Genomic DNA, 72089 nt, shown 5'->3' on the forward strand with positions numbered 1-72089 from the left:
AAGGAATCAACATATATATGCATCCAGTGCAACAATGCAATTAATGAAAAGTAAAAAAGAACAGATAAGAAACCGTTAAAATAAGGAAAGAAAGAAACAGTAACAGTAAACAGTAATAATCAGTAATAAACAAACAAGTAAGCAAGTAATGAATAAATAAATAAATATATAAATATAAACATATATACATATATACACACACACACACACACACACACACACATGAGAACATTTGAGAACACATTTAAGAACATGCGAACATGTGAGCGGAACATAGGATGCATAGTACTAGAGTAAGCAAGCGAGCACATGTGAACTCGGCATAAAAGGCAAGCCAAGCATATAACCAACAAAACCTCTAAAAGCTGGAACGTCAAACATACGGCCAACCAATCAGCAGGAAATGAAATGAATAGTAAACAGTAAAGAGTTTTAACATTTAGTACCAACACACAATACAATTAAAATGAAAATGAATGTAAACCAAGGATATAAAGAATGTAAATAAAGAAAAGATTATAGACAACAGATAGCAGATACCAATCCTAAGAGATGAGGTAAACACAAACGCTGATAATTATTGTCAGCAGTAAAGGGCAATAAAACATAACCAGAAACAACAGATTCTGATGCACAGTAGACACATGCATCACCACATTGAAGAGACAAGATCACCATGAAGAAAGAAAGGGTCGCCAAGTAGCATAATGAGTAAATGCATGTATGTAATGAATGAATGCGTGCGTGAGGAATTCCTTATAATCATCTATTAAAATTATCAAGATGAATTACAGATAATAAGATAATAAGAATTGAACTGAGAGCTCATATGAAGTGCTCGAGCCAGCGAAGCTGGGAATCCCTCCTGCGAGGTCCAGTTACCCAAGACAACCAAAATAGTATAAATTAAAGTCCATCAAGATTGTGATCAAACTGTGCTACGTGTGACCAACAACCCTGCAATGAACAAATGTGCTTAGAAGACGAGCTACATAAAACTTGAACAGGCCCATTAATGGTGCTAACGCCAATCGTATACAATACATAATATATTCCTATCCTGTCAATTAATGGGAAAAGCACCATCTTCAAAAGGGGAAGATCGGCTAAAAATAAAAGCAAAAAGAAAAAAGAAAAAATAGATGGTGAGCATAATGTAACATTAACAGTTGAAATTACTGTTCAGAACCATTGAAACTACTCAAGTCTGCTTGCAGGAACGTTACCCACAACCGTGACCCCAAACTTGATTAACAAGCAAAGATGGTGAAGAAACAATCAAATCTTCACATGCAGGCAATGAACAATAATTAAATTATTACATTATTAATTATCTTTAGCAAATCATCAATAAATAAAGGCACATATATATCCTATAACATGAATAATGATGAACATAATAGGAAGAGATAGACTATTACCATCATAAAGTGAGATGTTAATATTAAACCGTGAACAATAATATTAATCTGTTTGCAGGGAACCTTTACGCCAGCCAATAAAGTGGAGGCAACGTAGCAATTAATAGGAGAAGAAAATCGGAGAAGAAAATACCCATCTGTCATAATATGAGAAGCAACATGAGACGTATATCAGCCTAAAACATGGAGCAAATCAAATCAATGTAAATAGTTATAAATTGCATATATTGTTACTGAATTATCATACCGCTCCGAGTATGATATTAAATTTAAGTTAATACTGATACAGATAAAGTAAATCAATGTAAATCAGTGTAATACAGCGCGTGTTGAACAGAACTAATCAAATAATAAACATCACATACTACTGTAATGTTACTAACCCAAATATGGAAGTAGAAGAAAACTAATCTCTGATATGAAGAAAATAGATCAAAATTTATTGTGAACGTATGTATTTATATATGTAGCAAACATGCCAAATGTAATTAATTTAACAATTTAATAAAGTATACTAATGTAGATAGCTAATTAAACTCCTCATATTATAGTCAATTTAAATAATACAATTCCATTAAGACCCCTTTTATTCCCGATTAATAGAGAAACATATGGAAAACATATGAGTACCAAAACCAACCCAGACATTGTTATAGGAAGTTCAAATGAGATCCACGGTCCAGAAAATCAGGAATTTCAGAGAATTTGAGGAACCGTGATGCATATGTGTACCTGTGTACATATGCATAGAAAACAATAAAGACATTGTATCATGCAAGAAAGAAAGACTACTGCAGCGTATGCCTCTCTGAGCACCCACCATAACAACTAATACTAAACTAACACTTTCCAAATCAAAATCAAAATTAGAATTGCAATTAAGATAGGATAATGTACAAAAGATTGCATAAAGTACTATAAATATTCAAATCTCACAAATCCATCATCCGTCACAGCTGTACTGGAATTACGCTAGCCATAACATGCAGAACATTGTCCTGAAGGGGTACGAAAGGCTACAAATGAGCAGTGAGCGATATTACAAACACGAATCCTGAACATATAGTTGGAGAGAGAAGTTCCTGAAGCATGTCAGAATGGCCCAAAAGGAATATAAATAAAGCAAGAAATAAAGAATATAGAGCATATAGAACATAGAATATATAATCACAGTAGGTACGGTGAATGAACAAGCACATATTAATAATCAGAATCACGTCATTTAATGCAATTCAATACATTATGCCATATGCCACTGTTAGTCACCCTGTACACTTATTTACTCAATTATAATAATATAATAAGATAAGAAGTTAATTATAATAATAATAATATAATACACTACAATACAATCTAGCGCATAGTGCTAACTAAGTATGGCTTAATACACTAATACAACTCAAATAACCGGATGCAATCCATGGTCTGGGATAATAATATAATAATATAATATAGTATATATACATTCAATATCTAAATTGATCATAAATTGATTGTAACCTAAACGTGTATTGTAGATTGAAGATTGAAGATTGAAGATTGAATGTAGTAAGCATAAATATTAACCTAACCATAAAAATAAAATAAAATATAAATATAAGGATATAAATATAAAATACAAATACAAATATGAACATGATATATATAATATAATAATATAGTAATTGTATATATATATATAATATGCATAAAACCAAGCAAATAATAGTACCACTTAACAAATACACTGCAACGCGTCTCAATGTAGCATACTGAAACACGCACTGTCACGGCAATCACGTCCGCACGTTCAAATTAGAAAGTTCAATTGATTTAGCTTAATTGAAACTTATCCCTTATCACTTCGTACCACATCACATCACAGATGACCGATGGCCATTATCATGTCAACTAAGATAGGAAACCGGGGAAAGTAAAAGTAAAGAACGTAACCATAAACCTAAGAATATAGATACCAAACGTTTATAAAATTCCCCAGTTCATACCACAATAACCATCAGCCATCATCAAATTAACCGTCAAACCATCAAATTAATCAATTAACAATTAATTACAGAGTACATAAATATTAAAAAGCGAAAAGCGAAAATGCTTCACAAACTTTCAATAAATCACCACAATGAAACCGGAAGTAAAGTACATATGAGAGGTAATGTTAGCAAAACGCATCGTAAGTAAAGCAAAGCTCGCAATACTGCTCGAAGATAAGCCACAAAGCTATCCCTAGTCGGCAACTACCGCAGCACCAAAGATGTTACCATCCGCAGATATACCATCTACCATACGATACTCGGCCGTTCATTCCGTAACGACTGTCGGCACACAAATTATCAGTCGCACAGTGGTCACCCATCACGCGCCAGTTATCCGCTAAACAGTTACCGACTATAAGCCTTTCCATCATGCAGCCGTACAATCCCAGGAATCATGCTTATCATCAAGCTTACCATCAAAAATAGGTCTGATATACGACGCTTATTCGCGAAAGATATAGGTAATTATACTCAGACAAAAAGCAACAAGTTGAATTTCAAGACGGGCCGAGGTCAAAATAAATCCATTAGCCCATTAACTGAGTCAAGCTGCGATTATTATTTATTATGTAAATCATTTATGGACTAAAATAAATATAAATATGAATATCGACATGAATATAAATATAAACATAATTTGAATATAAATTATAAAGAAAGTGAACCTACCATAAAGCTAGATTAAGCCAGATTAATAACAATTATGGAAGAAGTAACCCATATAAACCCGCAGATTGCGTGGGGTGCAGGCACATTGCGCAGGCACATTATCGCGGTGCCGACAATAAACTGCGCGAAAGTACCGAAAATAATAATAGAAAAATAAAGGAAAACAACTGCCGATTGTCAAGGAAAGAAAGGCCGAATAAACAAACCAGGAGAACAATAATCATGAGACCCTCAACCAAATAAGCCAAAATGAATAAGATCAAAATCAGAATCAAGATAAAACAGACAACACATACAGTCAAGTAAACCTCATACAACCAACCAAACACACCATTGAATAGTAATAACTGCTATTAATTAACGGGATAAATAAAATACAAGAAATAAAATAAATCAAGTCAATCAAGATCAAGTTAGTTGGCAGGGAAGGAATAGGATGTGAGCCCGGCACAGTGAATAATAATAGATAAATAAGTAATAAATAAACAAATAAGTAATAATGAATTAATAAGTAAAACAAAACAACGACAACGCAGTCAAGAAATCGCAAAATTTAAACATCATACTACCAACCGTGTAGAAGGAATGAATGAATTGAATTCACCCCGAACTCCCCCCCGCACACTCCCGCACGGAAAGTCATCAGGACCTCGAAAGGCCAACAAGCCCGGCAAGGATGTACAAAGTCGAGGAGGGATGGATTCAACAATTTAACAATAAACGTGTAAGATATATATAATATAAAATATAAAACATATAAAATACATAAAAAATACATAAATCAATACTTATAATCGATCAGTCATGAATCATGCAAGCCCGCCAAGAAAGTTGATCATCCAAACAATTAAAATACAGATAAAAAACGGATGCAAAGCAATAAGAAAATGAGTAATATAAACATAAAGTAGTATAAGTCATGTAACATGTACTTCAGAGATGAGATGACGGATGACAATTATTTACAGAAACATAATTCTAAGTGTTAGGACCACCAGATGTAACAAGTATGCATGGGCTTGTTAAAAGAGGCAGATATCAGTTAGGAGCTGAACTACAACTGAAAAAGAAAGAAAGAAGAAAGGGTAGGATAATAATATACTATAAAATAACAGAATAGCCCATCCTGATGATATGGCCATTAATTTACAGGAACAGTATGCCGTCACATCATCAGAAAGAACCCTACAATTACCATAGAGCGTCGTGCATGAGCTGAATTAAAGAATATTAAAGAAGAAAGAGAATACCAAGAAACTGTCCAAGGAATATCAGGGACATACAGGCAAAATAGGATCAAGAAGGCGATAATGAAATGACCAAAATAGCGATAAACAGCGATGACTCGGCACTTCTAAAGCACAAATATAAATTGAAGGAGGGAAAACATAAATGAATACCATCCACAACCCTCCGCACCATCAGTACCATCATGAAGATTAAAATAAGTTCAATCACATCAATTACTTTAATCAGTCCAGTTCAGAATGAAGAGAGAATGAGAGAATGAACGACAGGACAATAAAGTGGTTAATTAAAGATATTAAGAAAGAATAAGATAGATAATAAGACATAAATAATAAATTGAAGGCTATTGCCAGCAGCACATCGTAGAACACTGTAACGCAAAAAACACTGCAATGCAACGCAGTGCAACGCAACGTAGTGCGACACACCGCGAAGAAATAAGGAATATGAATATGAAGTGTAATGCAATAAAATAAAAAACAATACAGGAAGCGGTTCGTTAAAATAACCGTAAAGATTTTAATTAAATACTCCATTCCCTTACAAAACATTGAGTAAGGAGTTAGATTGTAAATGGTAGACGGCGAATGATAGGCGGTCATGTAGATGCAAATGCAAAAGGGCTGATTATTATATGACACCTAAATAGAACGAGTAAGTAAACAGCAAATAAGTTAGATCAAATGAATCAAATGCAATCTGTGTAGTTTAATTGACACCATGCTACTGTATATTGTAGAAGTAATTCAAGAAATAGGGTATTTAGACTAACGTTTAAATGATAAACTATATAAACTAGACAGATCCTCGCGCCATCAGCACTTTAACAGCCAAAACCATCCATGTTGTAGTAGATAGTACACAGTAAATAGCAGATAAACATGAATGAAGCTATGCCACAATGCAATTGGCCGAGGAGTAATAACGGTCGCCTATTCCAGTAAGAGCAAAATTAATTAGAGAGTAACAGCAATTATTAGGGTGAACAATCAAGCACCAGAGTTGAATCAGTCATACAAAACTGCATTGACCTGTATCACCCTAAGTAATAAGCAAATATGTAGTTAATTAGTTATTCGGGTACAATTGTCAGGGAGAAAGCGAGGCAATCAACTAGAGTGTGCAGAGCAATAATGGCTTCAGCAGAGCACACATACGGCCAAAGCTGCACTCATTCATTTAGACTACCAAATATGTAAGATGGGTAGTGAAAAACACGTCGCCTATACATACAGAATCACGCGGAACCGAATTAAGTGAATGCCAGATTATGAAATGTCTATGAATCAATATGACCAAACATAGCATAACAGCAACGCCCAGGTCTTCTAATAACAGAAATCACCACAGTTAAACCCCTCAAGGGTATGATTAATCATTTTATTATAAATTGAACTGACTTGTTATAGCAAAGATTTAGTAGTTAACTTAATTTAAATAGAGTCAATTACATTTCAATAATAAACAAGCATCTGACAGATGCCAAAACAAAGATACCAAACATACATAGTCGATGATTCTGTTGATGAAGATAGAAAACCAGTTCGATCCTAGGGAATGCAAGCCACAGAGTATATAAATCCATTGATCGTTTCAGTTATTATTAGTCTAGTAATAATGAATAAACAACGAATGCCGGAAGAATCATTTCTTTCAAAAGCATAAATAACCAAATATGTTTCCATATCAGGGTAACAAAAGCATCAATCAACACGACGCGACATCTAGCATATATATTACGTATCGCATTCAGCGACCGATGAGACCGTCCATTCATAAGTTACCTCATGTAGATGGTTTGCCACGCAATACCACCAAACCAGCATTTACCATTGAACAATAAATCAAGTATTCCATAATCAGCATCAGAGATTAAGAACGGAGCGTGACTTCAACAGAGTACAAGGGTAACACCCGGCAATTAAGCAAAATATAATTACGTAAGCTATCATAGCCCATCATATTCATTATGCCGCCCCAAATTATTATGCTGCTACTGTTAATGTATCCAAATATAATTAATATATAATTTAAATTTAAACGGTAGCCGCCCCACTATATATCCTATAAATATTAACGGAAATGTATCGACTCCCCCATCCACTGTATCACCCCATCCCCGTCTGCACATCCTTACAAAATCCTAATCAAGAAAATGCAGAATTAACAAGACAAAATTTGCTAGAGGACGCGACAATCAGAACAGTGAAATAGCAGGTCATGCAACGTGAATACGACATCCGTAATATTAAGAAGAAATGGTAACAATCAGACAACCTGAATTAAATTGAGTATCAGAGTTAATTGAACTTGCGCTGTGAGAATATTAAGAACCAACCTCTTCATATTTTAAAGAAAGAAAAGGCCGCGTCCTCGCCCATTAAGAATCACCAACTTTAAAGTCTGCCGCCACCGTTAGATGGCAGCACCAATAGCTACAACGAGGAGTGCGGCCAAGCAAGATTTATTCAGGAGAGTAACGTGTTGCAGCACACGGCCAGACACCCAGCTTGTCGTATTGAGATATGCTTAAGCAGATGATGGAAACACTGATCCAGCAACATGCGGGAGGAGTAGAACATTCCATCAGAGTGCATGAGGCAGAGAAATAAATAATTCCCACCTAGATATACGCAATCTCCCATAACAGCACTGACCGACCCATTCACCACCTGAATCTATAAAATAGGCAGTGCAAAATTACACATAATATACCATGTAAGCCAAGTCAAGTACTATAAGCTCCCAATACATTATGTATAAAATGTGTAAAATTAAATTATGTCATAACATTATAATGGCATTTAAGTCGTCAAATAGTCTCACCCACTACATTAGAGACGCAGTATACTTACACCAACAGGTTTTCAGAGAAAATTAATTTAAGGCTACAACTCCTTAGCATGATCAGATAATACCCGAATGATTCAATTAAGCCGTTCGATAAACGATAGTCTGCTAAATGGCTTAATAGCACCGCAATCCACAGTTAATTAACAAACATGTGTGCATATCCGCTCAACATTCGCACCTTCATAATCAAGCCCTTGTTCCACGCTAAAACAGAGACAGGACGACCATAATTAATGAACGAATCAATAAGAATACGAAAGTCAATTCTATTGCGGGAGTCAAGTTCCATTGCGCCTCACATCACCTCTCCCCTCCCCTCCCCCCACCGTCCATCCCCGAACATCCTACTTTCACCAATCACGTTCCCTTTATCAACGCTTAAAGAAAAAACCATTCCCGCAAGTACAGCGCAGAAATATATTAATATAATAATATAATAATGCACGTGTAATCCTGTTAGGGTCAGACTAAGCATCCGGGGTCCCTCAACAGGTACCCGTATTGTTCGCAAACTCCTCATGAACGCTTCAATCCCGTGGCACGTGTAAGCCAGCAGAATGAAAACACGTGCGCACCAGCACACAAGTTCTTAATCCCCAACAAGGCTGAGCCAGTCGTGCAGTCCAGAAAGACTTAGATGTCATAAATCTCAACAACCTCTCGCCACGAGGCAGCGTCGCCAATTCAAGGGCAACGGTCCGGCCAAACAAAGCAGAAAACGTCTTATCAATAGGGATGAGTGAAATACGACCCGCCCAACACAGCCAACGACCAGAGCCCGTGGAATCATCAAGTCAAATACCGGGGCGACCAAAATCTAAGGACAGGGACACTGGGCACTGAAATAACAAAACACCATTCGCCAATCAACTAAAGTTGCCAGCCTATCGGTAATAGATTAAATTGAAATGCAGCTGGAAGACAAGCGTCTGACAGAGCCTCTAACAACAAGATAAGGATATAATCGGGAAGATGAGAGTATGATCGAAAAACACCAAGGAGAAATAAAGAATCTAAATTGAAAGTGGCATAAAAATGTCTATCTGCAATACAAACTACATTATATAATAGCTGCAATAAGAAAATCAGAGGCGGAAGACATATATAGAGTGATATGCGGTACAGTTTGGTCGTAAAAAATGATAATGATACCAAACTAGGTAAAGAGGCAAAGAAAAAAGGGGGGGGAAAAAGCCGAAATAACAACGAGAGGGATCAGAGAAGGCAAATGTAAAGACCCGGCGCAGCACTGACGTGCATAATAATCTCTCAGATTATCGCATATCATTGCAGTAATACGAACCATACTACGTCAGAATAACAGAATAGGAAATACCGGGTGACGCGAAACAATTCATTCCGGCCAACCTGAATGCGTGAGATCATTGACCAGACCGTACCAATCAGCACATCAGCTAAGTGATAGTATCATTTAGAATAGGGATAAGAGGCCACCCAGTATAGCATAGCCTCGTGAATCTGCGTTCAGTGACCGTGCGAAACACACATAATACTGTTACGCACACGACCACAACCAACATCACGCCACCTTACAAAAATAGAAACAATAAGTGAATTCCTAAAATCCGTATGAAACAACTAAATCAATTGAGCCGAATCATCAAATCGAGATCATGATTAAGTCAGAGTCCAATCAATATAGAATGACGTAAAGTAAAATGATCAAAGTCGTAGTCATGTTCGGGGTGCATCAGGCCAACATAAAAGCCAAGTTGCATCAAAACTCAGATTCAGAATCTAAATCGGATCACAGCTGAATTTGGAATGTGAACCACAATCAAAATCGGGATCGAAGCCAGTTACGCTTCCGCCCGAGACCAAAATAACTCAAATAGATATGAGCCATAATCGGAATCCAGATCGAAACCGAAATTGGGATAAAAATAAGAACCAGAATTAAATCGAAATGTAGGTAGAGATCGAGACCGAATTTACGACTGAGGTCAGGACAAGGGTCAGGATCAAAATCAAAATTAATATAGAAATTAAGAATAGATAGGCAAGCCTAAACATCTATCATGGTCGCACAGAATCACCAGCAAGCAAGTAATGACAGAACGCATGGAAACGTGTGAGATAGGTATAAACAGCAGTATAATCATGATCATAGCCGGGGAGTAACTGACATTAAATGTAACTTCGCAGCTGAGTCGTACAATTACTAGCCCCGGAATCCGAAAATTATAAATTCAGAATTATCCTTTCCAAATTTTGCTCACACCATTAAGATCATGATCCTGGAGTACTAAATCCAAAGCCCTGCAATTAAGATCGAGCAATTCGAGCAAGCGAAAAAGCTCAATTTACAAAATATATTATTGACACATATTTGATATACAACGTCATACAATAATAAATAACACAAGTCACACAATTATAGCAAAACAAGTAAAAGCAAGAGAAGTGAATTTCTAAATTATAGATTATAATTGCGAGAGAAAGTTAGGCAATTATGTTGTCGACCGCCAAAAAGCCATTCTTCGATGAACAGCACGACAGCTCACACAATGTCGGCCCGCGCACAGCTGCAAAGTATCAATGTGTCAGCATACCGGGCGGCATAAAGAAATAAAAGTAAGCCAGAAATTCGAGAGCTAAGATAAAATTAAATCGAGTTTAAATTTCGAGATCAAGATGAAGTTAAAGTAATGTAAGATAAATAGAATAAATCGAATGGATAGAATAAATCAGAGACAGAATCAAAGCATAATCGAAATCAAAGTCAACTCCACAGCAAGATCCAGGTAGCACCGAAATCGAGATATGATTAAAGTTAAGATCAAACTCAAAATCAATACCAGAATTACAAATAAAATGCGAAATCAACACCGAAACCATAATTGAAACCGAAATCGAAACTAGAGCCAAAATCAAATCGAAACCAAGTCATAATCAAACTCAAAAGCAAGTCAGAATCAGGAGCAAAGTCCGAATCAAGATCAAAATCGAGATCAAAACCTGAGTCAACACAATCGAGATTAAATAGAAACCGAGGCCAGATCTGAATCAGATCAAAACCGAAAACCAGAATCGGATTCGAAATCACAGATACGTTAATTACCAGTAATAAAGCAGTAGCAGTAGCCAATTGAATATTCCTTTATTTATCATAGATCGCCAACCATCTATACAGCCACAAGCCATGCATACGCACAAAACATTATTGCCATAGGTGCAAGTAAGAGAGGAGGGAGGGGATGGATTCACTCCGATCATTCGGCTCCCGCCCCACCCCATCCGTATGACCCGCGGGCCTGCGCAACCGTGCAGCAAGGCGCCTAGACCGACCAATGAGCGCAACGCAGAATCCTCCAGTCACCAGCCGGCTTAGCCGAAATCCTTCCCCCCACCTTCGCCACGAAGGAAGCGCGACATCTTGCCAGGAGAGCTCATTCACACAGTTCATTCGTCTGGTGCACCTCGTTAAACGCGCAGAGTCAAATTAAATCTAAACAGTTCCACCGCTAATCCGAAAAGGTAAGCAAGTAACAAGTCATGCCTTCAGATCATCAAAACTTCCATCCAACATTCCCCCACTCTCCTAATCAGCGAACAAGTCCAGTGCTATCTAAAAAACAGTGGGCCGAACAATCAATCGATCAGCCATCCGATTCACTCCTCCCGTCCCATGTACGACCAACCAATTTATCAATATAATCGTTATCAGAGAAGACACGAAGTACGCTACGGCCGTCTGCAATAATCGACAGTGGAAGCTCGTCCCAAGCAGGCGTGTGCCGAAAGCAAGAAGGATAGAACAAAGGGTAAGTTCGCCAATATCAATTTGTCAAGGTGCAAGCGCAAGTGGGAAATAAGTGAAGTGGCACGCATTTATTTCGCTGCCGCAAGTTAAATATTAAACATTAGATTGGTAGAAAATAGCGAATAACGAATAATGAAGGTAATGAATAATGAATAAGTGAGTAGTGAATAAGTAAATAAATAAAGCAATTAGATAAGTAACTAGATAAATAGATAACTGAATAGTGCATAGCAAATAGTAAGAAAGGTGTATAAATGATATTTAGCGAATGAATAGAGAATAATAATACAGAACATAATATAGGCAAAGATGCAAAATTATAAAATACAAAGTGTATAATCGACAGGTCTGCAGTCCGGTCACCAATCCGTGTCACAATCCAGTGCCATCAGCCATCAACCCGCGACTTACAATGGACTCCATGAAGGCCGATCTTCTGCCAGCGATCACCGAGTCAAGAGAGCCAGGCACCACCGGAGACACAACCGCCGGGCCCTCCTGCTCGACACCTACGACCGACCAGGGTCAAGGAAGAATTTTGGTAAACCCGAATGTAAGTACACTCAAGCCATTTCCCCCTGCCGGAAGCCCAAACCCATCTCCATCAAGTGCAGTTGCAAAGAATACTCTGATTTATTTGCAGTATCTAGACACCGTAATCTCCAAATCAGTGGAGAGGGCGGTGTCAGCTCGCGTGGAACGAATCCAGAGAGAAACGATGCGCCACGCAACCGCAGTCGTCCATCTAAGCCAAGCCTCCACCCGTCGACGCAACCCGTTTCGATGGGTTCGCCCTGCACCACTCCGATCACGGCAGGCCAGGCAGACACGATATCATTATGTGCCACCAGCAGGCAGCGCGCCGCCACCTCCCTTAATGGGGATAAATTCAGCTGGAATGAATTCACAGCCGCCGAATCCAGCAGCCCCACCAAGCTACCATCATCATGCTCCATATCCCTCCGGTCACCAACCAGCCTGTTACGAGCAGCATCATTATCAACCGCCTCATTCATTCATGCATCAATCGCATTCCTGTTGCCAGCATCCATCGTGCAACCCCACACATCAACACCAGCACCAATACAGTTATCAGTTTCCGCCAGCCCACCCGCCCCAATATCCCACCACGTATCCGCATTCATCATACCCCCATCAATTCCAATAATACATCATTAATATAAGTTTAAGTAATAATCTAGAAGTAAGTAATCAATCCATATGTTTAATGTTCATTCAAATTTTTAATATTTAACATGTTAGAAACTAATATCACCGCTTAAACCTTAATCTTAAATTTAGATGTTATTTGTTAGTCTTAAGATATTAGAATAGTAATACTACCCTTATGATAGACATAATCGATAGTAATAAGAGGATGACTGCTAAATAAAGTAAAGTAAAGTATAAACTTATATAAAGCCAAAAGATGTAGTTTCCAAGTGAATGATTCCCAACCATATACCACCGTGGATTACAGCATACGCATCGTGAAGGGTGAGACAGAAGTCACAAGAAAGTCGCGCAGGTCGTGCAGGTACAGTGTCAGAGCCCATCCCATCACCGATTCCTTTCGCCACCATCAATAATCAAATACGAAATTGCACAGCCTCTCATATGGTGTAGCCGAAATAATCATAAAATATGCGTCTAGCAGAACAAAGCATCAGGCAGCACGGGCATAGGAGTCACCCGCCTTAGCTGTATCACCTGAGCAAAATAAAATAGCAATTAATGTTAGTAATCGAAGTCAAAATTTGAGAATATGAAAATCTAAAAATCGAAATGCATGACCGGAAGAAGGAGAGTGCGAGTTCTACGCAAAATCTGCACCCATTAGTATGGCGAACACTTATTCCATGCCATCGTGCAGTTATAGCAGATTACATTGATGCATACTTAACGCGTAAAAGAATAAGAGACCAGGTCCGCAAGGCCGGAACCCGAGCAATCGATCAAACCGGATCTCAGGCTGTCACATCGAGATTAATCGAATAGGTCGAAGTCGAATTGTAACGCCAGAAACAGCTGCCAGAGCGCGCTTCCATTGCCCCAGCCATGAACGAAGGCGCCCCTTCAAGCGAACCATCATACATAAGTTTACTGCTGTTAGAAGCCCTAACCCTATCAGGGCAATTAGTCAACTAATTAACAAAACGCATGTCAACTAATTAACAAAGCGCATGGCCAACCTCAAATACAAGAACAACTTAATAGAGAGAGCAGGAAACATTATATCATCAGGGAAAGGTTTATTTGAAATAGGTTAAGTTAACCAAATAACCAAATAGTTTATTGGATTTCAGGCCAAGCGTCCAACGTCCAAACACCTCGCAGAACGATCACAAGATACAGAGAATGTAACCAGAAACATCTCAGCCCGAACCACCAACTTATCAGCTGAAGAAAGTAGTTACAGGTGTAAGATGCACCGCAATCCACTAGGCGATAATGCATTAATCCCAGAAACAAATGTACACGAAAACCTGCAAGTACCCATACTAAATATTAACACAGGATCATTCGAGTAGAAGCAACGAAGCTAATTGATTCGGAGTAAAAGCAGTAATTATAAGGTGAGTAACAACGAACCCAGTCTTTGAAAGCAATATTAGCTACATAAATTACAGCCAGCATCTGGATGCAGCAAGAGGATCATCAACACATAGTAGAGAGAACTAGCTGCCGCAGCAACATGGATTCCAAGAAACAGGGCAACTATGCAGCATACACACCCACTAAATGGGATAATTATAAATATACTGAGCAGAAAAGAAGTCAAAAGAGCCGGCGCGACGCACACCAAATCGTAAGGGGACCCTGCGTTGTCAAGAGAGGCAGAATCATTCAAAATATCCATTTTCAGCGACAACCTGGAAAAGGCGTACAGCAAGGTATGATGATTGAGCAAATAAATAGTGTATGTTCAATCTTATGAGGAGAGAAAGAAAGAAACGTACAAAGAAAGAATTGGGTCCATAATTAATGAGATAGTTCAGGAAGAAAATATGATGGTGTGTATGATAAGGAACAAACATATCCCATAATTTATATCGGACAGTAGTAATGAAACTATACCAAAGAAGCTAATAAGGACAGTTTTAGTGCCCTATGTTGGACCAAAGGTTATGAAGTCTCAATCTAGAGCCACCATGCTCCGACATTCAAATCATGTAAGTATAAACAACGATAATGGATAACAGCGGGTACCACGTATAAAGAGGGTGCCGCTATAAATACAGGAAATATATACCAACATCTAAGGGGTAGCTGAGAGTTATCAAGCAATCGCAGTTGTAAAAACTATAAAAACCCTACCACCACCGTTGCACTCGAACCCCCGACCCTATTCAGTACAGCTGACAGGTAGTCTGAGGACAAACGGGGACAATCAGCCGGGCAGTTAATTAAGGATTGTAATGCTTGAAGTATCCGAAAAAGCGCGTGTATAATTCCTACAGATCGAAACAAGGATGTAGGTGCCTAAAACTAATTAATATTTAAACATCAATCATAACGTTAGTAAGACAAATGTCGACAGGCCGATTTAGACGATCATAAGCTGATACCAAAAGCGACAGGCAACAGCACAATGTAAGTGTAGTTGTTGCATGATTAATTAATTAATTAATTAACCCATTAAGACTTTCAGATCGAGTATTGTGATCATAGGACCACTGCATAGATGGGTCGCAGGGAACATAAACCATTCCAATCACTATAATGATGGCAAGTTCATTAAGGAAGTTACAGCAGCCAACAAGAGTGGCTAAGAGTGGCGTGCGAATATCAATATTAAATAAAACAAATGTATCGTGCGTCAATAAACGTCCAACACACAATCAAAAGTACAAGTAGTACACATATTTATCTAAACCTCCACCCTCGATTCACAATCATACCGTTAATTTGGATGAATCAAATCAGATCGAATATAAGTTGTCGGTAGGAGGGTATGCCGTTATCAGACATGAGCAGTTCAATTCATAGCCTCCACTAATAAATGCAGTCATATTACAAGGTGGGAAGAAGTAAGCCTACAATTAGGCTGATAACCCAGAACGCGCCATCAGTTGCTAAGGGTGTAAAACAGGAACCTGAGTCCCGTTTATGCAGCATTCCCATTTGTTACGCCCGATTCTCCCACTATAGCCCGATGCGAGCACGCCGGCCAATCCCATACCAGAGAGAGATTGACTGCCCATTCGTCCATCTTGTAAAACTAGGCAGCTTTCTCGTCGTGTAACCATCGTTAGAGAAAGATCGCAAAACCTTAGCAGAAATTAATCGAATTGATTACATTACACAGCCCTGGATTTGCTAAAGTAAGTATATTGGCGAAAGGAACGTTAATATCCCCAACCATTGATAGGTAGCAGATAAAAACCCATAGCTAGCAACAAATACAGTCGCACCGTTGCGTCCCCAACCTATAACATTCCACCCATGTCGCAGTAGAAATTGCTCATACAGCCAGGTTGAATACTAGTGAAATAATCTCATGAACCTCAATTACGAAATACTTATATAATTAATGCCGAACAGAGACCACAAGGGAGATACTGAAGATCTACCGAAAGGAAAGGAACCAAGAGAAGGAGAAACAGCAGAGACACAAAAAGAAAAAACTGTCCTAGAGAATTTAGAAATTCTTGCCCCATATCAGGTAAGGCATTAATCGCTTGAGTTACTTAAAGAATAGCCACATCAAAGTCTACATAGTTAATAAACGCAGAGTATAAACAAGAGAATAAATATAAAATAATAAATATAAGAGTAGCATACTATGCATGACCCACCACATCCCTCAAATTAATATCCCAATTCAATTGACAGGAAGCAACAAACAGCAATGTCCGCCTTCACTATCCTGCAGGCAAATTTAAACCATTGCCGCGCAGCGCAAGACGTCCTATGGCAGGCCGTACACGACTACCGTGCCGACATCGTAGTGATCAGTGAGCCATATCGCCCCCTGCCAGAATGGCACACCGACCCAAGCGGAACCCTAAGCATTTGGTATGTGCAGCGAACACCGTCGTCAGCCGAACTGGGTATGGTACGTAGGATACACGCCTCCGACGGCTGTATTGGTTTAGAAACCCGCGATTTTGTAGTGCTAGGCTGCTACTTTTCACCCTCCCTAACCATGGCCACATACGAAGGTCAATTAGATGGCTTAACAGCCGGAATCACGTCGTCACGCAAGCCCATAATAATATCCGGGGATTTTAACGCGCGCTCAGTACAATGGGGTTCGGATCGTACCGATGCGCGCGGGTATAGATTGCTTCGCGTCTTCGAGCAGACGGGTCTAATACCCGTAAACAGCAAAGGAGGCCCCTCATTCGTCAGAAATCACCAACAATCGCGGATAGATGCAATGGCGTGTAGTCGTACCTTAAGATCTCGTCTAAAGAACTCATTCGTGTCCAGTAAATACACCGGTTCTGATCACAACTATCTATTACATCGTTTTTCCGCGACAAACACCTTCGAGTCCTCCTCAATGAATTCAGCCTGGAATACACAGTATGGCCCTCCCGACAAAGAAGCGTGGATTTCAATAATTAAGAGCAATCTGTCCCTTCCACCGGAAACTGAACTCTGGATTCGCGAACAACCAATTTTCGTATTTGATAATACCGCTAGTATAGATGCCGCCATCGCAGAACTAGAATCGTGGTATGACACGGCGCGAATACCAAAATCCAACAATTCCACCAGGAAGCGAAGGTACGTGACCTGGTGGAATAAAGAAATATCAAAACTAAGATTGAACGCCGCGAGGTCGCAAGCAAAATGGCGTCGTACCGTCACCCGTATGTCGAACAGTAGTAGTAATATATTAATAAATCCAGGACACCCATTACACCAGAACATGGTATCCGATCGTCGCGCGTTGGTCAAAGCAATCCGTCAAGGCAAAGATGCCTCGTGGACCGAGATGATAAATGAAGTAGCTCGCGATCCATGGGGAAAACCATATAAGAGAGTAATGAATCGATTAAAAGGGAAGACCCCTCTGATGCGTTTGAATGAAACTGAATTCCGATCCGCCGTGTCTCAGTTATTCGTGACTAATCCCCCCGCAGCACCCACAGCCGAGTTAGCCCATTCACCCACCCCACCACCACCCAGCCCCGCAGCCCATAATGCCAGGCCAGCCAGCGGGTCAATCCGTCCCCCAACCGCCCAAAGCCGGTCGCTTAGCCCCCAGCCCGGCCCCAGCTACTACAACCCAGGCCAGCCCGCCTTTACAGGCTTACCCATCCCTCATTCAATAAACCAACCGGAAGCAACAACTAGTACACGCCCTGCCCAACAATTCGCGGGACCGTTTCCCGACGCAGTCCAGGATCCTCGTATACCTTTCCCATTCAGCGCCCGTGATGCAGCCGCAGCCCTTGCCAAGGTATCCCGAGGGAAAGCACCCGGACGCGACGGAATAACCGGGGAGGCCCTTCGTCCAATATTGAAATTTGCCCCTGAATGGGTACGCGATTTATTTAACGCATGCTATCGGCTAGGATATTTCCCAGATTCCTGGAAGGTTGGCCGATTGGTCCTCATTCCCAAGCCCGGGAAGCCCTTCAATTCATATTCAGACCTGCGTCCCCTCTGCATGCTATCAAATCTCGGCAAGGGTTTTGAATATGCCCTACGCGAACTTCTGGAAGAGGCTGTTAAAAATTCCGGAGATTTATCCCCTCGGCAATACGGTTTTCGCAAAAAGCGATCAACCATGCAAGCAATGAAAGTAGTAATTACCGAATGGGACCGTGCCCGTAATTTTGGGAATCATTGCCTACTGATAGGTTTAGATGTAAAAAACGCATTTAACACTGTCCGCTGGGAGAATATAATATTAGCAGCACGCCGTCGCAACTTCCCTCCCCTGTTAATAGCAATGCTGCAAAATTACCTCAGCAACCGATTCATAGGCACCACTATGCCAGATGGCTCGTGGATAGAGCAAGAGGTTTTCGCTGGTGTCCCGCAGGGATCAGTTCTAGGACCCTTCCTATGGAATTTAGCTTACGATTCGATACTGGAAGTTATATTACCTCGTAACGTGACTACCATCGCCTTCGCGGACGACCTTGCTCTGATAATTATAGCAACCTTAAACGAGATACGCGAAATAGCCGAAGAGGCACTCCGAAGACTCGGTGCATGGTACCTCCAAAACGGATTAACCCTAGCAACTCATAAAACCGAGGCCATCCTCCTGACCGGTCGCAGAATACCCGCCGGTCTGCTCCTGCAACACGAATCGTCCGTAATAAAGACCATATCCTCAATGCGGTACTTAGGCGTGTTATTCAATAACAACCGAACATTCCGTAGCCATTTGACAAGGGTCACCGATAGAGCCACCAAGGTAGCCCAGCATTTGTCATGGCTTTTACCAAACCTTCGCGGAGGGGGATATAATCCTCGCATACTATATTATCGCGTTATGGAATCGATCGTGCTATACGCCGCCCCAGTGTGGCACGAAGCCCTAAAATATAAAAACATGACACGCCTTCTCATGCCAACCCAAAAACTCGGCTTAATACGTGTTGCCCGTTCATATCGAACTGCATCGCACGACGCCCTGACAGTCATAACCGGCTGTCTGCCCTGGCACCTGGTTGTGCACGTGCGTAGCAGGCTGTTTGGTTTTGAAGCCGAAACTGTAGATGAACATAACGAGTATGTAGCGGCCGTGAAAAGAGAAACTTATGCCACCTGGCAACACCACTGGAACAATGCACGCCATGGCGCATGGACTCGCCGCTTGATCCCCAATATAGAGAAGTGGGTAAAAGGAGGTGGGCCATTACATCTGAATTATTACTTAACCCAAGTTTTAACCAATCATGGGTGTTTCTCCTCATTTCTATATTGGATTAAACGCAGCAGCACCCCATACTGTTGGTTCTGCAATCCCCCCGTAATAGACGATGCAGAGCACACCGTGTTCCACTGTGAGCGATGGGCCGCTGAACGCACACGCGTAATTATGGAAGTAGGAGTATTATATCCTGAAACTTTGATAGACTGTATTCTAGATGAAAACAGGCGAACCCCATTATTAGCATATTTGTCTGACATTTTGAAGAAGAAAGAGAGTATAGGACGCGCAAGGGAACTCGGTAACCTTGTACCATCCCGTCGTCGGGTCCGCCGCAGACAAGCGTAACTCATCCTGATGTCTAGAGGAAGCCAAGTTTAAGCCCATCATCTCCCTCTATGTTGAATTCCCCAACACCTTTAAACCATTAAATCAAATAGCTCAACGCACCATAAAGGCAGACGAGGCCCCCAATATCTAGTCTTACGCCCTGCCCAAATTTAATACCATCAATGTTACCGAATATTACTACCAACACATGATCGACCAAGTAAGAGAGAAAAAGAGTGTTACCTCTGTAACCGCAACAATTAATAACAATAAATACAGTAAAAACATTACCAGCTTGTCATAGAATTATTTACATTTCTGGGCTCCCGAATCCATAATCTATACCATCGTCCAACCCGAATATTGAACGAGCAAGCTGCATCAGCAACAAGAAGTTAGTCCTCAATAAGATTCAAGATAAGGTAAGACCCCAGGTAAGGTGAGTAACAACAACTAATTAATTAGCAATCTACCAAGCATTCAACCCATGAAAGTAGTATGGCAATAGGCAACCCGTCACCCAGTAGTAGAACAGCAGGAACAATCAAGATAAGCCACAAAGATGACCCACTTCAAGAGGAAAATTGTAGGATACCAAAATCCTTCATATCATAAACGGAAAGGCAGTGGAACCTGTAATTACAGCAAATTGAGTAATATTTCATCACACGAATCACAAATTAACCACCAAGCTAATTAGAATAAATCGTATTAATTAAATAAATCGCATTGATCAAAATAGATAAGCAAAAGGATAAAAGACAAACAGCGCCTGTACATGTTGAGCAATAAGATGAACAACTAAATGAGCGAGAAGCATCAAGAGAGCAAACTTCAACATATAAGATATATAGCAGGAGATAAAGGATAGAATAAGTAGCAAATAGTAAATTATTGAGAATTAGGATACATAGTAGAATAGGAGGAGAAGGAATTACAGTGCCACAGCCCGCAACCACGTGCACGGGAGAGAGAAATCCTTAGGGAATCATTAATGATACAAAGTATACTTAGTGAAATTTAAGGGAGAGACAACCTATGACTGAAAATGATAGTATGGGCAGCATAGAGCATTAACCCCAATTATTACCTCAATCGTATCACCCACCCACCCCAACAAATCAATACGTCAACAACAATACTCCGGCGCAGGTAACAAGACTTAAGCCTGAGGCCAAAGCATCTTAGCTGCATTAATACTTATCCACAATGTAATCTCCGATTAAGCAATTAAGCAAGCCCAGTAGATAACAAGATGGCAGAATTGCCCGGACCCATCAAGCAGTGCATGTGAATCACCTACCAGGAAAAAGCATTAATTACCATGAGAATAGCAAATAAAGTAATCGTCTAAGGCATAATAAATGAAGCAAAAGCAGAACTTGAAGCTATAGTAGTAACAATTAGTAAAATGTGGATCATGCAATCAACAGGCCGCAAGATAATAAATGTACCAAAGAATTTATATGAGTTAAAGTTAGGTACATCCCCAAACTAATCCATAACATGCCATTGCTCAATAACACCTAAGTGACACCTAAATAGTAATAAGGGACAGCGAGGATGATCAGGACAAAGATCAGGCATAATATAAATCAATATGATGTAATATAGCAATATAAGTATAATATGAGTACTTGGGTGTGTTATAATATAATATAATATAATCATAGTAGTATAAGATACAGTACGGGGCACAGAAGTGATAGCCTACCTACCATAAAATATAGTAGTAATATTAATATAATATAACAGCAATATATGATAAATCATGATATGATAAGGTATGATGTAATTTCAATATAAATATAAAATATAAAATATAAAACGTATATAAAATATAAAAACGTATAAAAAATGTAGAAAGAAAGAATATAAACATAAAGACGTATATAAAATATAAAAACGTATAAAAAAAGTAGAAAAAAGAAAGAAATGCAAAGTGTAATACTGATAATACCGTGAAATACAATAAACAATAAACAAGGTTAATAATAACAAACGATACTGCGATATTATAATAACAAAAAGAAATATGGTACCGCAGCACAAACCAACTGCAGCCTAGTCAACGCAGATCAACCAGCCAGCCAGCCGTTTGATTAACTTAATCCGTTGATCATCGAAACGATCTCGCATCGCGTCGCCGCCGCCATGATTTTGCTCTAGAATCGGCTCTCCTTCCGACTGTTCTCTCGTCCCATATAGGAACCGCAGAGGTTGTCGGGATTCTTTCTTCGTATTCACGCTCATCATTATCGTCCTTCTTTCTTCCTGACGATTCCTCGCAACGCCTAATACGCGCGACACTCCATCCCACCCGTAGGCCGTTCAAATTGGCAACTCGCTGCGACAAAGTTTCTTCGCATAAGAATTTAATGCGAAGGCTGCCATCACGGTTGAGTCCAGAGCTCACGAATCGGACAACCGTGTTGTTATCATCCTCTACGCCCACCGCACTTCTGACAGCGTACATCACCTCCTCAGCCCCCATGGTTGGGTCAACCTCCAGAATTTCCATCATCGCGAATCTGTGTTTAAAGGAGGCCTTCCAGCCACGACCAAGTCTGGTTTCGATCCTGTTAATAAATTCGGAAGCTATATGCTTCTTACCAGCTGCGAAGGTAAACAGAATCGTTCCGTCATCAGCCCGGCGGATACCTTCTACACTATTCTCACCCATATGGATACCAGCATTATTCTTGATCGTACGCACGGTCTCGACATACCCGTACCCCTTCTCTTTGCAGGTAACCCGCACAACAGACTTGCGGTCATCCTCTAACGACCCTCCATCTACTACTACAGTTTCCTGTGGCAAATCCGTCTGAGTGGACTCTGTCGATTTTGCAATCCTACTCCTACTTCCTTGCCCCTCACGCATTGCATTAGCGTTGACACTGACCATGCCATCTACGCTAATGTTACCACCCTCCTTGTAGTCCTTGCCAGTATCATTCTTCTTATTATTATCATCATCACCATCCTCATTCTCATTCTCCCCATTCCCATTATTATTCTCACCCCCATTCATGCCTTTTTAATAATATTACAATTGTTTTTGGTTTTATACTGACTCCCGTTTCTTCCCCTCACGCCCCTAGCACGAGCACGTCCATGGCCATACCTATGTCCATACCCATACCCGCGACCTAGTCCACCGCCAACCGGGTCGCCTGTTGCATACGGAAAACTGCCACCACCCGCAGCACCAGACGGTCCAGCACCGACCATGCTGGTCGTCGTCCTCCCTTTGATGGTTGCTGTTCCCGTTTCCGCTCTGGTGTTAGCTACCGTCTTGACAGCTTCCCCCTTGCCATCGCCCGAGGACGCAGTTTTTTGCACTGAAGATAAATCGAAATCCTCTTCATAATCTTCGTCCAGGATCTCAATAAATGCGACAGGGCTGCGTCTGTCTGACGGTACCGGATTGCGAGCCTTGGTTGTCATCGACCCTACCGGAACCTGCACAGCTCCAGCTGTGCCTGCTACTGCAGTCCCCCACACTGGTCCCCACATCGATGACTTTGCTGTTGGTGTTGCTGTTGCTATCGCAGGCGCAGGAATAGCCGTCAGATCCGCTCCAGACGTTGAATGCTCAGTTAATGCCCTAAGCTTCCTCAATGTTGGTGCTGGCAAGGATAGCATAGGCTGGTGCTGTGCTTCTCCACTTGGTCCAGCACGATTGTCCAGCCGGTTACTGGTTAAAGCAGGTGCAGCGACGCCAGCAGCACCCTTATCGGGGCGTGGGGGAAAGAGCACGTCACACCTCTTAATAACAGGGCCAAGAATTGCTCCCTTTCTACTCCCTGAGCCAGCCGAATTATGAGCAGCCGGGGTCATCACTGCAGGAATAGGCATAGGCAGAGCATTCCGCGAAGGAATAACCTTGTGGGCATCCTTATTCTTTACTTTACCCATCTCATTTTCCCGAATGTCACAGACCTTATGCCTCTTCGCCTCCCCTGCACCCCCATCAGTGCCTTCATTAGTACTTTTACTAGCACCCACACCACGTGACAACGGCAGTGGCAAAGGGGGGGGCGGAGAGCCCTGCACCATCCCAGCACCAAAGTCACTTCCACTTTCGGAATCCGACCATTCGACGCTGAAAATCTCATTAAGACCCTCAAGGTCCACTTTGTTGATGTTGCCCCTTCCTGCACTTGTCATATTAGCCAGTGGGCCACTAATTCGCAAGGTGAATAACGATAAGCAACGAACGAACTTGTGTAACTGAACTGAGAGACGGTATGACAGCCACGTGTTACATTGACCCGTATCACACGTAGTAATATCCACAATCGCGCAAATCGCGCAAATGCACCTGTAGCAGTACGCCTGCACCGTAGATACGCAGGCACGTATTCTTACGTATTTTAACACCGCAGGGACAAATACTGTGTGTACAGCGCAAAGTCCATGTACGATGTTCGTTCACTGCGATGTCGTAATGTCGTAATGTCGTAGTAGTAAAATAAAGTAAGAGTAGGAGTAAAATAAAGTAAAGTAAGTCGGTGCGAGATGCTGATAGCAGCAGAAGCAGGACAATTATTAACGAACGGCAAACACAGCAACCACCAAACACCGAGCACGAGGCAATTGTATTGCACGACAATGCCTGATAATGTCTATTAATGTCTAACAACCCTCAATCAGTCCCATTAATTACAGCAAAAAGCAAGCACCAGTCCACCAAAGTCACAAAGGCGATTTCACCGCAAGTAAATCGTTCAACTGTTCACTGGTTTCAATGTCAACGTTAAAATAAAGAATAAAGAATACAAGATGTAAGTTGAACCACGATAAGTAATTCATGAATGGCGTAGGAGAATTTAAGATTGATATTCAACAATCAGAGAGCTAAAAGTTTGGAGATCACCAAACTGCAGAAAACCGATCAGGTAGGCCAATCAAGCAGGGGTAAGGGCAATCCGAGAGCTTAAAAAACTAAAGAGCCAAGAGCTAGAGAGCCAGGAACCAAGAGCGTAAGACAATGGCGTCGCGAGCACTTGTATTAATACCATTGAAATGTCATATAAGTCCATAGATGTATAGATACATCCTAATCATAGAACGCATAATTGAGCATGATTTAAAATTGGGGATGTGGACTCGAGATTGAGGGCAAGAATCAACAATCAACAATGCCGTGGTTTCCCAGATTTACCAGATTTACCAGATTTATTTCAAATCAATCTGAGGCACCGCGATCGTTCGCGCCATTACACGCAGCCACAGGCCATGGGTACGGCAGCCCCGCCTACAAATTCCCCACCCTCGCCGAAAAGCAGGCAGCCAAGCAAAGCACAATTATTCCTCATCGTTTTCCACAGCAACTATCCAAGATGGCAGCACCGCCAGGATCGCCCGGCCGTCCGCGTAGAGATGCAAAAAACATCACACATCAAGCATCGGTCCAACGCGCAAGCGCCAATCTCACATCAGTCACGAGATCAGACTTAAATGGTGCGGCGGCAATAATATGAATACGTAATTATCGAGTAACGCAAGTAAGCAAAGCTAATGACGTCAAGTTAAAACCGGATACAGGGCCATAAACCCAAGTTAATAAGCAGTTAACAAAATCATAATCAAGATCACAATGAAGTTTCAATAATGCAAATCAAAGAGCTGAGAAATAAGATCGCATCCTAGTTCGCCTGTATCATGCCAGGTCGAGTTAGATCCATGGCTAAGCAGAACTGGGCGAACAGTTAAGATTGAATCAGGATCAAATTCAAAACAAAATTGAACTAAAATGAGGCGAGCAGATAGTGCTTAGACACACTCAATCATCATCAGATGTCCCGGCGCAATGAGTTATAGATCGTATAACAAATAACAAATAACAATACGATACAATGTAATATAGCCGACAGCAGTCATACACCCGCGCCTATTCCAAAGGTGATTATATTGGTACCTGTCATTCAACCTCCCAGGTAGCAAGCCAAAGAATTCCCTTCCCAAAGCAAATACTGAATACTATTTTCAATCCCTGAGCCTTCATATACCTTTTAATTACCCCCCCTTTAGACCGTAATGAACGTTGTTAACCACCCGAAATAGGTAAAGTCAGGTCAGAATCCGAGTCATAATCGATCAATATGCATCTATTGATTTACTTTAATGATTATGCATCTACAATTCAATGGTCAGTAGGCGATTAAATCAAATAACCCGCCCACCAGGTGCAGGATCAGCTGTAAGATTAGGTCAAGTCAGATCAGTACGCCAGCATAGCCACCCACAGGTTCAGACAAGCATTCATGTATTGATAGGTGCCGCGTCGTTCGAAGCGCTGGCCAAGGCGCCCCGCCAGGTAACGGTGAAAGCAAAATGATAATGGATAAAGCCACACATGGGGGCCATCTATGGATGCGCACCGTCAAGACACCGATGGCGCCAGGCTAACCAACCATCAGGCGCAAGCGAAAAAGCCCACCCTCGCAAAAAGGACACCAGTCCTACGAGTAGGACACACTGCGCCACCCGGCAGTCGGTAACGTAATAATAATGACAGCAACCACCAAGTCCCGCCACCAGGCCACGCCAAGATCGTCGATCAGACTGAAGTTCAGTCGAACGCAAGTTTAAATTAGATAGGCATCATAAATAATAAATAATTAATTAGTAAGTTAGCGCAATTAAGTTAATAAGTTAATAGCTGTTGTAGTAAATCGGAGTCAATCGACTTGACTCACAGATGAACGAACCGTGATTCGTCGGTAAGGTTAGCCGCTGGGTACATAGCAATGCGTCGTGCAGAATAAGGTAGGTGACCCCGGTAAGTAGGTGAACGAGCGATACTGATCATAATCGCAATTATCTCAGATCATGAGGATAACCAAGTCCAATTGTGTCTGATAGTATTCGATCACAGAGTGCCAGCCTGACCGAGTCGGCAATGCAAAAAATTCTCTCATTGAGATTACGAAATTCAGCAGCAGCAGGCAGCCGGAAAAACCAAGGAGAAACAGGGCACATCCATGCAGTCCAATTAATGATTCTAATGATTAATGAACCGGCAGTAAGGCACGTCGGCCCCGTCACCGCTAACACCGTATGAGAGAGGGGGAACGCCCGGACCATCCTCAGTCAGTCCCAGACCAGTCCAGCCACCCACCCGCGTCACCCATATTAAGATCATTAAACATCCCTGACAGTCCGAGAGCAACAGCCACTAGTGAAGGACCCATTAGTGCTGATCAATTGCTAGCCAATTATTAACTAAATAAATGAACTAAAACCACGGAATTAATATTGAGACCAAGGTAAAACTAACTATACCCGCCCACAACCAATGCTTCCAGCGGCCGAAAAGCCTGAATCGGCCACAGAGAAGTCCAGCTCACGACTGCAATCATGTTAAAAACCCCGTCCCAATATAATTGTTAACACAAAATGAGTAAGCGATAGGGGGGGGAGGGGGGGGGGGGGGGGGGGGGGGGTAACAGCTAAATTAACTTAGATAGCTAGGACAACTTGTTAATAATAGGAAATCAGCCCGGTACTGCAACATTGAGGATTGCATAAGACCCTATTAAATTGAGTAGCAATTAATGATCGATGACTAATGTAAGACCCTCCGATTACGCAACTGTAGTATAAACAACGGGGAGAGAGCGCAGCTCTAAATTGATATGGACAATTAAACATTCGGATCAAAGCAATTTAACTTAATACAATCATTTAATCAAGTTCCTCGGTTCGCTGCGGCCAGCGGCAAATCCCGCGGCACAACAAGCCAAGATACCATACATATTACAACAGGTACTGTGTATAATATAGTATAATAATAATGCATCATTAGTATAGTCTTACTTATTGTCAGGTATGGATTAAATATAGATAAAATATGAATTAAGTATAAGATCAGTAGAATATAATTAATACCAATAGGATATAGATAATGAGCATAAAATACCACCGTCACTATCGACACAGGTCGCCCGGCAATACAATGCCCGCTGCAGCATATTCCTTGTACATAGGGATTCTCGAGATTAATGGTTAAATCTGTTGGCTCCCTAAATAATGGCACAACCAATCCGATCCAATCCAATTAGCAATCCTTCAACCATTTAATATGCCAACCCGGCACGCGACATCGTAGCTATCAATAAGCCATATAATGGCACAATGCAACAATTGCAACAGATTAGCAGGTTACCAGGTTACCCGCATCATAAAGGTTCATGGGCCAACCGGACAAATCCGCCAACTCCAGCCAAATCATCCCAATACATCCCAATTTAGCCCAATCAGATCCAACTCAGCTCAATTCCGATCAGGCTCCCAGCACCTGCAGAAGCAAAGCATCAATAAGCAACAATAAAGTGACAAACAACAACAACGAGTATCATGGCAGGAGAAATGTATAAGTGAATCTGACAGCAAGTAGCTATTAGGTAACCAGAATAGTGAATCAAAGGAGTAATAGAAGATGATACGCATACCAGCGCCCCAATAATACAGTCAATAGCCCACGTAGGACCCTGCGGCATTAAGTAAATAATTGACAAAGTTAAGTAATAGATAAATACAAAGCCCCAAAACCCATCGCTTGAGTAAAATTTTAATAAGAAAGAAAGAGTGCCGCAAGAACACTTAGATTAAGGTCCGAAAAAATTAATCGCTAATCCTCTCGGCTCGCTGCATTCCCACTGAATGACCTCGAAGTCAACAGCGAGCCGAGGTACCGGTGCATAAAAGATATCATATAGTAAGCCACGTATAATTAATAATTTAATGATAATTTAGTAATCCAGCAATTAGTAATTTAATAATTCAGCAATCAATATAATCAATATAATAATGTTCATAACCAATATATAAATATATAATAGAAGAGAATCTGGATATTACCGTAACTATAGATAAGCCATTTAATGGCATAATGCAACAATGCACTAATTGCAGCAGATCAAGGTTACCAAGCTACCCTCGTCATAAGATTCGCAGGACAGCTGGACGAATTCGCTGTCTCCAACCAGATCAGCCCAATTCAGCCCAATCAATCTAGTCCTGTTTAATTCCAACCGCGGTCCAGCACCTGTAGAAGCAAGCCTAATAAGCAACAACAAAGCAACAAAGCAACAAGGCAACAATACGCCTAGCAGGTACTGTGGTAAGGAAAGATATAAGTAGATAGGAACATCAGCAGTTAAATGATTATTCTAATAGCTAGAATAGCTTATCATAAGAGTGGCATAATCGAGAATAGTACGCGTAACAACGTCTCAATAATCCGTAGGCCGCGCAGCACCTTACAGCATTAAGTAAGTATTGATCAAGCTAAACCAAATAATAAATGAACACCAACCTAGCGACTCAGCACCCGACTAAATTAATTTAATAGGTGAGAAAGAGTGCCGCATTAGACAACTGGCAGAAATATTTAAGTCAAGGTCCGAAATATTTAGTCGCAGATTCTCTCGGCTCGCTGCATTCCCACTGGTCGACTTCAGGGCCCACAGCGAGCCGAGGTACCAATATATAAAAGATGTCATGTATTATAAGCCGCGTATAATTAATAATAATAGTAATTCAATAATTTAATAATTACTAATCAGTATAATCAATATAATCATGCTCAAAATAAGAATATAATATATAATATAAAGAAAATCAAGATATTACCGTGATTATATAATTTGCAACCAAATTGCAACAAATTGCAACAGATTACCAGGTTATCAGTTACCCGTATCATAAAGATTCACAGGACAGCCGGACGATCTATTAATTCCAACCAGATCATCTCAATTCAGCCCGATCAAATCTAACCCCGTTCAATTCCAACCGGGTTCCCAACACCTGTAGAAGCAAAGCATAATAAGCAACAATAAAGCAACAGGCAACAATATGACTAGTAGGTATTGTGGCAAGGGAAGGTATAAGTAGATCGGAATATCAGCAGTTAAATAACTATTCTAATAGCTAGAATAGCTTATCAGAAAGAGCGGCTAAAACGAGGATAGTACGCATAACAGCGTCCCAATAACATAATCAGAAGGCCGCGCAAAACCCTGCAGCATTAATAAATTGATCAAGCTAAGCAAATAATAAATAAATAAATAAATACCAAACCTAACAACCCAGCACTCGACTAAATTAATTTAATAAGTGAGAAAGAGTGCCGCATTAGACAGCTGGCAATAACGCTTAAGTTAGGGTCCGAAATATTTAGTCGCTGATTCTCTCGGTTCACTGCATTCCCACTGAACAATTTCAGGGCCACCAGTGAGCCGAGGTACCAATATATAAAGATGTCATGTATTACAAGCCGCGTATAATTAATAATAATAGTAATTCAGTAATTTAATTCAATAATCAGTATAATCAATATAACCATGCTCAAAATAAGAATATAATATATAATTATAGAAGAAAATCAAGTATTACCGTGATATATAATTTTGCACCCAAATTGCAACAGATTGCAACAGAGTACCAGGTTATCAGTTACCCGTATCATAAGATTCACAGGACACCGAACGATCTATTAATTCCAACCAGATCATCTCAGTTCACAACTCAATTCAGCCCGATCAAATCTAACCCCGTGCAATTCCAACCGGGATCCTAGCACCTGTAGAAGCAAAGCATAATAAGCAACAATAAAAGCAGCAGGTAACAATATGACTAGCAGGTCATTGTGACAAGGGAAGGCATAAGTAGATCGGAATATCAGCAGTTAAATAACTATTTCTAATAGCTAGAGTAGCTTATCAAAAAGAGTGGCGTAATCGAGGATAGCGTAACGCGTCCCAATAACATAATCAGTAGGCCGCGCAAAACCCTACAGTATAAATAAATAATTGATCAAGCTAAAGTAATAAGAAATAAATAAATACCAAACCTAACAACCCAGCACTTGACTAAATCAATTCAAGTGAGAAAGAGTGCCGCATTAGACAACTGTCAGAAACAATAAGTTAAGTCCGAAATATTTGTCTCTGGTTCTCTCGGCTCGCTGCGTTCCCACTGAACGACTTCAGTGCCAACAGCGAGCCGAGGCACCAATATATATGAAGATATCATGTATTATAAGCCGCGTGTAATTAATAATAATATAATTAAGCAATTTAATAATTCAATAATCAGTATAATACAGTCATGCTCAAATAAATATAATATATAATATAAAGAAAATCAAGATATTACCGTGATTATTAATAATTTGTAACAAAATTGCAACAGATTGCAACAGATTACCAGGTTATCAGTTACCCGTATCATAAAGATTCACAGGACAACCGGACGATCTATTAATTCCAACCATATCATCTCAATTCAGCCCGATCAAATCTAACCCCGTTCAATTCCAACCGGGCTCCCAGCACCTGTAGAAGCAAAGCATAATAAGCAACAATAAAGCAACAGCAATATGACTAGCAGGTATTGTGGCAAGGGAAGGTATAAGTAGATCGGAATATCAGCAGTTAAATAACTATTCTAACTAGAAATAGCTTATCAGAAAGAGTGGCGAATCGAGGATAGTACGCATAACAGCGTCCCAATAACATAATCAGCAGGCCGCGCAAAAACCCTGCAGCATTAATAAATAATTGATCAAGCTAAAGTAAATAATAAATAAATAATACCAAACCTAACAACCCAGCACTCGACTAAGTTAATTTAATAAGTGAGAAAGAGTGCCGCATTAGACAACTGGCAATAGCGCTTAAGTTAGGGTCCGAAATATTTAGTCACTGATTCTCTCGGCTCACTGCATTCCCACCGACGACTTCAGGCCAACAGCGAGCCGAGGTATCAGTATATAAAGATATCATATATTATAAGCCGCGTATAATTAATAATAATAGTAATTCAGTAATTTATTCAATAATCAGTATAATCAATATAATCATGCTCAAATAAGAATATAACATATAATATAAAGAAAATCAAGATATTACCGTGATTATATAATTTTGCACCCCAAATTGCAACAGATTGCAGCAGATTACCAGGTTATCAGTTACCCGTATCATAAAGATTACAGGACAAACCGGACGATCTATTAATTCAACCAGATCATCACAATTCAGCCCGATCAAATCTAACCCCGTTCAATTCCACGGGCTCCCAGCACCTGTAGAAGCAAAGCGTAATAAGCAACAATAAAGCAGCAGGCAAACGATATGACTAGCAGGTATTGTGACAAGGGAAGGTGTAAGTAAGATCGGAATATCAGCAGTTAAATAACTATTCTAACAGCTAGAATAGCTTATCAGAAAGAGTGGCGTAGTCGAGGATACGCGTAACAGCGTCCCAATAACATAATCAGTAGACCACGCAAAACCCTGCAGTATTAAGTAAATAATTGATCAAGCTAAAGTAAATAATAAATAAAATACAAACCTAACAACCCAGCACTTGACTAAATCAATTTAAGTGAGAAGAGTGCCGCATTAGACAACTGGCAGAAACACTTAAGTTAAGGTCCGAAATATTTAGTCTCTGGTTCTCTCGGTTCGCTGCGTTCCCACTGAACGACTTCAGGGCCAACAGCGAGCCGAGGCACCAATATATATAAAGATATCATGTATTATAAGCCGCGTGTAGTTAATAATAAATAATTCAGCAATTTAATAATTCAATAATCAGTATAATACAATCATGCTCAAATAAGAATATAATATATAATATAAAGAAAATCAAGATATTACCGTGATCATTAATAATTTGTAACAAAATTGCAGCAGATTGCAACGGATTTCCAGGTTATACCCGTATCATAAAATTCACAGGGCAACCGGACGATCCATCCCAATCAGATCATCTCAATTCAGCCCGATCAATCAAACCCCGTTCAATTTCCACCGGGCTCCCAGCACCTGTAGAATCAAAGCGTAATAAGCAACAATAAAGCAGCAAGGCAGCAAGACTAGCAGGTATTGTGGCAAGGGAAGGTATAAGTAGATCGGAATCAGTTAAATAACTATTCTAATAGCTAGAATAGCCTATCAGAAAGAGTGGCGCAATCGATGATAGTACGCATAACAGCGTCCCAATAACATAATCAGTAGGGCACGCGGAACTCTGCAACCGCAAGTAAGTAATTAGTTGAGTTAAATTAAATAAATAAATACAAAACCTAGCAACCCAGCACTTGACTAAGATTTAACAAGAGAGAAGGAGTGCCGCACTAGACAACTGGCGGGAACACTTAAGTTAAAGTCCGAAATACTTGATAGCTGTTTCCCTCGGCTCGCTGCATTCCCACTAAACGACCTCAAGTTAACAGCGAGCCAAGGTATTAATACATAGAGATATCATATGATAAGCCGCGTATAATTAACAATAATAATAATAATAATTATTCTTTAATCCTGTAATTTAGTAATTCAATAATTCAGTAATCAGAGTAATCAATATAATCATGTTCGCAAGAAATAAAACAAGCCAAAGAAAATCAAGATATTACCGTAGCCATTAATAAGCCATATAATGACCTAATGCGCAAGATTGTAGCAGGTTACCAGGATATCAGGTTACCCGTATAATAAAGATTCATGGGACAACCGGACACTCCATCAATCCCAACCAGACCAGTCCATACCATCCTAATTCAGCCCAATGAAATCCAACCCAGCCCGATTCCAACCGGGCTCCCAGCACCAATATTGTCTATACCAGGCCACAATACAATGTCCCATAGAAGAAAGCCCAACCAAGAACCGTTACAAGCATAAACTCCTTAGCATTATTCACCACCACAACCATTGCCACCATGAGTCCATTAGTTGTTCGCCTTGGCATTCTCTGCAATCAAGATTATTTCCAATCATGAGGAGACCGGAATCATGACCACAACTGAAATCAAAGCAATCCTGCGTTAAATAAGATAGAAGTGTAAGTACAGTTAACTTATCGCCAGGGGCACAGCAATAGAAAGACAAATAAAGTGCTTTATGATAGTAGTTGAAGTCAGAGAACCCCGACCCCCTAAAGGAAACATTGAGACACAGATCATACCAATAACCCAAATCACACCAATAACGTAAAGTAATTAATTAGAACCGTGCAAACCTCAGTTGCATTGAGTAAGAGTTAGATCAATTAACCATTAGATACCGTACCCACCCAATCAGGCGCGAACGCAAGTAAGAAAGAAAGGTTACGGCTTAGATTATTTGCCAGAGCAACCAAGATCAAATCAACAATCATAGGTTATCTCAATCTACATAATCGACACTGGGCAACCCCGAATTAACAAAAAATTATAAAAACCAGCCACTGCAATGAGAGGACTGCAGGTACTGACTAATGATAAGCATAATGCAAGTATGAATCTACAAATCTACTTAGAGTATGAAATTAGCTAATCAATTAACGAAGACATCCCCGTTAATGGCCATCAATAGATACAGCCGTTTAGCATCGCGATGCGACAGAAATCGCACAGGTTACCCGCTCCGATGGGGTTAGCAGAAACAGTAAGAACAGTAATCTGAAGATAAATAAATAAAATAAACAAACAGTTTAACACATTTAACACGAGGATTAAGTCAATTAATAACAATTGCGGTTGGACCAAACAAATTAACCGGGAATGAACCGAGAAACTGTACAATACTTCCACCTCATCGTCGAGCATCGCAAACGTACACGATACGGAGTATACAAACGCACATAACCAACGAACGCAAAGATAGGAAACCCCAATATCGTACTTGAACCAAGTCGCAGTTGGCAAGCAGCGACTCACGGCCGGCGGCGAAACGGCGAACCAGCCTGGCGGTGAGTCATAGATTATATAATCCATCATCTTAAAGTTTTAAACCCTCAAGCTCCAGCTCCAGATCTACCCCCACCCCACACCAGCTTGCTCCGTTATTCATTTAAGGATATAATATAATATAATTATTAACTAAATTAAATGAGATTAATAGAATTAATAAGATTGATAAGGTAGATAAAAGGATAAACAAAACAACACAAGGCACACTAGAGCGCACCTTGCTCAAATAAAGCCCACTGATATTGCCCATCACACAATGTACCGCAATGCAGTGTCCCATGAAAGGAAGTCTCATCCAATTAACCGAGCAATTAACCAGCTTAATTAACATTATCAACATCACAAAACCATCATTTGTCACCTAAGAGATCTATAGGAACCCCAGAATAAATAAGCAAGAGTGAGGCCAAGATTGGAGTAATAGATGAACATAGAAAACGTCATAGAAAATGTTGCTTAACACTAAGTGTAACACTATCTAATCAGTTAGTTCATATTCAGATGTATGTTACATGATGACCGTAAAATATGAACATAAAACATAAAACATAAAACATAAATTCCAAATTATTATCCCTCGAGACAATCCAATGCATAAATAGAATAAGAGAATCAATGGATGTTGCACTACTACGCATAAATGCAGCCTTGCGAATTTAGCGAATTCTGAAATGAGCAGTAACATTATACAACCTCGATATTATCATTGGTACGACCCCAAATAAGAAGCAAGTAGTATGTAAATGTAAAGATGTCAATAGAGTTCAATAATATAGATATAGGTAACGAATAGGAGAATGGGAGAATAAGTGAGATAAAGTGGCGAGTGCATAGAATAATACAATAAACGGAAATAAATAGCGCATAGTGGTAAACGTGACTGAACCGAGCCGAGTAAGTGGCATCAAGAAACTAGCTACAAGCGAGCTACCCATTGCAATCCAAGATTATTCCCAGTCATGAGAAGACCGGGACCATGATTACGATTGAAATCAGACTAAACCTACGCTAAAGTAAGACAAGAGTGAAGGTACAGTTAATTTATCATCAGGGCACAATAATAGAAAGACAGATAAGGTACTTTATGAAGTAGTCAAAGTCAAAGAAACCTTGAAGGAAGAAGCATTGAGGTACATCAACCAATCATACCCGTAACGTAGTTAATTAATTAGAACAGTACAAGCCTCCGTTGCATTGAATAAGAACTGGATCAACTAACTATTAGATACCGCACCCACTCAAGGCATAAATGAAAGAAAGAAAGAAAAGAAAGGTTACGGCTTAAATTATTTGCCAGAGCAATAACAATCAAGATCAGATCATTGATTAACTCAATTTACCGTAATCAACCCTGAACCACCCTGGATTAACAGAGGATTAACAAACCAGACACTACGTTGAAAAGCTTGCAGGTAAACTGGCTAATGATAAGTATAATATAAGTGATAAGTATAATACAGGTATGAATCTACTTAGAGTACAAAATCAGTTAATTAATCAATTAATAAGACATCACCGTTAATGGCCATCAATAAATACAGCCGTTTAACATCACGATGCGACAGAAATCGCACAGGTTACACGCTCCGATGGGATTAGCAGGAACAGTAAGAACAGTAATCTGGAGATAAATAAATAAATAAATAAATGAAATAAAATAAACAGTTTAACACATTTAACACGAGGATTAAATCAATCAATAAATAGCAATTGCAATTGGACCAAACAAATTAACCGGGAATGAACCGTGAAGCTACACAATACTTTCCACCTCATCGTCGAGCATCGTAAACGTACACGATACGGAGTATACCAACACACATAACCACCGAATGCAAAGATAGGAAACCCCAATATCCAAGTTGTATAGTTGAAGTCGACAAGCGGCGACTCACGGCAGAGCGGCGAAACGGCGAACCAGCATGGCAACGAGCCATAGATTATATAGTCCGCCATCTTGGAGTTTAAATCTCAAACTCAAACTCAAACTCCAAATCTACACCCACCCTACATTTGCCCATTCCGCTAACTCATTTAGGGGATATAATTATTAACCAATTGACTGAATTACCTGAGATTAATAAAATAATATAATAAATAACAAAACAAACAAATAAGCACGCTAAGGCACGCTTCCTCAAATAATGCTCACTGATATTGTCTATAACACACACACCATAATGCAGTGTCCCATAAAAGGAAGACTCAGTAATCGAATCAATCAAATTAAACATTAATGTGTAACAAACCCAGTCCGCATTGTCACTATCATGGAGCCATTTATTCGACTAAGGAATCTATAGAAAATCCATAAAAACCCTAGCATAAATAAGTAGAAGCAAGGCCAGAATTAGATCAATTAGAGCAATCAAAGCAATACTATATGATGAGCACAGAAGATGTTATTTATCACTGGGTGCAACACTATTCAACCAACTCAAATTGAAATGTATGTTACATAATAACCACAAACCACAGGCTCCAAATTACCACCCCTTCGAAGCAACTTGGTGCATAATAAATAGAATAAGAAAGTGCATAGAATAAGAAGATGAATTGAATAAGAAAGTGAATGAATGTTGCACTACTGTGCATAAATGCAACTCTGCATAACTGCATAACCTGCAAATTCTGAAATGAGCAGCAACATTATACACCCCATGATATTAACGGATCACGCATCATTAGAACAACACCAGTTGTTAATAGAATTCAATAATAAGGCAACGAGTGAAGGAATAAAAGAATGAGGTAAGGTGACGAGTGCATGCAAATAACAAATAGTAGTAAACCGTGAATAGTGGTGAACATAGAACGCAGTACGTAGTTGAGCTGAGTTGCATGAGTGACACCAAGAAACCAGCCAGCGAGCCCTCCGCTGCCATCAAACAGCCTGTTCCCAACCGTGAGGAGACCGGGGTCATGATTACAGTTGAAATCAGACTAAACCTGCATTAAAATAAGACAAGACAGAAGTGAGAGTAAAGTTAAGCCATCGTCAGGGGCACTGTAACAGGAAATACAAATAACTAGAGTGCTTTATAGAAATAGTTAAGATCAATGAGAGCTTGAAGGGAACAATAAGATACAGCCCCCAATCATACCAATAACGTAACGTAATGTAATTATTAATTAGGACCATGCGAACCTATGTTGCATTGAGTAAGAATTGGGTCAATTAACTATTAGGTACCGTACCCAACCAATCAGTCACACATGCAGGAAAGAAAGAAGGACTACGATTTCAATTTCAATTATTCGCTAAAGCAATTAGGATCAAAACATCAATCATTAGCTATCTCAATTCGCTGTAATCGACACTAGACAATTCCAAGTTAACAGAAGATTGACAAACCGGACACTACATTGAAAGGGCTGCAAATAGACTGGCTAATAATGCGTATGCAAGTATGAATCTACTTAGAGTATGAATCAACTAATTAAATTAGATTAAGAACAAAAGACATCACCGTTAATGGTCATCAATAGCAATACAGCCGCCTAGCATCACAATGCGACAAAGATCGCACAGGTTACACTCAATAGGATTAGCAAGATCAGCAGCTACAGTAATCTGAATATAAGCAAAACAACAACAAAATAAAATAAATAATAAACAGCTTAGCACTTGAATCAGATCAATTACCCGTTAGCAACTGCGATTGAACCCAACAATAACTTAACTTGAGAGTGAGAAAACTACACAATACTCTCTATCTTCTGGGCATCATAAGCATGCACGAAACGGAGCACACAAAGCCTACAAATATGACCAACGAGTGTAAGATGCACAAGATAAGAGACCCAGATATCCGAATCGGGTCGAGTCGAAGTCGACAGGCAGCGACTCACGGCAAAGCGGCGAAACGGCGAACCAGTATGGCGACGAGCCATAGATTATATTATACGATCCGTCATCTTGAAGTTTTAAATCTCAACTCCAGCTCTACACCCACCCAAACGCCTGTCCCGTTCATTCATAAGAAGATATAGCGAATAAATATGGATACAAACTATAAAAGAAAGTGGACCAGCCACAAAGCTAGATTAACAATTATAAATAAATAGATAACCCGTATAAAACGCGCAGATTGCGCGGAGTGCCGAACGCACTGCGCCAGCACACTATCGCGACGCAGAAAAAACAAATTGCGCAAAATACCGAAAATAAGAAAAACAGCCGTCAAGGGAGGAAAGGCCGAATAAATAAATAAACCAGAATAAACAAACAAACAAACATAAGACACTTAACCAAATAAATAAATCAAGATGAAAATCAGAATCAAAATAAATCAGAATAAAAATAAAATAAAATCAAACCAAACACGCATGTAACAACGCATGTAATCAAGTAAATCTCATACAACCAACAAGCACACAACTAAATAGTATTAACTAATACTAATTTAAGGATTAAATAAAATAAAATAAAATAAAATAAATTGAATCAAAAGAAATCAAGAAAATAGAGAAAAATGTAGGGTGCAAACTGTAAAGTGAAATGCGTAAGCAGAATAACCAGCACAAATACTGTATTATAAACCGTAATATAAACAAAATAAAGAATAAGATACGGTGAAGTTACAGTGAAGTTAATTTCGAAATAATATAACCATAGATAATATAAACCATAGAACAGCCACCTTCAAAGATGTCAGGTGACAGAATTTACAGAGATATAACCTTAACCCTAACCCCTAATGTGTCAAAACAAGGATGTCAACAGGAAGCAAGAACAGTGTAAGAAGACTCGTTAGGGATAAGAAGAACAAATTACCAATTAAGGAACCCTGATTGCCAACTCAGGGACAGGAAACAAGCAAGGTAAATAAAGATTGTGGCAACGCACAAAACATGAAAAGCACAACTGAATAACATGCACATTAATTCCTACAGAAAGGCACTGTCACCCTTTTGTGAAAGGGCTACGCAATACCAATGCCAGGGAGAGACATCATGAATCAATTGAATTAAAGAATATCGAAGAAGAATCAAAATATCCAAGGATATATAACAGGCGACAAATCAAGAAGGCGACAGGAAATGAAATAAAATAGTGGTAGTCAGTGATAACGTGACACAGTTAAATTAAAATATAAAATATATATGTATTAAATGTATTAAATATAGAATAACCGCATAAAAGTAAACATAAATATGTTAATATAATCTACAAACTTTGTACCACCATGAACCTATAATTAAAACTAAATCATAACAATAACAATAACTTCAATTCAATTTAATTCAGAATGAAGAACGAATAAGAGAATGGAAGAATGAGCGACAAAACAGTAAAGTAGTTAATTAAAGATATTAAAGAAGAGTGAGGTAAATAATAAGACATAAATTATAAATTGAAGGCCGTAATCCAACAACACAATGTAAAATAATGTAATATGACGCAAAACAGTATAATGTAATATAACGTGATGTAAAGCAGTGCAATGCAATGTAATGCAATGCAGTGTAATGTAGTGTGAAGAAAAATTAATATAAGGCAAAAGAGATATAATGTAAAGAATAGAGATATAATGTAAGGAATATGAAATGTAATGTAATATAATAGAATACAAAATACCGAAATTGAACTGAACGTATACCATAAACCGTAAAGATTATCACACCAATTACCCACTTCCCCGTCAAAGCAGACCATAAGTCAAATTGTAAATAATAAATGATAAATGATCATATCAGTGCAAATGTAAGAAGGACCGATTATTGAATGAAGTATTAAGATAAATAACTAAAGCGATAAACAAATCAAACATTAACTGCGTAGTTAAAATAGAAACTAGAAATATAAAGTAGAAACTGATCGCCATATGAGGTATCAAGAATAAATAAATAAAACAACAAAATCAAAATCAAAATCAAATCAAATATAAAGCACGTATCTAATTAAGCACCACATCATTGTATAATCGAACAAGTAAGCCTGATATTTAACAGTCAAACCATTATCCGTCAATTGTAGATAAATTAAATAGACACTTGCACAGAAAAACCATTCATCATAAAAGAAAAAACAATAATCAATCTACTGGCCTTGATCAATCAAGTAAAATGAATAAATAAATAAATAAGCAATTAACAATATTAAATACGAGCCATCAATTGAAGAGATTATGAAATTATAAATTACAAATTAAGAAATTAAGAAAAAGAGAAAATGTGGAATGTAAAGTGCAATCTGTAAAGTATAGTATAAGGTATAAGGTATAATGTGTAAGCAAAATAATCAGCACAATATATGTGATATAAAACAGAATAAGAGGATAAAATAAAGTAAGATACAGTGGAGTGAATTTCAAAATTTCAAAATTTCAAAATAATATAACCATAGATAGTATAACCATGGATAACCATAGATAACATAAACCATAGAATAGACATTTTCAAAGATGTCGGGTGACAGAATTTACAGAAATATAACCCTAGCCCTAACCCTAATGTGTCAGACAAGGAATGTAAGCAAGAAACCAGAACAGTGTAAGAAGACTCATTAAGAAAAACGAACAAGAACAAGATTACCAATTAAAGAAGCCTGATAGTCAACTCAGAAAAGGAAACAGGCAAGGTAAGATAATAATTGTAATAACGCACCATAAAATAAACAGGAATAGCACAACTTAATAACCTGCATATTAATTCCCACAGAAAAGCACACTTTCCCCCTGTTATGAAAGAACTACACAATACCAATACCAGACAGGGACATCATGAATTAATTGAATTAAAGAATAACAAAGAAGAATCAAAATATCCAAGAATATCTAACAGGCGTCAAATCAAGAAAGCGACAGTGAAATAAATAAAATAGTGATAGACAGTGATAGAGTGACACAAATAAATTAAAATATAAAATATAAGTATATTAAATATAGAATAACCGCATAAAAGTAAACCATAAATATGTTAATATAATCTACAAAACTTTGTACCACCATGAACATACAATTAGACTAAATCATAACAATAGCTTCAATTCAATTTAATTCAGAAGAAGAACAAATGAGAGAATGAAGCATGAATGAATGAACCACTGATCAGTGAAGTTATTAATTCAAGAAATTAAATAATGTAGTAAATAGGAAAGCGTTAAGGATAAAGTGAAAGCCGTGACCACCATAAATAATAAAGCAACGCAGTGTGATACAATGCAATGTGACGTCATATAACATAAAACAAATGAAATATAATGAATAGAATACAAAATTCAAGAAGTGGGCTCACTAAAATATAACTGTGAAGATTATTAATGAAATACTCTATTCCTTTACACAAGTAAATTATAAGTTAAATTGTGAGCGGTATTTGGTGAATGATAAATGGTCATGTCAATGCAAATGCAAATAGAACCGATTATTGCATGACATTTCAAAAAAGTGGGTAAATAGCAAATAAATCAAATCAAATGTAGACTGCGTAGTTCAATTAACGCTGTGCTACTGTATAGCGTAGAGATAAATAAATAACTCAACAAGTAGAGTATTAAAAACTAACATTTAAAATGGTGAATTAAACAGAAACCATGCACCTTCAAAGCACTTGAATAGACAAAACCATTCAGCATCACAGAAAAATAACAAAATTAAGATAAATTAAAATAAATTAAGATAAAGTAAGATAAAGATAAATCAAGTCAAATCAAATCACCAACTTCAGCTGATCAGAGTGGATGAATGGATGAATGGATCAAGGAAGGAAGAGAGAAACAGCAGAATACCAGCAAGTACAAGTAAGGTAAAGTAGAAAACCATTAAAAGTAAAATCAGTGATGTGATAACGCATGACAAAGACAATTATTTACAGAATCACAACCCCAATGTGTCAAAGCAGTATCAAAACCAGCATGCAAGGACTAGTTAAACAAAATAACAAATAAGAGAGCTGAATTGCAACTGAAAAGGAAAAGAAAAGGAGAAAGAAAGGAAACAAGGTAAGGTAGTTGCAACATACTATAAACAACAGAAATAACCCATACTTGTGACATGAATATTAAATTAATTGCATTTACAGAAACAGCCCATCGTCATGGAAGAGCAACATTATGACCAGAGAGAGACATCATGGATAAATTGAATTAAAGAATATCAAGAACATCAAAATGTCCAATGAATATCAAGAATGCACAGGCAAATCAAAACCAATCAACCAATCAAAACCAAATCAAGAAGCGATAATGAAATAAGTAAATAGCAATAACAGTGATAATGTGGCACAGATAAATTAATATATATAAGTATAAGTATATTAAATTATAGAATATAGAATAAAGAATAACCATATGGAAATAAATCATAAATATATTAATACAATCTACAGAACTACAGAACTTTGTACCATCATGAGTTAAATAAATAAACTAAGTCATAACAATTACTTTAATTCAATTCATTTCAGAATAAATGAACATTGACAGAGTAGAATAAAAGAATGAACAACTAAACAATGAAGTAGTCAATTAAAGATACTAAATGAGCTAAGTAAGGCAATAGTTATTCAGTCATAAGTCATAAAGTACAAAATGAAGGCAGTAACCAACATAATATAAATAATGTAATCACATAATATAATGTAAAACAAAATGGAATATACTAAATAGGATACGAAATACAAGAAATGAATTCAATAATATATAACCATAGAATTTATTAACTACAACACCCTATTTCCTCAGCAAGGTACATTATAAGTTAAATTATAAATTATAAATGATAAATGGTGAATGACAAATGCTCATGTCAATGCAAATGCGAATAGACCTAATTATTAAATGACGTTTCAAAATAAGTAATTAAAGCGACAATTAAGCCAGATAAATTATAAAGTACGTAGTTCAATAAGCACTACACCAGTATATAGACTGTATAAATAATAAGCGAATAAGTAAATAAATAAGGATACTTAAATAACAAGATTATAATAAAATCACGCACAATCAAAGCATTTGAATAGACAGAACCATTTGTCATCACAGAAAGCGAATTAAAGCAAGATAAATAAATCATATTCATTAACTTTAATTGACCAGAACTGAGCAGAATTAATGAGAGAATGAACAATGAATGAATGAATGAGACGGTTAAGGAGCTGAAAGATTAAGAGGAAAGAAGGTAAGAAGGCGTGAATAAAAGAAATGAACAAGCATGAAAGCATGAAAACATGCAAACATGAAAACATGAAAACATGAAAACATGAATGTGATAAAATTGTAAGTAAAGGAAAGGAAAGGAAAGTGAATGTGAATGAACACCCACCACCTAACAATAAACTACACAAAACAGACTACGCCAAGAGCACAAAACAATCACAATCAATCACTCATCACGCAACACTTTAAAACAATCATACTGATACTGAAATAAAACTAAAACAAAACCGAAACCGAAACTGAAACTGAAACTGAAACTAAAAGAAAAACAGTTAATAGTTAATAGTTAATAACAAAACCCGGATTGTTCAATTCATTCATTTAAGCATATTACACTGCTGCTTCGTCCAAATATAAAATGAAATGAAAATAAAAGAAAATGAAAATGAAAATAAAAGAAAATGAAAATGAAAATAAAAGAAAATGAAATGATAATGAAAATGAACTTGAACTAATCAACGAAACAGCAATGCAAGCCAAGTAAACCATGAACACACATTATACACTGACATAAACCATTGATAACCGATAATTAACCGGTAAGATTCACAAAAACAAAATAAAGAACAACACCGGCAAATGCAATAACAGTGGAACGATAAATGAATTGAACAATGAAATAACGGAACAAGATGTAGATTGCGCAGATTTATTAAGCACATTATATATTATATAATTATATCGTTGCGATTAAATAAATAATAAATAAAGAAAGAGACGTCAATGATACAGAATAAAATAAACAATAATCAATATTACGCGAGTTGCACAAATCATCAATGCACATCACCCCACCGTATTTAATAAATAAATAAATAAATAACTAACAAATAAATAAATAAATAAGTAAATGAACAAATAACACAGAATAACACAAAAATACAAAACGGAATGAAATATAACTGTATAATGGACGGCGAACGGTGAAGAAGATATACACCATAAACAATAGAATAATAAAATAATAAATCGAACATGAAAATAAATGAAAATAGAAATAAAATAAAATAAAATAAAATATACGTAGAATAAACACGTTAAAATGACAGATAGAATAAATGGAAAGGCTATGCCTCGAACAATCACCGAAAAACAAGATAATATAATCGATTAATCGAAAAATCGAACAATCGAATGTATTAATAAACGAAAATAATTAAATAATACAGCGGGGTAACGTGCCAGTCAAACACATGCAACCAAATAGTAATAATAAATGGATCAATATTAATAATACTAATAATAACAAAATATCGAAAAATACCAAAAAATATCGAAAAATATCGACGCACTTTCACATAAATCACTTAATAAATCATCGCAATAAACGTTAAACAAATGAATAAAAACGCAATAAAAGATTAAAGATTAAAGTAATACGTCACCAAACCGTTGACCTAGTTTCTCATCGTCTGTCCTCTTCTACCCAAGGCCCTGGCCGCGCGTGCAGCCGTCTGTCTTTCTTCAACTACGGCGGCCATCTTGCGAACCTGTCAGTTCCTGCATGCTTTCATTAACCAAGTTAATCACAAATTAATCATAAAATCACTCAAAAAACACGGAATCACACCACGAAACGTTCTTAATAAACGAGAATTGTTCTTAAATAATGTCAAATGTTTATAATTAACGCCCCGAACAACGGAAATACGACGTCAAACTGCCGTGTAACACGCACACCACGTTTTCGATGATTATTAATTAATTAATACATTATTTAACTGAAAAAAACGACACATTAGCACTCCCGAACATATAATAAAATGATTCTAACAAAAAACGCGAATATCTAAGCAACTATCCACCGCGTTGCAAATCTGACCGCGGAGCGACCACGAAACACGTCCGCTCTCCTCGACGCGTCGAGCGGGGGCCAACCTAACCTAACCCTAACCTAACCTAACCTAACCTAACCTAACCTAACCTAACCTAACCTAACCTAACCTAACCTAACCTAACCCTAACCTAACCTAACCTAACCCCAACCTAACCTAACCTAACCTAACCTAACCTAACCCTAACCTAACCCAACCTAACCCTAACCTAACCTAACCTAACCTAACCTAACCTAACCTAACCTAACCTAACCTAACCTAACCTAACCTAACCTAACCCTAACCCTAACCTAACCTAACCTAACCTAACCTAACATTATATCTCATGTAGATATAGTAATAATGGTATTGTCAATAAATGTACATTGGTCTGTGGGATTAAATCTGTATATTAAATTTCATCTGATGTAGATATAGTAATAATGATATTGTTATTAAATGTACATAAGTCTGTGGGATTAAATCAGTATATTAAATTTCATCTGATGTAGATATAGTAATAATGATACTGTTATTGTATGTACATTGTTACGTCCGGGCTGGATTTTCACCAACCCGACCTTGCGTTCCTCATCGGGTGCGTAGCACTTGAAAGTATTCCACGTGAGGGATGCAAGGAAGGGTCTGATTTTTCTAAATTTTCCGTTTCTGTTCGCGCTCCTCCGATCTCGTGCTTCTTCGTCGGGTGCGTATGCACGTGAAGGTATTCCACACGAGAACACGAGAGAGGAGTTTGAGATTTAAATTGACCTTTCTTTTCCTTTTTACTCTTTTATTTCATTTCAATAGCTACTTTCCAGTATACCTAATTTGTGTGCCTCGGCAGTGCGACGCACTTGGAAGTATCCCAGGCGAGGAACACAAAGAAGGCTATATTTGGCTCTTTCAAATAATATAAACTAATCTTCCTTGGGACGATTGCCGTTGGAACTACGTTGAAAATGTACCGAAATTCGAAACCGTTGAGGTCAAGGAGAGGTATCATAAACATCCTTCACCGCGCGGTTAAGCAGTGCGACGCACATGGAGGAATCCCAGCTTAACTGCGCAGAATAAAGAAAACGCGATTTTCGCCCCATTTTACAAGCGGATACCTCTCATACCTGTAAAGCATGCGTCAGCCGTCCCTTCCATGGGAAAATGAGTGTCATAAAGGATGAGAGTGATTTGTTTGAAATGTTATAAAATGATCTGAATGGAATGAAAAGCGAGGTTTGCGTGACAACCACTGAGAGGTTGAAACGTCGACGAACGTTTAGGAACGTTCGAGACAACGGTCGACGGGGATCGTAAACGCGTATTGTCACAAATAGGCAACAAAAACTGCCAAGCAATGTTCTGGAACGAATTCCAAGAACATGTTAACGGATATATGTATATTATTCGATATGCGTGAGCTTATGAAAACGCGAATAAAATGTTCGCGAAACTAATTGAAATTAAAACATCAATCTCTTTGTCACGGAAGCCGGGAAACGCGTGTAATAAAACAAACATCGATTATAAAAATACCTCGAATGAATCAAAAAGCCCTAATACTATTATTACGAATATTATTGCGAATATTATAGTAATTGACATAAATAAAATGTTAATCGACACCAGAGATTCGTTTGTACCGACTTCGTTAATTAATTGAAAGCGAATAAGATTAAATTAAAGCATTTGGAAGATTCTAGAAGACATAGAAATTGCGACGCACTAAATTCATGAAGCGCTGTAGGGGTAAAAGAGAAAGATGGTCAACTATTAGACAGAGTCAGAGGAAGGTCAGGGAGGGATGAGAACTCGGGAAACGCGCCTAGACGAAACCAATACGCGCGGGCTCTCCCCTTCGACACGTACCCCGATTTGCCAAATGATGTCCCCACTTTGGGCCCATGATCGCGGGTCGAACCCTGAGATACGATCGCTTGACTGAGGCAAATCACTCTTCGTCGAAGAATCGCAAGGTGTGTGACGGGGAGCCCGTGTCCGCGTAGAGACAGAGTTGTCTACGGTATCGCGAAATCTGATTGCTCGGCAAAGTTCCTCCGTGTAACGAGGCAGAGTGTCGGGAGAGTTTCAATTCGCGGTTATCGTGTCAAAGACTCATACGGATACGTAAAATCTTTTCACACTTTTCAATTATCTATCTTTTCTCTTTCATTTTAAATCGTCCGAAAATTAATTATATTCCTTTTCCGCGCCGTATTGTTTTCTGTCAATCGTATTTCGTAATCCGTAACGCCGTAACGAAGGCTCAAACGCGAACGCGTAGTGCGTGTGCAATTGGTTCTCATCCTCTCTTCGATTTTCCAGATTTCAGACCATCATCAGAGTATTAAAAACCCAAACTTATTGCAAATATTGTATTACATCGAATTGGTGAGTTGCACATTTTATATCTTCGTTAACACAACGAATCTGGTGTCGAGTGAGGGCAAAACGGCAATCTGAGGGACAGTTAGTCGCGGAAGTATCCAACTAGATTGTTCCGTTCAAAATACGAGGTAATCAATAAAATCATTTTTCGTTTACACGAGCGTGAAGACGGCCCACGAGACTGTTAGTCCTGGAAGTATCCTACTGGGACCGTCCTTTTTCGGATCGTAGAAAAATATAAACAAAACACCGAAGTTCGAATCGTGATTTTTTAAAGTCAACAGTTTTGTCAATTTTCTGTTAAAGCTTCATTTCAAGTAACTACATTGATCTAATATTCATTCTAACCTGTTATTTTCTAATTCTCTATTCATATATTTCATACAGCTCGTACACATTGTAAAATAACTATTTTTGTTGTAATTATTTTTCTTACAATTATACACATCTTACCCATATTTAAATTTTTAATCATTCGCATTCAAACACCCCTAACATTTCCTTATTAATACGTCTACCTTCCTGCACGAATTCACACGAGGGGCCCGTATGGGACTAGAGCATTGACGAACTCAATACAACAACTTCTGAATCTTATTATAAAACTTAAACGATTCTTTTTAATTGTTCCGATCGTTAACGACCTAACATCGTCGAGCGCGATCGGGACTGGTGGCAGCGAAAATACCGTCCTGATCCGTATCAATCATCAAATTTTCTAATTCAATAAATCTTCTTCTTTCTTTCTTTTTTTTTTCCTTTTATATTTTGTACGTCGCGCGCCGTATCACTCGCTCGCGACGTAACAAAATTTTTGGTGGCAGCGGTGGGATGCTTTTCAATGCTCGTTCGTTGGAATTTGTGCAATTAGGTGTTTGAATTTTTAAAGTGTCAATATTTTTGAAAGTTATTTCTGACCGATTCGAACTTCGAGTGCGGTAATTACGGGAAAACTGATATAGATACCCCCTTTTGCCACACTTCACTACGCATTGTGCCAATAAATTTATATATATTTGCGGTGTTATATTTTGTGTTACAATTTGTATATTGTGTATTTCATTTATGTGTGTTATGTGTGATAATTGCTCATTATTGAATTTATAATTGAATCTGATCCGATACTAATATTTCTGATTAACCGTATTTTGTCACATTTATCTATTTATTTATATTTATTTATATTTATTTATTTATTTATTTTTCTGTTTCTGTTTTTCTACTTGGTGTTTTCTGTTAGAGGTTCATTTTCAAAATTACTGATTTTTTTTTTTTGGATTTATCAACACAATTTTTGTCGATTTATTATCAATTACATCTTATTAACTATATATTCGTCTGATTAGTGAGCAGTTATCACGTAAATTGAATATTATATCTCATATTGATTTCTGTGTTATTTTTCATACATATATTTTGTGTATATTTCTTTTGTATATTTCTCTGATATATTTTTTTTACAAAAATGCCGAATTCTAAAGAGGTAGGCCCTGCCAAAAGCACGGCTATCGCAGGTCCTAGTAGAAGTACGGGTATTTCTAGTTTATTAGAAGGAACTAATACCGGGGAGGGTAACGAGTCAATTTTCACAGCTTCGGTAATAGAAAGTTTCGCCGTTCAGCAGGCCGTTCAACATGTGCCGGTTTTTGACGGGAAAAATATCCGATTAAGGGATTTTCTTGCTGAAGTAGAATTTAACGCGGAAAGTCTCCCGATATCAGCAATGCGTGGTTTTGTACGACTCGTAGTCTCTAAATTAAGAGGAGAAGCTCGCGATAGCGTCCACGGATTAAAATTCGAGACCGTTTCAGAACTGGTGAAACACTTAAAACGTCGTTTTACCTCGGATAGAACGTATAACGATTATTACTTTAAAATCGCCACCGTTCGTATGTATCGAGACGAATCCGTCTACGCGTTCTACGACCGTATTCGAGCTTTATTGGTCGGGATAGAAGATTTTATTAAGATCGAATATAAAGGCCGAGCAGCTGATATTATGGAACCCGTAACGGCTACCGCGCTTAATGCATTTCTTCGCGGGTTACCGGACGAAATAGGCCGAGCCGCGCGAGCGCGAGACCCGAAAAGGTTAGTAGACGCGCTAGATATCGCCTTAAGAGAAGAAACGCGCTTAAAAGATGGACCGTCCACATTGTATGATTACTACCGTCCATCCCATGAACGTAGTGATGATTATGATTACCGATCTCGTTACTATGACAGCCCGGATAGAAATCGAAGCTACGCGTATCCTAGATACAGCTCGCCGATACGAGCACCGGAAACGTCGCGTAACATCTCGTATTCGCGAGATAGAACACCGAGTCCTGTTCGGATATTGCACAGGAGAGAGTTGACCGCAGAGGAACGAACGTGCCCGTGTTGCGCGCATCCTCAGCGCATGCATACGAGATCGAGCATGCAAGCAGACGATAGACGAGAAAATTCACCTGTAGGAATGCGTGATTCGAGACCGCGTACATCACCTCCGCGCGAGCCGACGGCCGGACCATCGGGCCGAAGGTCACCGTCACCGGAAGTAAGAGGGTCTTTAAACTTGAACACGACTCGTCGTACCGACGCGACGACGAGCCGTCAATCTCCGGAGCGTCGTCCACAGGTGAAATTCCAGTAGAGACCGTACTCGCAATAGAAACGAAACGCGACACTCCGATAGTAAAATTGTCATCTAAAGATTTTCGAATGAAAGAGGCGCATTTCTTGATAGATACCGGTGCAGAAATCAATCTGATAAAATTAGATACGTTGCTTATGAACGTTCCAATAGCTACGCATGAGGCTACGATAATAACGGGAATTACCCCACAAAAAGACAGAACAATCGGGACCGCGACAATCCATTTACAGGGAAAACCAGTTCGTTTTCACGTTATACGCTCAGATTTTCCACTAAACACTAACGGAATCTTAGGGCAGGAATATCTTCGCCAGGAGCAAGCCGAAATTTCGTTCGCGAACAATACATTAGTCACGAGCACAGACCCGGTTCGTCCAATTAGATTCGTCGATCAACGTTCACTAGATTATCGCGAAAGGCGTAAACTAGAACCGCGTACATATCTTATAAAGGCTCGTACAAGACAACCTATCGCGATCGATGTCGTTAATGATAAATTAAAAGAAGGTTATTTGCCGCGTTTAACGACAATTGACGGCCTGTATGTCGGCGAAGCTGCTGTTTCGGTTAACAGCCAGGGCGTGTGCCATGTATTAGCAATAAACTCGCTCAACCAAGACCTTGAACTTACAGTACCTGCACAGGAACTGATACCTTTCGATTATCATTGCTTTCCGGAAGAACAAGACGATTCCGATACCGATAGCAAACCTAATGTAGCGACTGATAGAGTTACCGAAATTTTAAGTAAACTGCGTCTAGACCATTTAAACGATGAAGAGCGCGAGCATGTAGAAATGCTAGTTGAGGAATTTCCTGAACGTTTTCATCTTCCATCCGATAAATTACAGGCTACTAACTACATAAAACATAATATACCGACAATAGACGACATACCACTAAACACTCGACAATACAGATTCCCGCCTATACACAAACAAGAAATAGAACGACAGATCCTGACTAAATTATCAAACGACATTATTACTCCTTCAAATTCACCCTACAACTCTCCTCTGTGGATAGTACCCAAGAAACCAGATTCGAAGGGAAACCCACGTTGGAGAATGGTAATAGATTTTCGTAAACTAAATGAGAAGACAATAGGTGACGCATATCCTTTACCGAACATTACAGAAATATTAGATCACATCGGAGACGCACAGTACTTTTCTGTTTTCGATTTAGCTAGCGGGTTTCAGCAGATCGAAATGGATCCCAAGGATCGCCATAAAACAGCCTTCAGTACACCAAATGGGCATTACGAATACATTCGTATGCCCGAAGGTTTGAAAAACGCGCCAGCCACATTCCAACGGCTTATGGACCAGGTTTTGCGCGGGTTACAAGGGATCGAGGTTTTCGTATACTTGGACGATATAGTCGTTTATGCGAAAAATTTAGAACAACACGGGAAGAAAGTTCGACGTTTATTCACACGTCTAGCCGAAGCCGGATTAACTTTGCAACCCGATAAGTGCGAATTTCTTAAGACCGAAGTCGCGTACTTAGGACATGTTATTAGTAAACGTGGAGTCCGACCTGATCCTAAAAAGATCGTTGCCGTTAAAAATTTTCCGCGGCCAAAGAACGCGAAAAATATTAGACAATTCCTAGGCTTGGCGGGTTATTATAGACGCTTCATCGAGAATTTTGCGGAAAAGTCAAAACCTCTTTCCGATCTGTTGAAAAAGAACGTACCTTTTATTTGGGGAAAGGAACAGAAAAAGAGTTTCGTCGCGTTAAGAAAAGCACTGTGTCGCGCGCCGATTTTACAATATCCCAATTTTGATAAACCATTCACTTTAACTACAGACGCTTCAGATTTTGCAATAGGAGCCGTTTTGAGTCAAGAGAAAGAGGGCCATGATTTACCGGTAGCATACCTTTCTCGCACTTTAACTAAACCGGAACGGAATTATTTTACTACCGAAAAGGAATGTTTAGCCGTTTTATACGCGGTATTACATTTTCGACCGTATCTTTACGGTAGGAAATTTAAATTAGTGAGTGACCACGAGCCGTTGAGGTGGATAAATTCAATTAAGGATCCCGGTCAACGTTTAGTACGTTGGAGATTGAAATTACGGGATTACGAATATGACTTCGCGCACAAACCAGGGAAATTCAATACTAACGCTGATGCCCTGTCGCGAAACCCCGTTGTCGTAGATGAATTAAACACCTCAGACGATTTCTCGCTTGATTCCTCTTCAGATGAGGGGCAGCCTGCGAGCCTCTCGGGCATGGAAGAATCCCTCCAGGCTGCCTCCCTCACGGAAAAGAGTGAAGCGCCCTCGGTTATTAAAGCGATTAAGGGATTCTTACGTACGAGTGCGCTTGTCAAATCAAACAACGCGCGTCGTGCTACTAAGCCCAAAGTCGTTTTACCGGTTACGGATTCACCTGAAACATCCGGTTCCGAATTAGAGCCTGCGATTGTCAAACGGAGGGTAGGAAGACCGCTAGGATCAAAAACAAAACCGAGACCTCCACCTACTCATGATCCGGAAGCCATCTCCACTCGAACTCGGCTCAGATCTTCAGACAAACCAATGGCTCAACCTTCATCCACTACACCTCTCTCATTACCGAAACCTGCCATTACAATTACTTCAGATACTTCAACAGACGTAGCTTCAGACAGTGATACATCCGACGTCGATTCAGATGCGTCCGAACCACCGATTTTCGTTCGCCGTAGGAGCGTCCTACCGAGCTTGGGGTCATGCCCGAGAGCACTGGGAGTACCCCCGACCTCAGGACTCGAGCCGGACCTTGCCAATGTCGACTCTGATAAAGAACTTTTTAAAACACCTTATTCAGATAGCGATCATGAATTCTTTGACTTTTCACCCGACAAAGAAAATCTATCTACGCAAGTCGCTAAAAATACAGACGCAGAGACTGACGTTGACAACTTACACAAACACTTAGACGACTTAACGCAACAGACGCATGACGTTACACAGGACACTATAATATACAGACCTCAACACCGATCACAATTACCTGCTACTCCTCCATCCTTACCGCCAATAGCCGTATCAACACCACGAAATAAAACAATCTCAAAACCAAATCCATCGACCCAGGATGAAAACACTCTAGTGCAAACCGACGTGTTACCACACGCTCCCTCCGCGAATATATTTATGGATTCAGAGGATCTATACTCGGATCCGCCTCGAAAAATAGAAGTTCCAAAAACAGTAACTTTTGCTTCAGAAAACTTGACCTATTACAGGGACAATTACGTGCATTTTCTTAGTAGTGATTTACGACTCGCACCAGTAGGCGAATTGCTCGTTGATATCGGCGTAATAGACCTCGAAACGCTAAGAAAATCGGAATTGGAACCGGGCAGTATAATAGTAACAGACCGCGGTAAAAATAAAATTTTTAGCATCGTATTACAGAAGAACTCTAGTGACAATCCTTCGGTCGCGACATTGGAATCAGTCATACGGAAGCTCAAGTTAAAGTTATCCGATTTGAACTTGAATACTTTCAGGATTTCGCGATTCGACGACCTTACCGATGCGTTACCGCAGGACGTATTACCCGGAATACTAAGGAAAATTTTTAAAGATTCCGACGTAAAGATTACCCTTTGCTACGGGCGCGTGCAATTACCACCTAGCGAGATCCGAAATGAAATCATCGCGGAAATGCACGGGAGCCTCGTAGGCGGTCATAAGGGGTTAACGAAAACCTATCAACGAGTACGCGAAAGATTCTACTGGCCGAATATGCGTGCTCAAATAGAAGAGTACATACGACAATGCACGAGTTGTCAAACGCAAAAGATTTCGAGGAACAAAACACGCGAACCTATGGTTATTACTGATACACCCGTAGAACCGTTCGCGAAGGTAGCAATAGACACTGTCGGGCCTCTTCCGACTACACCTGATGGAAACAGGCACATCCTCACAATGCAAGACAGCCTCACAAAATTTTGTATAGCAGTTCCGGTGCCTAATGTTAGGGCAGATACCATAGCTCACGCATTAGTAACTCATCTTATTTTACAATTCGGTACACCAAAAGTCATTTTATCTGACAGAGGTACCAGTTTCCTGAACAAAGTATTTTCTACCATGGCGAGAATGTTTGGCATTCAACACATAACCACTTCCGGTTATCGACCTCAAACTAATGGTGCCCTAGAACGTAGCCATGCGGTACTAGTAGATTATATTACCCACTATCTTGGTGATTTCGATGACTGGGATAGATTAGTCCCTTTCGCAATGTTTGCATATAACACCTCCGTGCACGAGGGTACGAAGTTTACCCCCTTCGAGCTAATTTATGGAAAACGTGCACGATGTCCTACAGCATTTTCTGCAAATGACGACCTTCCGACTTACGACGGATATATACGCGACTTAAATGACCGTTTGAGCGAAATGCAGGAAATCGCAGGAAGTAACTTACATCGAGCAAAGATCAAATCGAAATCATATTATGATGCAAGAGCGCATCCATTCAAAGGTCAAGTTGGGGACATGGCATATGTCCTGGTTGAGCCAAGGGTAGGGAAGTTTGGCAAACGGTACCACGGTCCCTACGAGATAATAGAAATTACACCAAAGAATAACGTTGTGTTAAAGGATAAAATGGGCAACTTTTTTTCTAGGCATTTAGATAAATTAAAATTCTGGAAGACAGGAAAGACTTGAAACTATGCACAGTCGGCTTTCTGCTCGAAATTTAGAACCAGATGATTCGACGAAGGGACAACCAAGACTCCGTGGAAGGGTCGACTGATGCATTGCGATTTATTTGTACATTTTCTTTACAGGAGCGGCTCGAATAATCAATGTACCAGCGTTAATGATTTTTCGTTTCCTTCATGTTAATTTCGCGAATATTATCTATGTATCTTGCGTCCTTTATAGCCGAACACGATGACGACATATCGAGCCAGGAAGGAGGAAAACCAGGGAAGGCGCGTTTTCGTGGCCAACTTGGCCCCGTTTACGCGAAAAAACCTGCTGATGAGGATTTTCAAGGACTATCATCCGGAGCATGCGGTTATTATCCGTAAGCCGACCGGAACGATGGCGTTTGTGACCTTCCCATCCTGCGAGGAAGCTATGGCGGCCATCCGATGGGCTAAGGATACCTGCCCGACGCTGCATAAGCGGAAACTGACGGTGAAGGAGGCAGATCCATGGCACGAAGCGAACTTGCTGCAGCCAAGGCCGCGGCCAGATCCGTTTCCGGGTTGGGAGCGCCCTTACTCCCCTCCGTTGCCGACGGAGGTAGTAACCCGCATCGCTCGCTTCCTCCAGTTCAAGGATCGTGCACGCATGGAGTGTGTGTGCCGGGGTTGGAGAGCAGGAGCTCTCGCCTCGTATTCGACCATCCACGATTTTGACCTGCAGGATTGGCGCTGGCCCGAATATCAATTTGGTAGGCGAATGACGACCGACACCTTCTATTGGGCTATCAAAAGGATGGGCCCCTATATCGACAGCCTACGCCTATTCGATCGAGCGGTGACTGGCAACCTTAGCCCCCAGGCACTTGCTATCGCTGTAAGAGGTTGCCCCTTCTTAACAAACGTCGATTTATCCGGAGCAACGATCCGTCCTCCCGCGATACGCGACTTAATTCCGATAGCCGCGAACTTGCGAAGGATTTCTTTGGGACCCTGTCATGGACGCTTGGATCCGGAGTTGACGGGGTTGCTTGGAGCGGCGACGCAGCTCCTGGATTTCGAGGCGAAAGCAACGGAGTTCCGGGGGAAGTCGTTGCTTCAGGTGACCCCGGCACTCAGGACCTTGCGGCTCTGCCAGTGTCCGTCGGTGCTTCCGACGCCGTTAGCAGGCGCATTAGGTCGATTAAGCGCTCTCGCCGCTCTCGAGCTCTCCCACTGCGACGGACTGACATCAGAAGAGCCATTGCATCAGCTTGTTGCAAATCAGGCTCTCCACACCACCTTGGAGGACCTAAGGATCATTGGAATAAGTTTCGATCCTATTATGTTAGATCCGGAGCTAGAGGATATCGAGGTGCCGGAAGACCTACAAGCACCGTACGTAGAGCTGAACATAGGACCAGCGAATGCGGGAACTTCGTTAGCGGAGGCGTTCACTCGTCTCCATACCCTGCATCTGCGTTTCTGCGGTTGGGTGTCGAATTCCCTACTAGTCCAAATTGGGGAACACTTGAAAGAACTTGAGCGATTGGATCTGTCAGGTTGCTCTAATATACGCGGGCAGTTCGCCCTGGAAGAACTGGCGACGTTACATAAACTGAGGGAAATACATTTGTGCAATCTGCACCCTTCGGTAGGCATTCAACCCCTAGGGTCAATAAGGACCTTGCAGGAGGTCCAGTGTAGGGACTCCTCTGGAATAACCGATGAAGATGTGTGCCAAGTGGTAAGGGGTTGCCCGGCTCTTACGCGCCTTAACGTCGAAGGTTGCCAGGGGGTGACGCAACAAACCGTTGTAGGCGCTACCGAAATAGTACGCCGAGAAGGAAGATCCGCTGTGTTGAGCTTGTGGGTGGGCGAAACGGGCGCTGATCGATTCGCGAGGGTCCGACAATCCCTATTGCTTCGGGTTTTCTTCGATCGGGCGTATCAGCCTATTTTAGCGTAAACGCGGGAGGGCGGACGCGTCGCGTTACCACCACGCGTACGCACCCCCACATTGCCGGGGACGGCAATGATTCTAAGGGGGGGGTATTGTTACGTCCGGGCTGGATTTTCACCAACCCGACCTTGCGTTCCTCATCGGGTGCGTAGCACTTGAAAGTATTCCACGTGAGGGATGCAAGGAAGGGTCTGATTTTTCTAAATTTTCCGTTTCTGTTCGCGCTCCTCCGATCTCGTGCTTCTTCGTCGGGTGCGTATGCACGTGAAGGTATTCCACACGAGAACACGAGAGAGGAGTTTGAGATTTAAATTGACCTTTCTTTTCCTTTTTACTCTTTTATTTCATTTCAATAGCTACTTTCCAGTATACCTAATTTGTGTGCCTCGGCAGTGCGACGCACTTGGAAGTATCCCAGGCGAGGAACACAAAGAAGGCTATATTTGGCTCTTTCAAATAATATAAACTAATCTTCCTTGGGACGATTGCCGTTGGAACTACGTTGAAAATGTACCGAAATTCGAAACCGTTGAGGTCAAGGAGAGGTATCATAAACATCCTTCACCGCGCGGTTAAGCAGTGCGACGCACATGGAGGAATCCCAGCTTAACTGCGCAGAATAAAGAAAACGCGATTTTCGCCCCATTTTACAAGCGGATACCTCTCATACCTGTAAAGCATGCGTCAGCCGTCCCTTCCATGGGAAAATGAGTGTCATAAAGGATGAGAGTGATTTGTTTGAAATGTTATAAAATGATCTGAATGGAATGAAAAGCGAGGTTTGCGTGACAACCACTGAGAGGTTGAAACGTCGACGAACGTTTAGGAACGTTCGAGACAACGGTCGACGGGGATCGTAAACGCGTATTGTCACAAATAGGCAACAAAAACTGCCAAGCAATGTTCTGGAACGAATTCCAAGAACATGTTAACGGATATATGTATATTATTCGATATGCGTGAGCTTATGAAAACGCGAATAAAATGTTCGCGAAACTAATTGAAATTAAAACATCAATCTCTTTGTCACGGAAGCCGGGAAACGCGTGTAATAAAACAAACATCGATTATAAAAATACCTCGAATGAATCAAAAAGCCCTAATACTATTATTACGAATATTATTGCGAATATTATAGTAATTGACATAAATAAAATGTTAATCGACACCAGAGATTCGTTTGTACCGACTTCGTTAATTAATTGAAAGCGAATAAGATTAAATTAAAGCATTTGGAAGATTCTAGAAGACATAGAAATTGCGACGCACTAAATTCATGAAGCGCTGTAGGGGTAAAAGAGAAAGATGGTCAACTATTAGACAGAGTCAGAGGAAGGTCAGGGAGGGATGAGAACTCGGGAAACGCGCCTAGACGAAACCAATACGCGCGGGCTCTCCCCTTCGACACGTACCCCGATTTGCCAAATGATGTCCCCACTTTGGGCCCATGATCGCGGGTCGAACCCTGAGATACGATCGCTTGACTGAGGCAAATCACTCTTCGTCGAAGAATCGCAAGGTGTGTGACGGGGAGCCCGTGTCCGCGTAGAGACAGAGTTGTCTACGGTATCGCGAAATCTGATTGCTCGGCAAAGTTCCTCCGTGTAACGAGGCAGAGTGTCGGGAGAGTTTCAATTCGCGGTTATCGTGTCAAAGACTCATACGGATACGTAAAATCTTTTCACACTTTTCAATTATCTATCTTTTCTCTTTCATTTTAAATCGTCCGAAAATTAATTATATTCCTTTTCCGCGCCGTATTGTTTTCTGTCAATCGTATTTCGTAATCCGTAACGCCGTAACGAAGGCTCAAACGCGAACGCGTAGTGCGTGTGCAATTGGTTCTCATCCTCTCTTCGATTTTCCAGATTTCAGACCATCATCAGAGTATTAAAAACCCAAACTTATTGCAAATATTGTATTACATCGAATTGGTGAGTTGCACATTTTATATCTTCGTTAACACAACGAATCTGGTGTCGAGTGAGGGCAAAACGGCAATCTGAGGGACAGTTAGTCGCGGAAGTATCCAACTAGATTGTTCCGTTCAAAATACGAGGTAATCAATAAAATCATTTTTCGTTTACACGAGCGTGAAGACGGCCCACGAGACTGTTAGTCCTGGAAGTATCCTACTGGGACCGTCCTTTTTCGGATCGTAGAAAAATATAAACAAAACACCGAAGTTCGAATCGTGATTTTTAAAGTCAACAGTTTTGTCAATTTTCTGTTAAAGCTTCATTTCAAGTAACTACATTGATCTAATATTCATTCTAACCTGTTATTTTCTAATTCTCTATTCATATATTTCATACAGCTCGTACACATTGTAAAATAACTATTTTTGTTGTAATTATTTTTCTTACAATTATACACATCTTACCCATATTTAAATTTTTAATCATTCGCATTCAAACACCCCTAACATTTCCTTATTAATACGTCTACCTTCCTGCACGAATTCACACGAGGGGCCCGTATGGGACTAGAGCATTGACGAACTCAATACAACAACTTCTGAATCTTATTATAAAACTTAAACGATTCTTTTTAATTGTTCCGATCGTTAACGACCTAACATCGTCGAGCGCGATCGGGACTGGTGGCAGCGAAAATACCGTCCTGATCCGTATCAATCATCAAATTTTCTAATTCAATAAATCTTCTTCTTTCTTTCTTTCTTTTTTTTTTTTTTTTTTTTTCCTTTTATATTTTGTACGTCGCGCGCCGTATCACTCGCTCGCGACGTAACAATAGTAATAATGATATTGTTATAAAATGTATATTACATATCTAATGTAGATATAGTAATAACGATACTGTTATTGTATGTACATTGATCTGTGGGAATAAATCAGTATATTACATTACATCTGATGTAGATATAGTACTAATGTTATTGTTATTCAATGTACATTGGTCTCCTGGATTAAATCAGTATATTAAATTTCATCTGATGTAGCTATAGTAATAATGATATTGTTATTAAATGTACATAAGTCTGTGGGATTAAATCAGTATATTAATTTTCATCTGATGTAGATATAGTAATAATGATATTGTTATTAAAGGAATGTTACATATCTAATGGAGATATAGTAATAACGATACTGTTATTATATGTACATTGATCTGTGGGAATAAATCAGTATATTACATTACATCTGATGTAGATATAGTAATAATGGTATGGTTATTAAATGTACATTGATCTGTGGGATTAAATCAGTATATTACATTACATCTGATGTAGATATAGTAGTAATGATATTGTTATTAAATGTATATTACATATCTAATGTAGATATAGTAATAACAATACTGTTATTATATGTACATTGATCTGTGGGAAGGCATCAGTATATTACATTATATCCAATGTAGATATAGTAATAACGAAACTGTTATTATATGTACATTGATCTGTGAGAAGGGATCAGTATATTACATTATATCTAATGTTGATATAGTAATAATGATATTGTTACCAAAATTACATTGATCTGTGGGAAGGCATCAGTATATTACACCATATCTAATGTAGATGTAGTGTAAATGATACTGTTATTCAGTGTACATTGATCTGTGGGAAGGAATCAGTATATTGCAGTAGATCTAATGTAGATACAGTAATAACGATACCGTTATTAAGTGTTTATTACATATCCAATGTAGATATAGTAATGACGATAATGTTACAATCTGTGCATTGATCTGTGGGAAGTGGTCAGTATATTACATTATATCTAATGAGGATATAGTAATAATGATATTGTTATTAACTGTACATTCGTCTGTGGGATTAAATCAGTATATTACATTACATCACGTGTAGATATAGTAATAATGATATTGTTATTAAATGTATATTACATATCTAATGTAGATATAGTATTGACGATAATGTTACAATCTGTGCATTGATCTGTGGGAAGTGATCAGTATATTACATTATATCTAATGAAGATATAGTAATAATGATATTGTTATTAAATGTACATTGGTCTGTGGGAATAAATCAGTATATTACATTACATCTAATGTAGATATAGTAATAATGATATTGTTATTAAATGTATATTACATACCTAACGTAGATATAGTAATGACGATACTGTTATTATATGTAAATTGATCTGTGGGATTAAATCAGTATATTAAATTACATCTGATGTAGATATAGTAATAATGGTATTGTTATTAAATGTACATTGATCTGTGGGATTAAATCAGTATATTACATTACATCTGATGTAGGTATAGTAATAATGATATTGTCATTAAATGTATATTACATATCTAATGTAGATATAGTAATAACGATACTGCCATTATATGTACATTGATCGGTGGGAAGGGATCATTATATTACATTATATCTAATGTACATATAGTAATAATGATATTGTTATTAAATGTATATTACATATCTAATGTATATATAGTAATAACAATACTGTTATTAAATGTACATTGAGCTGTGGGAAGGTATCGGTATATTACATTATATCGAATGTAGATATAGTAATAACGAAACTGTTATTATATGTACATTGATCTGTGGAGAGGGATAAGTATATTACATTATATCTAATGTAGATATAGTAATAATGATATTGTTACCAAAATTACATTGATCTGTGGGAAGGAATCCGTGTATTGCAGTAGGTCTAATGTAGATAAAGTAATAACGATACTGTCATTAAGTGTATATTACATATCTAATGTAGATATAGTATTGACGATAATGTTACAATCTGTGCATTGATCTGTGGGAAGTGATCAGTATATTACATTATATCTAATGAAGATATAGTAATAATGATATTGTTATTGAATGTATATTACATACCTAACGTAGATATAGTAATGATTATATGTACATTGATCGGTGGGAAGGGATCATTATATTACATTATATCTAATGTAGATATAGTAATTTTGATATTGTTATGAAATGTACACTGGTCTATGGGATTAAATCAGTATATTACATTACATCTGATGCAGATATAGTAATAACGATACTGTTATTAAGTGTTTATTACATATCTAATGTCGACATAGTAATGAGGATAATGCTACAATCTGTGCATTGATCTGTGGGAAGTGATCAGTATATTACATTATATCTAATGAAGATATAGTAATAATGATATTGTTATTAAATGTACATTGGTCTGTGGAAATAAATCAGTATCTTAAATTTCATCTGATGTAGATATAGTAATAATGATATTGTCATTAAATGTACATTGGTCTGTGGGATTAAATCAGTATATTAAATTTCATCTGATGTAGATATAGTAATAATGATATTGTTATTCAATGTACATTGGTCTGTGGGATTAAATCAGTATATTAAAATACACCTGATGTAGAGATAGTAATAATGGTATTGTTATTAAATGTACCTAAGTCTGTGGGATTAAATCAGTATATTAATTTTCATCTGATGTAGATATAGTAATAAGGATAATGTTATAAAATGTATATTACATATCTAATGTAGATACAGTAATAACGATACTGTTATTATATGTACATTGATCTGTGGGAAGGTATTAGTATATTACATTATATCTAATGTAGATATAGTAATAATCGTATTGTCATTAAATGTACATTGGTCTGTAGGATTAAATCAGTATATTAAATTTCGTCTGATGTAGATATAGTAATAATGATATTGTTATTAAAGGAATGTTACATATCTAATGGAGATATAGTAATAACGATACTGTTATTATATGTACATTGATCTGTGGGAATGTATCAGTATGTTAGATTATATCTATTGTGGACATAGTAATAAAGAAACTGTTATTATATGTACATTGATCTGTGGGAAGGGATCAGTATATTACATTATATCTATTGTAGATATAGTAATAATGATATTGTTATTAAGTGTACATTGGACTGTGGGATTAAATCAGTAAATTAAATTTCATCTGATGTAGATATAGTAATAAGGATATTGTTATTAAATGTATATTACATATCTAATGTAGGTATAGTATTAACGATACTGTTATTATGTGTACATTGATCTGTGGGAAGGTGTCAGTATATTACATTATATCTATTGTGGACATAGTAATAACGAAACTGTTATTATATGTACATTGATCTGTGGGAAGGGATCAGTATATTACATTATATCTAATGTAGATATAGTAATAATGATATTGTGTTTAAATGTATATTACATATCTAATGTAGATATAGTAATAACGATACTGTTATTATATGTACATTGATCTGTGGGAAGGTATCAGTATATTACATTATCTCTAATGTACATATAGTAATAACGATATTGTGACCAAAATTACATTGATCTGAGGGAAGGGATCAGTATATTACATTATATCCAATGTAGATATAGTATAAATGATACTGTTATTCAATGTAAATTGATCGGTGGGAAGGGATCATTACATTACATTATATCTAATGTAGATATAGTAATAATGGTATTGTCAATAAATGTACATTGGTCTGTGGGATTAAATCAGTATATTACATTATATCTATTGTAGATATAGTAATAATGGTATTGTTATTAAATGTACATTGGTCTGTGGGATTAAATCAGTATATTAAATTTGATCTGATGTTGATATAGTAATAATGATAATGTTATAAAATGTATATTACATATCTAATGTAGATATAGTAATAACGATACTGTTATTATATGTACTGTTACGCCCCGGCGGAAATTTTGAAATTTATCCGCCTTGCGTCCCTTATCAAGCCCTTTGGGGTTCCGAGGATTTCTCATGTAAGGGTCGTGAGGTGGGTGTTTCACTTTTCCGCCAATCTTTTCATTCCTCCTCTACCTTGTACATCCTTGACAAGCCTTTCGAGGTTCCGAGGATTTCTCATGCAGGGGTGTGCAAGGAAGAGTTTGAGTTTAATTCTTTTCTATTTTTGACTTCTTCTATTGCTTTCTCTTCTTTATTCTATTCTACCCTGGAATCGTGTATCTTGTCAAGCCCTTGGGTTCCGAGAATTTCTCATGCGAGGTACACGAGGAAAGGGTATTGCTGTTTCCTTCTTTACAATAGTTTACGTGACCCTCCTTGAAACTATCGTCGCCAACCAGAGATATATAAGACACTTCGCATTCCGGGAATTTCCCTTGGTAACTGCGTAGAAACGGGAAAACCGTAATAACTTCCTTGTCGAGGAAACTCTTTCCCTCTCATTTGCACAAAGCGTCAGCCGGTCCGATCAGGATCATTATTACCTTACCGAATGATAGTGTGAAAAGAATGGATGGATGAATATGAATTTAAACGACGAAACTAAAATAAATGAGAACCTTTACAAAGCCTAACGTCGCGAACGTTCGACCGCCGTTCGAATTGTAACGACCCAGAGTGAGTACGTCACTGCACCGACTTGTAGGGAGAGCGGTTCCCTTAGAAGGCGACTCGTATTCTGTGTTTTAGGGATTATAGGTTCGTGTGGTTTGCGGTTAAGGAGTGAAATCCAAACACTAATGTGCTAGAAACTGAATGGAAAATTGTTTATTCAAAAATAGAAAGGTAAGTGAATATTGAAATATAATACAAAATCGCTAGTATCACAATAAGTGCGGCTAGAATTAGGAATACAATGAGAGATTATAATACGTTCGCCCTAGATTGGGAATACAATTGAAAAATATGTAATTAGTAATTAATATATGTAAGTAAAAATTAATAATTGTAATTAATCGATAGCGCTAACGCGAATGCGGCGTGGTCTTCTTATACAGTCAACATTCTGTTTGTTTTCAACAATAATTATGGAAACTAAACTCCAGAGGTTTGTGCTAGACCATTGGAATCAAGTTAACCCTTCCTACAGGTCGCAATCGGTTTCTGGTTATACCAGAGCCGTGTTAGACGCAGGCCGTTCAAGGAGCTCCGCTCCTCGCTAGCTCTTTACACTTGAGTGTTGGCTTAGCGTAACACCTGTGTAACACGTTGCGCACCGCGAATAGGAGGTCCACTGATCCGTAGTCCTGCACGCCACCAGTGGAATAGTAGGAATTAGCTATAGCTCGCGCTCTATCGCTGCCTAGACAGTTCAGCGCAAGCTCTTCTCTACTAATCAGAGTGTTGTCTGTTTCAGACCGAGGTCTGAGAAGATCTGCTATGAAACTGTGCGGAACGCCTCTATTTATACTCAGATTTTGCTGAGTCGGCACTTTTTTCCGCATAGAGTTCTTGGGGTAGCTGGGTTTTTCCCGTCGCGTGGTGGTCCAGCATCCCCACTCTAGAATACTACCCCACCGTATGGTTACTGGGGTTGCGCTCGCGCGTGCGCGGTCGGACGTCGATAATTTATCGGTAAACTGTTTTACCGTCCGACTTATCGACTAAACTTTTATCGATGTATTTAACAGACTCGGTTATCGATGAAAAATGAAAATGTTTATTACAGAAATTTATACATTAAATATTAACAATAAAAATAAAATAGAACACCTTGTATGAAATATAAAAATTAATTACAATAAAGAAAATGAAAACAAAAAGATATTGCGCTTGATTATCGGGTCGTTACAACTTCCCCCGCGCGTTTGTCTCTTGTCCTCAAGAGACAATGATTTCGTCTTTTCAGATTACATAGAGCGCAGCAACATTTCTCCTCGCTGTTTCTTGGAGAGGCTGACAGGACTCCGAAATAACGCATTATTTGTCCGTGTTCCCTTCTTGGGTCCGTCCTCTCTGATTTTCCATAAGTTTTCCAATTGAACTCTGGTATGTCTATTAAAACCAACCTCCACTGTGGTGATGATGGTGGTGGTGGTGTTGGTGGTGGTGTTTCCTTCCTCAACATTTCTTCTTGCGCTGTCATCTTTGAAATTTTTGCACAAAAGAAATAATTAATAAATGAAATAAATCTTTGATGATACAATTCTACCTCTCTAAATTGTTTCAAGGCTCTTCTTAACTTTCTTAATCTTTCTCTTCGTCCTGCGCGACGTACCATTTTCGCTCTCTATGAATTGAATATAGCTGCGCGTGCGTAGCGTCGCTTCGTATATCTCTCTCTGTCGCTCTTAGTTTCTGTCTCTTTCTATCTTTTTCTATGCAATATGGCGGACTTGCGAGTCTGCGCATTAATATATCGAACAAAAATAAAAATGTTTTGCAGGATTTTGGAATGAAGTATGCTTGTTGGATTTAACAAAAAGATTTATTTACTATGAAAAAAAGAACAAATTAAAGGATAATATATGATGGATACAAAACATAAAAAAGGAAAGAAAGGAAAGAAAATAAATATGATTAAGGGTGGTTAGTCAAAGTATTTAAATAAAATATTTCTTGGTCTTCTGCCGGCGTCAAGTACCCGTCTCTGAATATTTCTAGGGTTTCTTGTTCGATTCCATTTATAGCCTGCAGGCAGGTTGAGCAGGCCAAGACAGGTCGTACTAGTGCAAATTGAAATCCGCACCTAATGCAGTTTGATTGTTTTACTGCTTCTTCCCTTAGTATGAAGTGATGCGTTCCTGCATGGACCCAATGTTTTTTGTTTGCAGGGCTCACATGCAATGCGCAAGTTGCACATATGCGTCCCAACTTCAAATCCAGCACATATTCGAATGCTATTGTACCATCTATTATGCACAAGGCATCTACTATACTTGCTGTCTGTTGGACCATTGTTCTGTAAATTAGAACTATTGCTTACTATAAGGTATTAACAATTATAAATCTCATTGTCTATGCTTACTCTTTCTTCTTATCAATCTTTCTCTTCACCTCTCCTTTTTTTTTTCTTTCTGTTTTTAAATTTTTCGTGGTAGCGTTGATTGCGCGTGCTTGCTTTCTACGTACTTTTGCAATATGGCGGTAGGTTCGAATTTTTGCATGTGCGCATGCGCATGTTCCGAAAATTATATAGATTGCCATATCGATTTTCATTTTTGATCTATGTTGTAAATTGGTCGATAGGCCCTCTTTAGTCTATCTTTGTGAACTATTCTAGTCTTTTTGGGACTTATTTGCAATTCTATATTATTCTTTTCTATGTTTCTTAAAACTTTGTACGGTCCTGTATATTCTTTTTGTAATTTACTTTTTCTTGGTGGGTTTAATAACATAACTTCTTCTCCTATTTTATAATTAATCGGTCGTATCTTTTTATCATAATAGTATTTCTGTCTGTATTTTGATTGTTCTAGATTTGTTTTTGCTGTTTGCCTAATTTTGTGTAAATTTTGTAATAGTTTGTCTACATAATCTGGGTATGCATCTAAACTGTCAGTAGGTGTAAATTTTGATGGTAGTCTTGCTTTTCTTCCATATACCAGTTCATGAGGTGTGAATTTTGTCCTCTCATGAACACTTGTGTTGTATGAAAACATTGCTTGTTGTAGCCATTCGTCCCAGTGTTCTTGTTTGGATATATAGTGTTTCAAGTACTCAACTAGAACGTGATGGCTTCTTTCTAGGGACCCGTTTGACTGAGGATGGAAGGATGATGTACGGTACGTCTGGATGTGGAAGATTTTTGCTAGCTTCTTAATAAGTGAAGATGTGAAGCATGTACCCTGATCGGTGAGGATAGCTTTAGGACTGCCGAATTGGCATATGAATGAGTTGGTAAATGCTCTTGCGACGTCCTCTGATGTAGCTGACACAAGTGGAACTGCGACGGAGTACTTGGTCAAGTTGTCCTGTGTGGTGAGGATGTAACTGTATCCTTTTTGCGTCATAGGTAAGGGTCCAAGAATGTCTAGGGACACCTTATCGAATGCGTCTGAAGGAGTGTCTGTGATGACCATAGGCTCCTTATTCTTCATCCTTACTAGCTTGGTTCTTTGGCAGCTAATGCATGATCTAATATAATCGGTAATTTCTCTTTTCATGTTTTTCCAATAATACTTGTTCTTGATCCTGAGGTAAGTTTTTCTAATTCCTTTGTGTCCTGCAACTGTGCTTTCATGATTTTCTTTAATTATACTTCTTCTTTCATCCTTAGGTGGAGTTTGGATTGTTCCTTTGCAAACGATGATGTTGATGTTTGAATCTGCAAAGATTACTTGAAGAATTGCTTTTAACCCTTGCTTGTCTGGCATGCTGCATTCCTGGATTCCTTTTTGAATTAACATGTGACGAAGAGTTTTAATTTTCTGTGGTAATGTTTCTTTATAATCTATTAATATTCCAAAAATTAATTTATTTTTAATTTTATATTCTGTGATATTGTCTTGTGGTTTAGAAATTTTAATCTTTTCATTTTCTATTAACTGTTTTGATTGGTAATCTTCAGGTTGTCCTTCTTTATTAATGAATATTACTGCTGTACCTCTTTTCATCCATAACTGGTCCTCGGTTTCTTCTATTCTGAATATGACTGGTCTATTGCTAATTATTTTTGGTTTAATTTGTTTAATCGTGGATGGTTGTTTAGGTTTTTCTTTTCTAATTTTGATAGGTGTGATAGGTGCTGATAATGTGTCACTTGAGGTTTCTTTTTCTACTTTTCTTTTTATTATAGGAGATCTTTCTCTTGTGCTTGAAGAGGAATCGATTCTGGGTGGTTCTCTGAAGATATGTTTAGGTAATATCGTTTCTTCATTGTATTCTTCAATTTCGTCTCCAATTATTACGGGTTCTTGAACTATAGGTCGTTTCTGTGGGATGATATATTTTTTATCTTGTGGAGGTTGATGTACTTCCACCATGACTTGTTGTTCGTTAGATTTTCTTTTCTTCTTGATCTCTTCAAAGGAGTATATCTTTGGGTTTGGATTTGTTCTCTTCCTTGATTTTGGTGGTTCTTCAGATACATCAGTTTCGTAATATTGAGACTCGTCTGAACTTGTATAGTCTTCTTTTATCCTTTTTCTTGCTGTTCTTCCTCTTTGAGATGGGCTTCTCTCTCGTATCTTATCTTTTCGGTATCTTTTCCTTATTTCAACATCTGTGGAGTCATCTCGTGGTCGTGTTAAATGTTTGTGGCTGATTTTCCTTTTCTTAATTTCTCGTGAACTGGATGAGGTTGTTGGCCTTGGTCTTCTTGGATACTGATGTGTTTCCTTTTCCTTTTTAAATTCCCTAGATTCTGATGTTGTTGTTTGTCTAGGGCGAGTGGGATATTGGTGCCACTCCTTTATTTTTTTGTGCTCTTTTGATTCAGACGTGGTAGATTGTCTTGGGCGAGTGGGATATTGATGACACTCTTTTTTCTTCTTGTGTTTTCCCGATTCCGAGGTGGTCGTTGTCTGTCTGGGGCGAGTGGGATATTGGTGCCACTCTTTCCTTTTCTTACGTTTCTTCTTTGATCCATTTATTTGTAGAGCGTTTATATCTTCGACAGGATTTCTAGATAGAGCATCGGCGTTCATGTTTTGTCTCCCTGGTTTGTATTTAATTTCGTAATCGTATTCGCTCAATCTTAGTTTCCATCTCATGAGTCTTGATGTTGGATCTGAAAGACTGTTTAACCATATTAAAGGTTTGTGATCAGTGATTAAATAGAATTTTCTGCCGAAAATATATGGTCTGAAATGATTTATTGCGAATATTACAGCAAGTAATTCTCTTTCTGTTGCGGAGTATTGTGTTTCCGGTTTATTCATTACTCTTGATGCGTATGCTACTGGCTGATCTTTTCCTATTTCTCCTTGACTTAGGACCGCTCCTACTGCTGTTCCGGATGCGTCAGTGGTTATATTAAATGGTCTCTCAAAGTCAGGATATTGTAGGATTGGTTCTTCGCATAGTACGTTTCTCAAGAATTCGAAAGCTTGCTGTTGCTGGCTGGACCATTCGAATTTTTGCTCCTTCTTCGTCAAGTCAGATAATGGTTTAGCTATTTTAGAGAAGTCTCTAATGAAACGTCTATAATATCCGCACAATCCTAGGAACTGTCTGATATTTTTGACAGTCTTCGGAACGGGGAATTTTTGGACCGCTTCAACCTTTGCTGGGTCAGGTTTTACACCGTCTTCTGTAATTATATGACCCAGGTATGCCACTTCTTTCTTTAAAAATTGGCATTTGTCGGGTTGCAAGCATAAGTTTGCTTCTCTAAGCTTCATCATCATTCTGTTGACTTTTATCTCATGTTCTTTTAGCGAGCTTGCATAAATTACGATATCATCGATAAACACGAATAATTCCAGTCCTTGTAGTCCGTCTAAAACATTGTTCATCAGGCGTTGGAACGTGGCTGCAGCATTTTTTAAACCAAAAGGCATTCTATTGAATTCGAAATGCCCGAATGGTGTTGAGAATGCTGTCTTATGCTTATCTTCTGGATGCATCGGTGTTTGATGAAAGCTAGATTTTAAATCAAACACCGAGAAGTATTTTGCGCTTCCCACTTGATCCAGGATATCAGTGATATTGGGTAGCGGATAGGCATCGCTGATCGTTTTTTCATTTAATTTTCTAAAAACAATCACTAATCTCCAGCATTTATTTCCTTGTGAATCTTGCTTTTTTGGTACTATCCATAAAGGTGAGTTAAAAGGTGATGAGGAATGCCTGATGATTCCTTTTCCCAGGAGATCATTTACTTGGTGATTAATTTCATCTTTCAACGCATGAGGATATCTGTACTGCTTAACATTTACAGGCACCCCATCCGTCGTGATGATCCTGTGATAGATTTTATTCGTTGCTGGAAGTTTATCTCCGTCAATATAAAATCTGTCAGCGTGCTCTTGTACTATATCCTCTACATTGGTGAGTTCTTCTTGATTTAAATGACCTGTTTGTAATATTTCAAGAATTTGCTGAGCTCTTTTAGGTTCTTGATGGGTTGTTTCTTCGTTTTGTGGTGCCTCTTCGTACTGTTGTAATTCAACTGTTGGCATACTAATTTCAATGTCTTCTGCTCCAACGTTGATCGCATATAGGAACGCTATACCATCACGATTCGTAACTACAGCGTTTCCCATATATATTTGTGGGTGAAGCTGTAATTTTGGGACAAAACCAGTTTTGATTTCAGTGTTTGATACTCTTATAGGTATCATGGTTTTTGTCCTGGATGGTATTACCACTGCTGGTTGCTTGAATGGTATTATATTGTTATTTATGATTAGTATAGATTTGGCGTAATTGATGCTGGCTCCACTGCTTTTGAAATACTCTGTTCCTAAAATTCCGTCTTGTTCTATTGGTAGTTCTTCGATGATGTGGAATATGGATTCAGTTTCCAATATCTTTACTTTGATGTATCCTGTTGTATAAATGGAGCTTTTAGTGATTCCATTTAATTGAAAAATTGCATCTGTATTTATAATAATTTCTTTTGAAATTGCTTGTTTTTTAATTATATTAATGTCTGATCCCGTGTCGACCATGAATAAGGCTTACTGATTTTTGAAACTTTCGCTTACTAGCTCGACACTGGGAGATTTATTTATTTCTCCTAAGTTTAGGTACAAATTTGCCTTTTTACGTACCTGTTGTACTTGAGGAGTTTGTTGGAGTCTTTGGTTTCTGTTGCGTTCTTGATATGCCTTTTTCCGGCATTCCTGAATTGTATGGCCAATGTTTTGGCAGAATTCACA

At 38.8% G+C, this 72089-nt stretch overlaps 1 protein-coding gene and 6 long non-coding RNA genes across 9 annotated transcripts; 5 read left to right on the top strand and 2 right to left on the bottom strand.

Moving 5' to 3' along the window:
- The first annotated feature begins 4073 nt into the window (after window positions 1-4073).
- Window positions 4074-5808, top strand: LOC123988988. The gene is made up of 3 exons (XR_006830380.1): window positions 4074-4847; window positions 5092-5208; window positions 5276-5808. It is a non-coding gene; the product is annotated as an uncharacterized LOC123988988 (long non-coding RNA).
- Window positions 5809-14083: 8275 nt separating this feature from the next.
- On the top strand, window positions 14084-15832 carry LOC114882305. 3 transcript variants are annotated; one of them, XR_003790398.2, is made up of 6 exons: window positions 14084-14584; window positions 14639-14817; window positions 14875-15022; window positions 15114-15181; window positions 15251-15602; window positions 15661-15832. It is a non-coding gene; the product is annotated as an uncharacterized LOC114882305 (long non-coding RNA). The 3 variants fall into 3 exon arrangements; XR_006830377.1 differs by having other exon boundaries at window positions 14084-14258; window positions 14315-14584; window positions 14875-15181; XR_003790397.2 differs by having other exon boundaries at window positions 14875-15181.
- A 409-nt stretch (window positions 15833-16241) lies between these two features.
- Window positions 16242-17050, top strand: LOC123988987. Its single transcript, XR_006830379.1, has 3 exons — window positions 16242-16333; window positions 16554-16674; window positions 16845-17050. It is a non-coding gene; the product is annotated as an uncharacterized LOC123988987 (long non-coding RNA).
- Window positions 17051-17157: 107 nt separating this feature from the next.
- Window positions 17158-20986, top strand: LOC123988994. Its single transcript, XM_046289721.1, has 2 exons — window positions 17158-19392; window positions 20924-20986. The coding sequence occupies exons 1-2, from the start codon at window positions 17158-17160 to the stop codon at window positions 20984-20986; spliced, it is 2298 nt and encodes a 765-aa protein (XP_046145677.1).
- A 7087-nt stretch (window positions 20987-28073) lies between these two features.
- Window positions 28074-30547, bottom strand: LOC114881542. Its single transcript, XR_006830376.1, has 3 exons — window positions 29827-30547; window positions 29053-29239; window positions 28074-28489 (listed from the first exon to the last, which is right to left on the bottom strand). It is a non-coding gene; the product is annotated as an uncharacterized LOC114881542 (long non-coding RNA).
- Window positions 30548-30755: 208 nt separating this feature from the next.
- Window positions 30756-32936, bottom strand: LOC123988986. The gene is made up of 3 exons (XR_006830378.1): window positions 32862-32936; window positions 31354-31532; window positions 30756-30778 (listed from the first exon to the last, which is right to left on the bottom strand). It is a non-coding gene; the product is annotated as an uncharacterized LOC123988986 (long non-coding RNA).
- Window positions 32937-41407: 8471 nt separating this feature from the next.
- On the top strand, window positions 41408-43324 carry LOC123988985. Its single transcript, XR_006830375.1, has 4 exons — window positions 41408-41519; window positions 41600-42685; window positions 42755-42881; window positions 42962-43324. It is a non-coding gene; the product is annotated as an uncharacterized LOC123988985 (long non-coding RNA).
- Window positions 43325-72089: the final 28765 nt, after the last annotated feature.

Source organism: Osmia bicornis, unplaced genomic scaffold (assembly GCF_907164935.1).
Source record: "Osmia bicornis bicornis unplaced genomic scaffold, iOsmBic2.1, whole genome shotgun sequence".
In the NCBI taxonomy this organism is placed as follows: Eukaryota; Metazoa; Arthropoda; class Insecta; order Hymenoptera; family Megachilidae; genus Osmia; species Osmia bicornis.

What these genes read in the sequence shown, in the direction of transcription:
- LOC123988994 (XM_046289721.1), top strand. Translation starts at nt 17,158, where the DNA reads ATGGCCACATACGAAGGTCAATTAGATGGCTTAACAGCCGGAATCACG. An exon ending in TCACCGATAGAGCCACCAAG is followed by an intron (nt 19,393 to 20,923) that starts GTAGCCCAGCAT and finishes TGATCAAAATAG; the next exon opens with ATAAGCAAAAGGATAAAAGA.